This window comes from Propithecus coquereli, unplaced genomic scaffold, assembly GCF_000956105.1.
Source record: "Propithecus coquereli isolate 6110/MARCELLA unplaced genomic scaffold, Pcoq_1.0 Scaffold128, whole genome shotgun sequence".
Lineage (NCBI taxonomy): Eukaryota > Metazoa > Chordata > Mammalia > Primates > Indriidae > Propithecus > Propithecus coquereli.
The window spans coordinates 2,412,959-2,476,028 of NW_012136969.1; the positions used below are offsets into that span (position 1 = coordinate 2,412,959).

The 63,070-nt window shown below is 42.3% G+C and overlaps 1 protein-coding gene across 2 annotated transcripts; it reads left to right on the plus strand.

The window, feature by feature from the left end:
• The first annotated feature begins 11,067 nt into the window (after positions 1-11,067).
• Positions 11,068-48,276, plus strand: NR4A3 (nuclear receptor subfamily 4, group A, member 3). 2 transcript variants are annotated; one of them, XM_012638282.1, is made up of 8 exons: positions 11,068-11,622; positions 14,824-14,997; positions 17,242-18,218; positions 21,920-22,049; positions 22,515-22,687; positions 33,222-33,421; positions 35,820-35,998; positions 47,848-48,276. In XM_012638282.1, exons 3-8 carry the CDS (start codon positions 17,244-17,246, stop codon positions 48,093-48,095), a joined length of 1,905 nt encoding a protein of 634 aa, XP_012493736.1. In that variant the 5' UTR covers positions 11,068-11,622; positions 14,824-14,997; positions 17,242-17,243; the 3' UTR covers positions 48,096-48,276. The 2 variants fall into 2 exon arrangements, with proteins under 2 accessions (XP_012493736.1, XP_012493737.1); XM_012638283.1 differs by lacking the exons at positions 11,068-11,622; positions 14,824-14,997 and adding an exon at positions 15,953-15,974.
• The last annotated feature ends 14,794 nt before the right edge of the window (positions 48,277-63,070 follow it).

Here is a 63,070-nt window from a genome sequence, read left to right on the forward strand (position 1 = left end):
TGCATTTAAAAGAACGGGAAAGGACAATAGTGGTTATTCCTGGACGAATTAACTTATGGCTTTTTTTTTCCCATTACTTATCTATATTTTTCTGAGTGCCCTGTACTGCACGTGCACTGCCTTTATGAGGGGAAAAGAAAAATAATAAAGGAAACATGTTTACCTTATCACTAGATGGTTTGTTTGTTCCAATTAACCTCTTATTGCCTTTTAGTTAAAATCAGTCTTACCCAAGTATACTCCTATTTTTGGGCAGCTGGGTTGCTTCAACTTTTTGATATCACAAGCAACAACATGCTGTTGTAGCTGAAAATATAAACTTGAAATATAAAAGAAAAAATCAGAAAAATCCCCCAAAAATGGGCCAAAAGTGTTTAATCACCCCATAATACAATAAAATTACTACTCAAAAACTAGTAACTTAGGATATTCATTTTTTAACAAATCATTGTTTTGACCAAATCATTGTTTTAACCAAATTGACTAGGTGACTAGTTGTTTTCAACTAAATTGTATAACAACTTTTAAGTCAAATTGGTACACTAGACAAAGAGTGTACTACCAGCATCAGGGAAAATCTAAAGGCAGAGATAAGAAATAGGATCAAAAGGTAAGGTTTAATAATAAAGAACAGGCAAGATGGCCTGGACAGGTTTAGAAGGGAAAGATGGCCTGGGGCAATGGTTCAAAGTGGAAGGAAGTCTTTTATCAAGGAGCTGTAAAACTAGCCCAAGTAACTTACAGAGTGCTAAGTAAGGGTATCAAGTAAAATCAGTTTCATCTGCCTGCTTGGACACTCTCTTCTGGTAGAACAAAGCTAAGGTTTTCCCTAGATTTCATAGATGAAAAAACTTCATCTGCTTGGGGTTTAAATTGAGGAGGCATGTTTCCAAAACTATTCCTCCACAATCACTTTCCCAGTAAATGAGGTTCTGGAGCCAGCCATCGCATGATGGGAAATCCAGCACTAGTTTTTTGGCATATTATGGTTCCCATTCCAAATTACAGAAGGTAATATCCCATACTGTCAGACAAACCAGAGGTGGCAGATGATATGAATTTGCATGGAGGAATGCAACCCAAATTGGAGTTCCTCAAGAGAGAAGGACTCAGGTAGTGCACCTTAAGTTTCTGGAATAGCTGGTTAGCATGACTAGAGACAGCCAGAAGACATTTCCATTTGAACAGTTTTCTCAGGCTGCAGTCCCAACCCTGCTCCCCACCAGGAAGTGAGGGGTAGCCGCATGAGCAAAGCTTCATCTGTATTTACAGCCGCTCCCCATCACTTGCATCGCTGCCTGAGCTCCACTGCCTGTCAGATCAGTCACTGTCTCCCATCACCCCCAGAAGGAACCATCTAGATGCAGGAAAACAAGCTCAGGGCTCTCACTGATTCTGCATTATGGTGAGTTGTGTAATTATTTCATTATATATTACAATGTAATAATAATAGAAATAAAGTGCACAATACATGTAATGCGTTTGAATCATTCTGAAACCATCTCCCCCTCCCCCGATCTGTGGAAAAATTGTCTTCCATGAAACTGGGTCCCTGGTGTCAAAAAGGTTGGGAACCACTGTTCTGGGGAACCTAATTACAGTTAGGATTTCTTTTTAACCAGTTACTGCTCAATGAAAAATCCTAGAGAGCCTTCCGAGCCGCCTGTACTTGTTCAAATATTAATTGGCTGCCAGGCTATGGTATTGCTGAGGAAATGCAGGGAGGCAGCATGAAGAAAGGCATCTCTGCCATTGAAGGTGTCTTACAGGAAGGAAAGCAGAGAACTGTATTCATATTCAGTCACAGCAGAGTAGGTGGGAAAAAAAAGGAGATGAATCAGTCTTGTTTTGGGTAAGAAGTAAAACAGTATAGAGGTAGACTTCGCAAATGGTGCTGAGGCAACTGAGTAGCCGTTTGGAAAAAAATAAAGTTGGACCTATCTCTCATACCATATACCAAGAATAATGGATCAAACTTTTAACTGTAAAGTAGAAACCATAAAAGTAGAAAAAGCCAATATGAGAGAATTCCTTCATAACCTTGGACTGAGCAGGTTTTTCTAACTATGACTAAATCCAGAAGTCATAAAAGACTGACAAATTCAACTACATTTTTAAAAAAAATCTACATAGCAAAAACATCATAAGCAAAGTTGAAAGACAAATGACAAACTAGGGGGAAATATGTTGCAACTCGTATTACAAAGGGCAAATCTCCATATTATAAACAGCAACTACAAAGTGATTTTTAAACCACCCCCGCTTCCCAAAATAAGCAAAGGATATAAGAGACACTTCACAAAAAAGGAAATATAAATGGCTCTTAAACATGTGAAAAGATGTTCAAACTTACTCATAAGAGAAACAAAAATTAAAATTATACTAAGATAACATTTTTCATCTACCAGATTTTTGCTGGCAAGAATATGGATAATCAGGCACTTGCCTATATTTCTGATGGGGAATAAATTGTACAACCCCTATGAAGGGCAATTTGGCAGTACCTATCAAACTACTATGATATATACCCTTTGGTTCAACAATTCCACTTCTAGGAATTTACCCTACAAATATATTTGCACAAGTGTGAAATAATCTGTGTAACAAAAGTATTTATTGCAGCACTGCTTATAACAGCAAAAGATGGAAAATCTCCCAAATGTCCATCAATATGGGGCTGGTTAAATAAATAATGATATATTAATATTTACCTAGTGAGGTGGAAGAGATCTCCAAGATACATTATTAAGTGAAAAAGGCACAGCAATGTATATAAGCTTTAATTTGTATAAAAAATGAAAAGGAAACAGAATTTATATTTGTATTGGGTTACAAATGCATTTTAAAACTCTGGAATAACTGTAATTTAGTAGGGAACAGGAGTGGAAGAGAAACTTTTCATTTCTAAATGATTTGTTGTTTGAATCATGTGAATGTATTATCTTCTCAAAAATTAAATCTTAAAATGTTTAAATACATTAAGTAGATATAATTTGAGTTTCTAGTTAATGTTCTCTAGGTGGGCTCCTCAGTCGATGTTTGATTGGTAGTAGACAAGTGACTGTGCACTTGGAGGCCTTCAATAGTAGCATCCAGAAGTAGAAAGTAAAGTGAGGGTTACAGCTGGAAGTCTGATGACTAAAGGTGAGAAACTCACCAATGAATAGGTTGTATATGCCCAGGCAGAGAGTGAAGAAAAGAGGAAAGAACACAATCTTGTGAGTATCACAACAAAGGTGGTATACAAAAATGAAGAGATAAGCCAGAGATTAATTCTTGGGGGTGTTTGAGGTCAAACGATGGTAAAACAATTCCTTGGGATACCTGAATTGTTTCTTAGTTCAAATATAGATGTCACACAGTGGTGTACTCAGGCATACTGCCCTCAAATTCTCTGTTGCCTCATTCCAGTGGGGGGACAGGGCAGTGTAGCAGCAGCAGCACAATGCCATAATGACATACAAGAGGCCTTCTCTGCTCCTCCCTTATGCCCAACTCCTGGGTAAACCATCCAGAAAAGTTCTAAGGCCATGAGGCTGGTCAGGATAAAGAAAATAGAATACTTTGAATAGAGCTTCCTGAAAACTGGTTTCATTTATTCATCAAATGTTTATGGAGCACCTGCTCTATGTCAACAACTGCCCTAAGTGCTCAATAAATTCATCTCAAACAATGTTCATCCCAAAGAATACATAGGTTCAAGACAATTGAAACAAAAAGACATTTTTAAAAGGTTGAGATAATAGAAGCTCTTCTCAAAAAATTTTTAAAATACGGAAAAGTCACTAAAAAGTCAATCTGACAACTATAAAACACTATGAAACTATGGTAAATGGATCTCAAATTTTATCTAGTTTATTCTGTTTAAAAAAATGAAAATAGTGATTTAATATGTAAATTTAAATTAAGAATTATTTTCAGAAATTAGAAAAAATGAGGTAGGTTATTTCAATTTTACTACACTTAAATAGCAGAAATCTTTAAAATATGGCTTTCTATTCTTCTCACCACAATTGATAAAAAAAGAAAACATAACTAGAAAAGGGAACTAATTTAGAACAGATGTCAGGGAAGAATTTTTCCAGTAGTGAACTATAAACATGTGGAATAAATACTGGAAAATGTATTATGGCAAAAAATCAGAATCAGTTACTGAATTACATGATCTAAGTAGAAAATCAGATACCTAAATATGTAGAACAAGCATTTAAAAAATAACCCTAAATCAATGGAAAAATCATGTTTTACTATTCAAGCCTTCAATATAATAAATAAACCTGCAATCTGCTACAATAAAGATACTTCCCAATGCCTATAAAGTCAGCTCTTATTTATTCATAAAGATGTACCCAACTATAAAACCTAACAAGTATGCAAACAAAAGTCTACCATATTCTTCCTGATTATTTGCCAACATTTTTTCACCTTAACACCTATATGGTACTTTCCCTATGACCTGCCTTAATATTTCACTTTCTCTATTTACTCACACTCTGAAAGGAGATATAAAGACTTGCAACCCCACCAACACCAAGCCTTCTCTAGGAAAAAGCAGAAAGTGGACAGTTCTGCTTCAGCTGCTATACTTAAGAAGAAATGGTTTATACCTAGAATGCAGGGAGGATTAGAAATGAAATAAGAACAAACAACAGAATCCACTCCGATGAAAGTTTGCTAATTTGTATGAAGTCAATTTGTGGCTCATCCATATTCAAATGAATGCACAAAAACAAATTCCAAAGCTAAATATAAAATGACTTTTGGCCTATCCAGGTTTCTGCTCATTTCTACTTCACGGACAATAGAAGGCTAGGATGCTGGCAGTATATTAACTCTCTCAGGCCATCAAGATCTCGCTCAATGGCTATACTTAATTTCCATGCAGGCCAAAGCACTTTAATACACTATTACTACTAAAAGCACATGTGTTATATACAAAACAGTTAATGAGCCTCTTGACCACAGCAATCATGGAGTGACTTAAGAGACCAGGGCAGAGATGATTCATGATTCACAATATTTAACTGGCCTAAAATAGCATTCAACTTTAGAACCTGAAAGATCCTTAAAGATCATAAAGTGAGCCCAACACTAGCATTGTACAGATGATGATGTTTAGGCCCTCAAAAAGATTAACTTACCCAAGGCTGGGCACCTTCATGGCAGCGAAGTCAGACCCATACCTCTGGGAAGTGGTCTCATGCTCTGAGAGTGACATACGGGATCTCACTCTTCGGGAATATGTTCAAGGAAGTGAATTGTACATGTGAGGCAATTTTTTTCTCGGAGTTGGGATGATGGGAAAGGGTTATGCAGTTATATTTTCAAAGAGATATTTATTTTGTCTGTTAACTCTAGTTAAAATGCAGATCTTATCTCATAGACATAAGTAATATGCTGAATTGATTTATCACACATGAGGATTAACTTTTCTCCCCCAAATTATTGAAGTCTTCCAGAGTTTACCAGTGATTGGGGAAAACATGACTAAGAAATAAGCTATCTTTTTAACCACATTGTAAGCGTGTCCTGACTGCTATTATTACTAATGGATGGAAAAACATTATTTAATGAGATTTTAAAATATCATTGGCCCTTATACTATTAAGTAATCTTTCCATCTGAAATTTTTACTTTTTTCTAAAATTTTCTACAACATAGAAAGTCTTTCCTGATCTATTACTTTTTCCTTGTTAAATTTTAATATTCAAAGTCACATGAGCTTCTATCTAAAAATTCTAACAAATGATAATCCCATAATATTTTTGCCCAGTTTACGTCTGCATATAGTGTCATATAAATCTATTTAAATGTATTTTGGAAAAGATAAGAAATTCAAGAATTTTTATATGTAACTGGTTATATATGTATCTTATCAATTTTCTAAACCTTAAGAAATTTTTCTGAAAGAAGTCGATTATTAACATTTCCTAGCCTATAGCATCTAGTTCATCATTGAGAGAAAGCAGCATAAGAGAAAGTACAAATTGAGAGGGAAAGAGGTTAGAATAAGAGTCAAACCAAAAGTCTACCAGGAAAAAAAAATCATAGCAAATCTTCCTACGCAGATATAACAGGTACAAGCCAAACTGCCATTTCCTTGTATCACCACGCAGCTGTCTGGGCTTGTGGCGGGCACCTTGACAATGTTCAGTCAGGAGGATCAAAAGCTGAAGTAAAGAAAACAAGTAATGTATGGTCTCATACATGCCCATTCATGCCAAGAATATTCTAATCCATATAATTTGTTGCTTATATTATGGTTGCTATCTATATTCACATTAGGTGAGGTAGTATTTTATGGATATTTACTGTGTTGAACATTCTTAGGTGCCACAGAGATTTCAGAGATGTGTGAGGCATGCTTTTAGAGCTTATAGTTAGACAAGGGAATAGACTATGTACGCAAGAGCACAAAAAGAAGGCAGTAAAATGAGAACTTTGTGAAAGACTAAAGCACAATCTGAGTTCACTTCTTGAGCTAGTTTTAGAGGAAGGGTAAGATTTCAATTAGTAGAAAAAAAGGGGGAGGAGGGAATGCCATAAAAAGGAAAACTATGAACAAATGTGGGAGGTTGAAAGGATCTTTGAAGAACAGTGAGACTACCAGTTTGACTAGGACAGGGAAATTCTATGGAAATAAAAGAGGTCTTTGGGTTTGATTTTGGAGACAATATACAGCTGCTGAAGATTTTTAAGGCTGAGAGTGAAATAACAAAAACTGTATTTTAGGAAGATTAATCTGGCAATGATAGAATTGATAAGAAAGGGATGGTACGCAGGTAGGTCGGATAGAAAATTACTGTAATAATTCCAGGTTCCTCAGCCAGGTACACCTTACGTGTATAAATCAATGTCAGCTAAAGTTACTAAACTTTATAAATGTACCTTAAATATAGTATAGAATTTCTACAGTGAAACTAGAAAACTTGGGTTTACACACAATTTTTTTGCTTTTCCTTCCTATTTTCACCTTAGGTAACAACTTCTGGCTCAGAATTTTCATTTCACTTTTCCTCACCTAATATTTGCATTAATAAGAATCATCATCTTTCTTTATATAGTAGCAAAATCCACAACATTGTATGTTTTTGCTTCATCGGAAGAGCATTTAAAGCAATTTTTAAAACCCAACTTTGTTAAAACAACTGCTTTACATCACACAAAATAAGTTTCCCCCAAATTTCATATTTTATTTTCCAAGAAAGAGTACTTTCTTTCTTGCAGGCAGATTAGGCCTACAAATCCAAAACAAAATGATAGGTAATTATCTAGTGACTCTGTAATAGTTACTTTATAGAAAGTTTTTAACAGATTGGCTGCCCTAAGTCTCATGAAAGCAGAAACTATGATAATTGCTTTCTTTACTTTGTATGTATAAAGTAAACCACACATGAATGTCCCTCTTCTAGAAAAAGGACTGAACCAGGAAAGTTTTCAACATTTTCCAGATTATGGTAGTCCTATTTTATTTGATTTCCCAAAAGAAGAGATTTAATTGCAAAGCATTAAGTTTCACTTAATTTTTTTTTAATTTTAAAAAGGTAATTTAGATTGCTGAAAGTCTTATTACATATGCCTTACAGAATAGTATACCTGATTTTTAATAAATCAGACTTTTGAAAAGGTACAGAGCCAATAGATTCTAATTTGGAAAAAAAAATAGAGAAAAATTAATTCCATTTGAGCCACCTAAAGAATTGCACATGTTTAGGGACCTAGGATTAAGCAGAGGATGGTGTCCCAGTATGTAAGAGAGCTGTAGTGTCTCTTGCTTCCATGACTTTGCGTTTGTGTAAAAAAGTTGCTGCTTAGTGACCGGTGGAACCTCTCAAACGGTAAGTTCAGCTTCCTATGAGAGAAGCACTGAGCCAGGAACAGTGGACTGGCTCAGCCCTGTCAGACAACAGCCCTCAGTCTAACATAGCCCAGGAACAGAGGTTTGTGACCTGATACTCAGGAAGGAAAGGATGCAAAGGAGGCAGAAGGTGGGAGAAGAGGGGAGGGGGAAGAACAGAATTAACCAAGATACTCAAAGAGAGAAATGCTTTACCTGGAGATTCTCAGCCAGAGATGGAATTTTTTTTAATTTAAGGTAAACAAGCATACTGGTTTAAAATGGTCTGAAGGAGCCCAATTGGTATGAACAAATTTGGTTAGTAGCTTTATAACGACATTGGGTGGGCAAGACTACCTTTTATATATTAACATTTAGAAAACGTAGTTTATTCAATAAATTTGTTGAAAGATGTCATGTTTCCTAAAAACTGTACCTAATTTTAGGGTTCCTGCTTACAGTGATTCCAATTCTGCATGAGATTTTAAATTGGAGGGGGAATGGGAGGGTGCAGAACACAGATGAAATTTTACAGCATGGAAATAAAAGTATTTTTAAACCTTCTTGGGGGTGAAGAGTTAGGCAAGAAGTAATACGTGGAAACTGTCAAGTGCTTCTCTACACACCCACCCACCAGATACCATCGCAGCCGGCTGGGGGAGTCTCCCTCTTCTTGCCTGACAGCTTCACTTTCTTTGAGGTCTGGAGCTGGTGATCACACTGGCCCGTCATGGTATTTTCAGTTAACAAAGCAGTTACTCAACAGGGGAAAAAGCCACAAAGGAGCAGAGCAGCTGCTGCTGCACCCGTGATGCAAGTGCAGGATGAGCCCCGGGCCGCCACCGCCGCCTCGGCTCCTCCGTGACGTCCGGGAGGGGTATCCCCGGCTCTCAGGAAGTGGTGGCCGCGGGCAGCTCCGCCCCCACGCGACTCAGGGCTGGCCGTGCTGCCGGGTGGCAAGACGGCTGGGCCTGCGGCCGGGCGGGCGGGGATCACCGTCCCTCCGCCCCCTACACACAAACATACACACACAGGCGAGGGCCGCGCGCCCCGCTCGGTCGCCCGCGCCACTGCTCAGCGCGGACTCCGCGCCCGCACCTCGCCTTACGCACTCCTCACAGCGCGCACGGGACGGAGAGCCGCCCGCGCCCCCCTCTCTCCCAGGGCTCACTTCCACTCACCCCAACCTCAGGCACCGAGCCTGGCCCAGCGTCCCGGGTCACCAGACAGGGTCGAGCCGAGTCCAAGATGGCGACTCCGCCCCTGCCCCCTTCGCACTCCCGGCGGGGTCAGGGCGCCCCCTCACGCGGCACGCTCGCGCCCGAGGCCCCGCTAAAAATAGCCAGGCCCGACTATATTTGGTTCGGCCGGATCCCGGCGCGGCCGCGCGCGCCCCGCCCCGCCCCGCCCCGCCCCGCCCCGTGCGCCCTGCCCCGCCCCGCCCCGCCCTGCGCGGGGCTGAATGGAGAAGGGGCGGGGGTGACCGAGGGGAACCTACTCCTCTATCTGCGGCGCGCGCCGGCGGCGGGGCCGGGCCAACCGCCGAATTTAGTAACATCGCCTGCGTCAATCACGCGCCTAGCGTGCGTCAGCGCCGCGCGGCTCCAGGTCCTGCTCCCCCCTCCAGCCTTTGAATGGATACAATGTAGCAGCGCCCTCCTTCCTTCCGAGACTGGATTGGAACCCGCGGCAGGGCTGAAGCTCGGTTCCTCTCTTCGCTGGGTCCACTTTCAGAGCCTCCTCCCACGGTCTTCTCCACATCACCCTGTCTGAAGTGGAAGTGGAGACGAAGAAAGATATACATGCCGTATATATCTATACGTAGTCTTGTTTTCAAGTTTCTAGACCTAGCTCGAACCTTCTGCTATTCTGAAACGTCTACACTTCTATGCTCTCTACAATGGAATCCTTTCTTCCCTCTCCTTACCCCTCACGCAGATTAGAACAAATCAAATAAATTAAAAAATCACATCTGATTCAAACGGACTACGGGGGGACCACGTCTGTCTACATTGTTTCACTCATATGGTTTCTCCTCAAAAATTCATTGCTGGAAGAGATTACTTTCATTCAGCAGCAACCTTTGGAACTAGGAGTCTTTAACTCTGATAAATTTTTGTTTTTGTTTTCAGCAAGATATTTACACCTAAATTTATCATTTCCAGGAAGAAATTGCTCTCTCATACATGCAGTCGCCCAGGCTTTCAGCACACCATTTCATGACAAATGTGTCCCGGGAGACCAGAGCAAATCCCCTAGCGAGGGACTGACTAATAAATCCTGTTGATTGATTTCGAAATGTTTAATTTGGGTGATGAGAGGGGCCCAAACTACAATCATCAAAAAGTGAAAATGCGAGTTGAGAGTTCCATTTCTGACCGGGTGCTGGGGAGGAAGGATGATTTGCAGCAGTCAGACCCTCTCAGCTGTTCAACACGTGTGCGTTTGTTTTATACACATTAAGCAGTTTCTGCTGCAGCGCGCGTATGGATGATGGATGTGCACTTCGTTGGGTTATAATGTGTCCAGTTAGGAAACCCACACCGTAAGTGTAAAGAAATAAAACCCGTAGCCATCTGCATCCGTGTGCGAAACACGCACCCAGTAAATGATTGGGGGGGAGCGTGAGAGAAATTAGACTGGGCGCAGAGGACCCAAGAGAAGTAAACAGCTTTACATAGCAGAGGGAAAGCGCAGCTGCACCTCAGGCAGTCTTCGGACTGGTGCCAGACTCCTTTTGCACCGCCTGCCAGGTCACTCGGAGAAGCTGGCTGGCGGAGCCTTCCCTTTCGGAAGAGCTGTCCTCTCTCTTACCCCCTCTCCCTGGCTCCGTGCCTCGGGGCAGCCTCGGAGGCACGCCAGCAGCACTCCTCCAACTCTACTCCACCCGAGCCTGACAGCTGGGCGGTCCCGCCTGACCCGCGGGAGGTTGCTGCACCCTCCCACAGACCAGCGCCCTGGCTAGCAGCGCTGCTGCAAAGGCGTTGGCAGGCAGGGGTCCGAGAGGCCCGCGGGCTGGGGCGGGCGGTGCGGCGTAGTTTCCATTGTGCGGCCGTGCGAATGGCTGGGGAGCGCGCGCGCGCACGCACGAGCACACACACCCTCCCTCGCACACGCGGAACCGGCTGGGCCAGGGGAGGGAGGAGGAGGGTGACGTAGCGTCCCATGGCGTCACATTGACGTCTCGCATTCCAGGCACTCTATGGAGAGGCCGCTAGGGCTCCTGTGGCATAAATGACGTGCCGAGAGAGCAAGCGAACGCGCAGCCGGGAGAGCGGAGTCTCCTGCCTCCCGCCCCCCACCCCTCCAGCTCCTGCTCCTCCTCCGCTCCCCATACACAGACGCGCTCACACCCGCTCCCTCACTCGCACACACAGACACACGCGCGCACACACGCTCCACACACACACTCCACTCTCTCCCGCGCGCTCACACCCCTCTTGCCCTGCGCCCTCGCCGGTGCAGCGCGACGCCGCAGCCGGACGCCCCTGCCGGGCTCACTTTGCAACACTGACGGCGCCGGCGGTGGCCCTGGAGGTGGGAACGGCGGCGGCATCCTCCCCCCTGGTCGCATTCCGAGCCAGGACGCCTGCGGAACCTCTCAGCGGCGCTCTCCCATGAGTCGGGATCGCAGCATCCCCCACCAGCCGCTCACCGCCTCTGGGAGCCGCTGGGCTTGTACACCGCAGCCCTTCCGGGACAGCAGCTGTGACTCCCCCCCAGTGCAGATTTCGGGACAGCTCTCTAGAAACTCGCTCTAAAGACGGAACCGCCACAGCACTCAAGTACGTATGAGATTCGCCCAGTTAATAAGGGGACTTGCTAAAAAGTTGGCTTGCTGGGAAGCGTCGCTCCTGCAATTGACAACTTTGAGTGTGGGGTTCCCTCCCCCCCACCTCGCCTCCCAGCTCCGGCTTTGCTTGCGGAGCAGCCGCTAGGTTCTGAGCTGAAACTTTTCCCCTGTAGCTGGCCCGCGGGGATCTCTGGAGCTCGTGGGATTCCTCCCCCCACTGGAAGAGGCGAAAAGCCTCTAACAAAGAGGAGGACCGGGATTTGTGCTGTAGCGGCTCCAGCGATGTAATTCAGGGTATTTCGGCTCTAGTTGTCATGGTAATGATGCTCTCGGCGGCGGCGGCGGCGGCGGCGGCAACGGCAGGGAGTTGCAGCTCCGGTGATGAACGGCAGTAATTTTCCTGCCTTTTAAGTAGGACTGAAAATAGGGGCTCTGGTGGGTCCAAGTGAATGTACCTAATGGTGGCACCGAGCTGGTTCTCTGGAAGGAAGCTCGGGAGGGAAGGGGCCTGGGCAGTGGCCGCCGGAGTTTGCACAGGCACTCGGAGGACCTCAGGAAAGAGAGCGTAATTGTAGGAATGTGGCTTATTGTATTGAAATGAGCCTGGGGCTCCACTAGGCACGTCTGCCTGGCGTCGCCGACTTGCCGGCTTACGCTTTTCCCTTCGGAGGTAAATCGGGTGTAATTGCCGACTCCCGCGCCCCGACACGCGTGGGGACGGTGTCCCTCTCCTCCAGACCTTGGCTCGGTGTGGGAAAGGCACGGTTTACTTCTTACTGACAGAACTCGCGCTTTTGGAGAAGTTGCTCCGACTGTTTTACTCTCAGTAGAAATGAAAGTTCTCGGTCGTGAGAGGAGAGCGGTCAAGCGAGCGGAGATTGACTTCCGAGGGCACCTCTCGAACCTGTTGGAAGCTTCGGGGCAGTCGTGAGGGAGAAAGCATTTGTCGCTTGATTTCCGAGAACGTTCTTGGAGATTGCCTTTTATTTGTGCCTCCAGATTCTCCAGAGGGAAATGCTGCAAGGACTTTAGTAATCAGAAATCTCGGGCTGTTATCCCAGGGCCTTAGAGTGCCGGGAGAGAGGTACAGGGCGCCGTTTAGTCATTCCATCGTCAATCTAATCCTGGATCTCCTTTTCCCACGACGAGGAAACGTTTTTTAGAACCGAGTTAGGGAAAGAAAAGGGCTGCCCAACGCGGCTCCTGGGCACAATGAATGAAGTGACTTTATTCGAGTAATTTCCTTGAACAAGATGCTTGCAATGTGACTATCAAAGACTCCTTAGGCCACAGCAACCTCCACACCCGCTCCCTCCCCTGCGCCCACCGCCCCCTTCCTGGGACCGTGCGCTCGCAGAAATTCTCCCCCGCGGTTTGTCTAGTCTTCTTCGGTCTTTCTGAGAACGTCTGTCTTTCCCTTTCTGTCGGTCTCTCCTCCACTCCTCCTGCCCCCACCCAACCTCCGCCTCCGCTCCCCAGGGTTGGAAACTCCGCGGAGGTCACAATGGTGCGTTTCACGGTTTCCTCCACACACTTCACCACGGGGAGGGGAACACGGGGGTGTTCCTTTCGACTGCCCACGAGAAAGAAAGGAGCTTTGACAGAGGTAGTTATTTCTTCCTAATTTACAACCCCAAGTCTCTGTGCTCCCGGCCCGGCGGCCGCGAGCGGGAGCGGCCGAACGTGTTTCCAGGCGCGGAGGCTTTGCCTAGGTAACCGGCCCTTTGAGGGGCGGAGAGAGCGGTGGGGCGCTCGGCTGGGCTGTAGCAAAGGCTGCGTGGCTCTCTCCCGCGAACGCTGGGCGCTCGAGGGGAACCCTTTCCTTGGGAAGATGTGGTCCCCGCCCACCCGAGTTCAGAGGCCGCCCCTCGGAGAAAGATTCCGCTTGAAAGGACCCTGGAGAGGAATGGGAATGAGGGCACCCACTGGAGGGGGCGTGCTGGAGACCCCCATTGAGGACGCGGGGGGACGGGAAGCACATGCCACAGCCGTGGGAAGATCCGCTTGTGCCCGCGCTACCGTGAGCGCATGCTTTCCGTCGGAGCAGCTCGGGCTGGAGCTGGGAGTGGCAAGGGAATCCCCCATTTGCTGGCTGTCGAGGGTTCCCGGACCTGGGGGCTCCGAGTCCCTTTCTCTCTTCCTGCAGGCAAGCCCGGCGCGCAGGGGCGCCAGGAAACGACCCCCGCGGTCTGCGCACCCGAGAGGTTTTTTGTTTGGTTTGGTTTGGGGTTTTTTCGGTCCCCGTTCCCACCCTTCGACCTGTGCCCACCCTGGGCAAAGGGGGCGCTATAGGCCGGAGTTTGGGGCTGCCAGATCCGTCCCTTACGCCCGAGGAGCGGCGCTTTCAGCTACAAAGTTTCGCTAGGGCTGTGCGCTGAGACATTCGCCCCGGAGCTGCATTCGGCGCCCTCCGGAATGTGCCCTCTCCGGGGCGCAGGGTGGCCAGAAGCCTCGAGGTGGCCCACCCTCGGCGACACTGCCCGCTGGGTGCGGAGGACCTGCGTCCGCCGGGCCCACCAGCCGCGAACTCTGCCTGCCTGCTTGTCTTGCTTCCAGCGCCGTCCCTTCCACTGTGCCCTTTTGTTTGCTCGACCCCTGGCCCCCGAAACTCACGGCTAATAGAAGCGAAGGTCCATTAGCATTTAGAATGAAAAGCGCAGACTTTCTTAATTCCTCGGGGCATTCATGCATTCGTTCCGGACCTCGTGCATTTCCTATGCAACATGTTAAATTTGTATTTGAGGAGTGGGGGCGGGCAGAGTTGGAAAATGGCTATTTTCCGCTCGTGCACGCTCACTGACCCCCAGATTCGGGCGGAACTCGTTCAAGTGTTCTTCTTTCTTCGGTCTTCCTGACTTCCCGAGCTCGGAACCAGTTCTTGGGGCAGAGAGATCAATTTCGGGGAGACGACCGACTACGCGCTTTTTAGCCTCGGTTCGGGTGCCACAAAACCGCGGTGGGTGCAGACAACCTTCCCTCGGTTTCTCCAAGGCCGTGAGATGCTTCTTGCCCGGGGGACTCCGGTACCCTTAAGCATCCTTACCCTTAAGTCTTTGTAATTAACATAGCATTTCTAGAGGCTTCCCACGAACGCCGCCCCCGTCAACACACACACAGACACACACACAGCCCAGGCTGCAGTAACCCAGCCTGGTCCTGCTGTGACCTCTGTCCTCTCTGCCCGTGCCTGCAGAGCCCACTGCGGAAGAGCGCAGCCCGGCAAGCCCGGGTCCTGAGCCTGGACCCTCCGCGGAGCCGGGCAGCGCGGCCGCCGCTTCGCCTCGCCGGACACCCCCGCCTCCTACACTCTCAGCCTGCGCTGGAGAGACCCCCAGCCCCACCATTCAGCGCGCAAGATACCCTCCAGGTAGGTTTGAAGGCACCATCTCTTCTGTCCCCCCCCCAACCCCCCCTCCCCGGGCTGGGAGAAGTGGGTAGGGGAACCACACACCCAACGGGCAGCCTGGTGGACTTCCCAGTGCCAGGACAGTGACTGCTGGCCACGAATTTCGCAGCACAGGTGGCTTCCTCGAACGAAGCTCCTCTGTATACCACACCCTGTTGCTACTGAGTGGAGCAGCCAAATTAAATTAAGCACTACACTTCTCAAAATTATTTTTCCTAAGAAAAATGCAAATACACCAATACGTTTATACATTTTAATGTCTTCACTTTTGCTGCCCTTTTATATCCAATGAATGCGTTTAAGAGTTATGGAATCACTTAGAGCAACACTGAGCATTTTTGTTTGTATAAAACCAAAATCATTTGGGTGCAGAAGTTTGGATGATTGCACCTCAGAGGGAAAGAGAAAGCATTTGAGCTGAAAACCAAGGAGTAAATTTGAGTTTGGCAAAAGTGGATTGTAGGTTTGGTTTGTACCACCTCTTTACGAATTTGCTAAAGGAATAATAGGTGCCAGGCCTGAGTAGGCACCAGAGATAGCATAGAATAATAGAATACAGCCCCAGCAATCTCGTCTTCTAGCTGGAAACCTCAGAAAGACACAAAGGAGCAATAGGTAGGGATTGGCAGGGAACAATGACAGAAAAGACTAAGGGAGAAATCCTAGAGGTGCTGAAGGGAGGAGAATAGATGAGAGATCAGGCAGTGTTCTTTCTTTTAAATGATTGTCATTCATTTCATCCCAACCACTAGACAGCAAGATAAGTAAATCTTTAACTTCCAACTATTGAGTGTGTTTTTAAGGCCCTACTTGGGGAAACAAAAAGGTTTGAACTGGCCTCTCCTCCTCACTGCTTCTTCTAACAGGCCCTCATCGCCCTTTTTCAAGTCAAGATTTCATCCCATACACGCATGACTCAATCAGATTTGGAAATGTGGGTAAGAGAAAGATGTCAAAGGAAATGTGAAATACTCACGTCTCTATTAGTCACACCTTTTACACCATAGAATCCAAATAGGCGTTAAACACCTGCTTTTCCTTTGGCTCAGAAAAACTAACCACCAGAAACTGTCCGTTTTACCCTTTATATTTAGCCATAAAGAAAGGAAAATAATTAGATAAATCATCTACTACATTTAATAATTCCCAGGGCTTTCTAACCCAGTTCAACCTCTCCGAACAGTTGTTAGCACCCTGGATACTAGTTGCTTTGGGGGCTCAACATAGTTAAACTGGCAGAGAAACTAAGTCTATTCAGAAACTTCTTTCTCCTTTTCCAGGGGTACTAATTCTTCTGTCATAAGAAAATACCTAGAGTAACTTGCCTATTATGATAGCTATAAACTGTTGTCATAAAACAGCCACTGATATATTTTATTAGTCAGCATTGAGAAATATATATTAATATATATACATATATATGTATGTATTATAGCAAAGAGCAGGTTTCGTGGGTGTTTTGTTGCAGCTGCTGATCTTTCTCTTTGCAGATGGTGCAAACTCCCCCAGTCCATTTCCTGGGCCTACGTCCCCATCTCACCACCTAGCTGGCTGAAGTCATCAACAGGGGTCCACTTTGTGCAGGCTGCTAGCCCTGTTTGGAGGAGTGGGGAGGGGGTGGGAGAAAGCGACCACAACACGTGTGGGCAGCCTCAGTTGGCACTCATAAAATGTTAGAATGTCACTGTCTCCCTTGGCCAGTAAGTCTCTCATAGGATGCCTTTTTTGACTAACTCATAGGTTTACAAATCAGTGTGTGTGGCTTGGGAGACCAATGACCTCTTTCCCTCCAGAATAAACCAACTGGCTTTCTCTTTGTCCTCCCAGGTTGTGGCTGAGGAGGCCACTCCAATCAGTTTATAGGACTCAAAGCCACTTTTTAAAAACATCTCTGGGCTTATGGTGAAAGACATCAAGTTTCCCAGATCTGGTGCAGGACAGAGAAGGAGAGAAGATGGGTACAGAGGTCCCCGGGAGGCCAGAGTTTTGGCATCCTGTGGCCCCTTTTTGTCTGTCAGGGATTCAGCTTTCTTCCTGGGGAGGAAGAAAGTCAGTGTGGGGGACTCTGTCTATCTACGAGAAGGAGAAGAGGATGTCATTTCCTCTCTATTTCCCAGATTAGGGAGCAATGCATCCAGTGGGGTCTGTTAGCTAGGAAACGAGTGTTGACTTGCTTCTGACATACCCTTTTCCCTGTCCCTGCAGATATGCCCTGCGTGCAAGCCCAATATAGCCCTTCGCCTCCAGGTTCCAGTTATGCAGCACAGACATACGGCTCGGAATACACCACGGAGATCATGAACCCCCCAGACTACACCAAGCTGACCATGGACCTTGGCAGCACCGAGATCACTGCCACAGCCACTACGTCTCTGCCCAGCTTCAGTACCTTCATGGAGGGCTACTCGAGCAGCTACGAACTCAAGCCCTCCTGCCTGTACCAAATGCAGCCATCCGGGCCGCGGCCCTTGATCAAGATGGAGGAGGGGCGTGCTCACGGCTACCACCACCATCACCACCACCACCACCACCACCACCACCACCACCAGCAGCAGCAGCAGCAGCAGCAACCGTCCATCCCTACCCGCTCCGGCCCGGAAGACGAGGTGCTGCCCAGCACCTCCATGTACTTCAAGCAGTCCCCGCCGTCCACGCCCACCACGCCAGGCTTCCCCCCGCAGGCGGGGGCGCTGTGGGACGACGCGCTGCCCTCGGCGCCCGGCTGCATCGCGCCCGGCCCGCTGCTGGACCCGCCGATGAAGGCGGTGCCCACGGTGGCCGGCACGCGCTTCCCGGTCTTCCACTTCAAGCCCTCGCCGCCGCACCCGCCCGCGCCTAGCCCGGCCGGCGGCCACCACCTCGGCTACGACCCGACGGCCGCCGCCGCGCTCAGCCTGCCGCTGGGAGCCGCCGCCGCCGCCGCGGGGAGCCAGGCTGCTGCGCTTGAGGGCCACCCATACGGGCTGCCGCTGGCCAAGAGGGCGGCCGCGCTGGCCTTCCCGCCGCTCGGCCTCACGGCCTCCCCTACTGCGTCCAGCCTGCTGGGTGAGAGCCCCAGCTTGCCGTCGCCGCCCAACAGGAGCTCATCGTCCGGAGAGGGCACGTGCGCCGTGTGCGGGGACAACGCCGCCTGCCAACACTATGGCGTGCGCACCTGCGAGGGCTGCAAGGGCTTCTTCAAGGTGAGCACACGCCCGCCTCCTCCTGGCTCCCCTCTCTCCTCCCCAGGCAGCCCCCTCGCTTTAGGGAGCTTCTGGGTGGGTGTAGGGGCGATCCTTGTCCTTCCTGGTTTGAGAGGTGTAATCATTACACTATGCGTTCCTATACCCTCTCCTAGCACCCTCACACCCATAATCTCCAGAGCTTTTCACTTGAGATTCATGTACAGGAGGTGACCCCAGATGGACTTGAGGGGTCTGGGAACCTCCCGACCTGTCATTGTCTTATGAGCATTTTTCTGGAGAGCTTTCAGCAGATTCTCAAAAGGATCTCTGACTTCAAAAATGCAAGCACCTCATTGCATTCCTTGTATGTCCAGCCACGGTGTCTGAAGGGATAAGGTCTGCATGTCAGGTCCTGGACATTTGTGTCTCATTTAACCTTTACAGTAAGAGCTGGAACTCTAGAATCAGACCTGAGATTGAATTCTGTCCAGTCAGTGTCTTAAAGGTAGATATTATTTATCCTTGTTTGTAGATGAGGACATTGAGGCTTGGAGAGGTTATTCTGTTGCCCTAGGACACACACTCGTGGAGTGAGATGGAGGCAGGGTGCCAACTCCTGTTTGTGTGACCCCAAATTGCACACCCGTTTCATAACTCTGCAGCATTGGAATAAACAGGGGCAACTGACTCGATGCAGTTTAGGGCAGTTCCCTCCATAGAAGATAGAAGTTGGGGTCTTGCCAATCCACTCTATCCTCTAGGCACACTTCCCTACCTCTGTACCACACACAGTGCCAGGTGTAGACATCACTTTTTGTCTCATAGGTATAAAGGAGAATTTTACAGTGGGAGGGCCATCAGTCTCCCCCATATTTTACCCATGAGGAAGCTGAAGCCTAGACAAGTGGAGTCTTGTGCAGGCTGTAAGCAGTGATTTAGCTGCACAGGGGTGCAGCTGGTTTCTCCTGACTCCTGAGTTCAGTGTTCTTTCCACCACTGGGGGAGGGGAAAAGCCTTGCTCTCTTGCTGCTCCTCCTTTTGCTATTGACTCCCAGACTTCTCCAGACACTTACTTCTGTACCATCCTCCTCATTCCCCACCCCCTTGGCCATTACTTCAGGCATTTGCAAAGCCACACAAGTCACTCCTTATCCTCCAGTGCTGGGCAGGATAGAGGGAGAGGGCAAGCGGGATGCTGATTGGGTAACTAGGTTTTGGGAGGCCAATAGGATGTATCTGGGAACATGCTGGAATTGGAGTAAGAAGACTCCAACAGGAGACCTTGATCTGTCACCTACCCATTGTATGATGTTGGGCATGACAATTCTTTCTAGGCCTCAGTTTCCCTATCAGTGAATAAAAGGGCTGTGTATTAAATGAGATAAAAACATATATAAAGCATTTTATAATCTTTAAAGGGCCATAAAAATAATACTTCGTTATTAAATGAAACTACAGAGTATTTGTAAAAAGGTACATATTTGTGGATGGGTATACATAGTAACAAGCAACAGTTATTTTTGATCTACTGATAGTAATCGTGTCATTAATTGAAATCTACAGATAAATGAGAAAATGCTTATGGAAAGACTTTGCAATATGTTAAGTGCCCTACAGGTATGCAGGGTTATGATGTTTTAAATGCAGAATGTTAGCCTTTTTTTTTTTTAGCCATTGAGTTTAGCCATTTTTTTTTCTGTCTTTACTCGAGCTTTACCAGGGCTACTTTCAAGTAACTGCATTCTTTTAGCAGATTTGATTTTTATAGGATTTCAGTGGAAATGCTGAAGGGCAGTGAAACTGGCAGCAGAAAGAGGGAAAAGAAAGAAAAACAATTAAGAGAATTATGAATAATCCACAAATATAATCAACCCTAAATAATTGAGAGTTGACTAGAAGACTAGAGTGGTGATACATTCTGAGTCCAGAAATGTCAATTAAGTGTTCCCCAATAGCTTCCCTTTTCTGCAGCAATCCCTTGAAAACAAATCTATACTTGAAAGGGTGGGGGCAGGATGAGGGAGAACCACCCCACAGATCTGTTAATTAAGGGAACCAGAGCAGGTTTTACCCAGTGGCTTTCTACCATTAAATTGAATTCTTTAAAAATGTGACATGAAGTGCAGTTAATGATGGGAATTCGGTGATTGAACCATAACGATCTCTCCCTGTCCTTAAACTGTGCAGGCACACACAAATGTGAGGACGGCTTCAGGTTATTGGGAAAATGTATACCTGAAGCAAAATGCCACCAGCACTCAAATTGGCATATAGCCTTGAGGATGATGGCAAGAAATAGAGTGTTAGAAATTACTGCACGTTCAATGAAAGAGAGCTTTATTCAGGAAACACACATTTCCTATCCTTACAGACTACTAAGAATTTAAATGCTGGAAACTTAGAAGTATGTTTGTGTTTTAGAATTTTGCATTTTAAACTAAAATATACTGAAGCAGAGGAAATGTGTCTTAGACTTGAGATAGGTTGGCTTTGTTATATTGTTTAAGTTTTATGTAAGCGTTTTAGAAACTGTCCCCTAAAATGAAATTAAAACGTGAAGATAGAGTAAAACTGAAACATGGAGGTTGAAGATGACTGAAAGTAAAGAAGAGGTTCAAAGTAAATCTAGACTTTTGGATACAAAATAGATCAAACAGCCCAAGTTACCTGGATTTTTTTTTTTTTAATGCAGTCCAGGCTTCCCAAATAAATATCAACTTTCTGCTTGTGGAGTTGTATAGATCCAGGTAATTTCTGAACAAATTTACCCGAAGTGGTAAAATAGATCCATTTGTACAAATGTTTTCAATTAAAAAAAAAAACAAGCATTCTTTTAAATTTGGAACATAAAATATGTTTACTCTCTCCATGTGTCATTTCAAAATTATATGGATTCTGAAAAATACAATGTTGTTTTTATATCCAGGCCCAAGTTTTATGATGTGTCTTTTATAGTATGGTTATTTTGGTGTCTATGTCAATAGACATTTATGAAATTACCTATTAATGGGAAATTTCACTGAAAATATATAGCTCTCACATTTCTTTCTATCATTCTTTTTTGTCCTTTGGGTTTTTTTTCTTTCTTTCTTTTTTGGATGTGATAGTGATTTTTAGGGTCCAATTTTATGGTGTTTTCAAAAATATTCTTTAAAGATAAACTACAGAGGCTGATTAACTGAATTTCTTTTTTGCATTGAAACATTATTTTCTATATATTTTAACTAGACAAATCCTGATTTTGCTTTTTATGATTTCATCTCTATTGGGTAACAAAGCTAGTTACTGTGATATTTGACTTACAATAGTGATAGCAAACAAAGCACATCCCAGATAATTTTGATTTTATTTTAATAAGGTCAGCAATAATCAGGGGAGTGGAACAAATAGAAAATTGTTCCCAAAGGGATATTAAAAGTGGAGATAATCTAATTCTCCAAGGTATGATATGTTGACCTGGTAATTTCAGATATGATTTTATCATTCAGAGTTTGGTGTCTCCTGAGACTTGCTTCAGAACAATCCGAGATGATTTTCATTGTCAGCAGCTAACACTAATAAAATTGTTTTTCCTGCAGGCTAGCGTGTTAGGAAATTAAATTTATCGAATTATACGAATTGCACTGTCGCTTTTCACATTGTAATTAAAATACATCTTGTCAGGTTCTACCTCTGTCCAGAAACTATTAGTTGACTATCTCTGTATTGTATTTTCTCAGAGAACGGTGCAGAAAAATGCAAAATATGTTTGCCTGGCAAATAAAAACTGCCCAGTAGACAAGAGACGTCGAAACCGTTGTCAGTATTGTCGATTTCAGAAGTGTCTCAGTGTCGGAATGGTTAAAGAAGGTATGGATATAATGCTTTTTACCCGGTTTGTTTATATGTGTTCTCAGAAGTCACTGAAAAAAAAAGTTAATATTTAGGTTGGGATACTGAATTTTCCCAGTTCATCTTTCCTTCAACATTTTATTTTTACAGCATATGTTTACATTTTAAAACTAACTGAGGACTATTTATTCTAATTTCTCAAAATTAATAGAGAGCTTGTATACATACATCTTTGTTCTATTTAAGAAGGAGAATTTTAGGGCTAATTCATTACCAAATGTAAATATGGGGTGGCTTTTATGTTGCTTATTTCAACTCTCATTAAATCATTGAGTGAATATTATTCCAAACTATTGTCACTTTTAAATAGTTGGTCTCACTAACGATTGCTCAACTGTAATGTGTTTTGATTCCTTTTCATGATTTATGGCTATTCATAACATAAACTTTGAAGATTGTTTTCTTTCTCTCTTTCGGCATCAGTTGTCCGTACAGACAGTCTGAAAGGGAGGAGAGGTCGCCTGCCTTCCAAACCAAAGAGCCCATTACAACAGGAACCTTCTCAGCCCTCTCCACCTTCTCCTCCGATTTGTATGATGAATGCCCTTGTACGAGCTTTAACAGACTCAACACCCAGAGATCTCGATTACTCCAGAGTAAGTTTTATGATTTCCTGCTTCTAAACGAATGATCAGTGTCTCTATTCATGATAGTAGTAATAAGAGTCGATGGAATGACTTTGTGCCTGGCACTGTGCTAGACAGTTTTCATACCTTTTCTATATTTCTCACTTCATTTAGCAATTCAGTGTGCATCCGTTGCTCCAGATAATTCTTGCCTTATTGAATCTCTAAATGCCTTAACAAATGACACTGACAGTGCTGCACCTGTCATACCCATTGTTGCAGGATTCCTGGTGGTTGTGCCAAAGAAAATCTGCACAGGTGAATGAACTACAGTTTGTAGATTTCTCTCATCATCTAGACAAATTGACTACTGCTTTTTTCTTATTATGATCAAACCATCTGGGTAAACCTCAACTTATCCTTAAGTGGTTTACCCAAAGCATTGGCATTGATTGATCTGCTGCTTATTCAGAGGGATTATACCATTATGCAGAGGGGTGAGCTCTGGCTTTGACATCGGGAGATGTCAGGAGGACTGCAATGGAAGGCCACCTCTGCTGCTTCCTGCCTATGTCTCCTGGCTCCTGCTCTTGACTTTCTCATTCCTGCAGTGGAGATGATTACAATATTTAACCTCAGAGGGTGTTTTGAACATCAGTCACACACGAGTGATGGTTGTGAAAATGTTTTGGAAACCATAAATGATTATTGGTGTTGTTAAGTCAACCAAAACATACCAATATTTTTACTTCAGATGGGATATAGTAAAATCTCATCAATTCAAACTCTGAAAATTCCTCCAAAATTTAGATAACACGGAGAAGATCCATGAAAAAGGATTTTCTGAGCAAATGTATAAACAATTCTGCAAGGCAGTTTTTTAAAGGACTTAGTAAAGCAAACTTCTAGGAAAATAGGGTCTCACCGAAGAGGGAAGGGATGGGAAAAGGATCACAATTATCGAGCAATTTCTACATGCTAGACATTGTGGTACATTGTCTCATTTAATCCTTTAAACCACCACAAACTTTAGGGATCTTCATCTCCACTCAAATACAAGTAAACTTAGACACAGAGCTTGCACACAGGTGAAGAGATGCCAGTCCAGGGGTCCCCAGTTGGTCGATCTGACTTGGCAGCTACCACCAGATTGCCTTCCCCAGGTCTAATCAGCATTTCAAGCTTCTGGTTGAATAGCTGGCAAAGTATGAGTGTGTCTCTGCCACGTGCCCTCCTTTTAGGTTGCAGCATTGACAGAAATGATTGGCGTGCCTGCTGTGATCCTCTCTCCCTCATCCCCAGCCTCATTATAGGCTGTGAAGCCTCCTCTTTGCACCTGATCACAAGACATCAAATGAGAAGCATGGTAGATCCTTAGCACCAAAGGTTGAGGACTCTTATTCTGATTACAAGTAGCATCTCTTGACTAAAGTCAAGTCTCAAATAATAGTATAATAGAATAATGCAGTGGTTAAGGGCTTAGGCTTTGGAATCATGCAGGCATAGATGAAAATCCCAATACCATCATTTATTAGTGGGGTGACCTTAAGCAACTGATTAAACCTTTTAATGCCTCAGTTTCCTCATCTGTGTTATGGGGTAATAATAATATATACTTCCTGGAGTTGTTTGTGAAGATTAAATATGATGATACTTGTCAACGCTTTAGCACAGTACCGACCAAACTTTCTTACTGTGCCATTTGTTGAGTGTACTAATGAGTATGAACACTACATGTGTCAAGTACCTGCAGCAACACCATTAAGATAAGTATTATGATCTCTATTTCATAGATGAGGATTAAAACTCATCTATGAGGCTAAAGGGCTGACTTGCCCAAGGTCACATAGTTAAATATGCATCAGGGATAGAATTAGGAGCCAAGTGTATTGGACTCAAAGTCTGTGCTCCTAAATACCAACCTTCACTGCCTCTCTGGTTTCAGTGAGAGAGGGTGCTAGAAAAGTATTCAGGAATGAAGATTTCTCCCTGAGGCACCCCTGGCCTCTCCTTATGTGATTTATCTGAATTAATGAAGCTTCTAGGCATTGCCTAGGCTAAGGCTTGAGCACACAATCTGACATGGTTCCAGGGCATTTGAAAGCACTATTGATGGCCAGTTCAGAGAATTTTAGGCCCCCAAAGTGATTTTTTTGGCCCCGAATTATCCAATTATCAGTCTACACAGCCTAATTAGTCATTCAATGGCAAACCCTCCCCAGCACTTTGAGTTGTCCCAGCTGGGAACTGTCTCCACACTGAAAAATCAATCCAGTGTGTTTGCTTGCCTCTGCACCATCCAGTCTGTTAGTCTAGAGTCATCGTCCTCATCAACAAACATTTATCCAATTTAATTGTTAGCTTTGTCCAAAATAGCAGATTGACCATGCCAGAGTCTGGGTCACATTGATACTACCTTTGGGGCCTGGCTCAATTTTGCAAAGCATATTTATTTTAATTGCATTGTTTTGGAATCAGGTTGAACCTCATAGCTTGGATTCTCCTGCTTTTAGATAGCTTTACAAAATTATCAAAAATTGGCCCCAAATCAACTAAATTAAAAGACTTCAAAAAAAATACAGTGATTTTTCATCAAAAACTTGGATGAAAGCATAGGAGCATGCTGATCACATTTGCAGATGACAGAAAGCTGGGAGGGATCGCTAATATGATGGATGTCAGTATCAACATTCAGAATGATCTCGACAGGTTGGAACAGGAAGGGCTGAAACCATCACGAAGAAAGTTAGCAAAAATAAATGTGAAGCTCAGCATTTAGAATTTTAAAAAATGGGAGAGCCTTGGCTTGTCAGTGGTTCATGTTAAGAAAATCTCAGGAGTTTGTTCCATACACATTCGATATGAACCAACAAAGTATATGTGTAGTGGAAGAAAGGGATGCAGAATTACCTTAGGCTGCAGTAGTAGAAGCATGGGACCAGGACCAAGATGGTGATGGCCCCATGGACTCTGTCCTGTCAGACCACACTTCAAGGATTGAGTCCACTTCCACGCTGGGATTTGAGAGGGATATGGATACACTGTTTCTGGAAAGTTGTAAGGGATGGTTCGAGGAAATAAAAATATGTAGACAAGAAGGAAGAAGATTTGGTAGGATTAGGTCACCCTTTTGTCCTGGGGCAAAAGAATTGTTACAACCATGGACAGATCTGGGGGAGAAAGAGGGGTGCCTCTTCCAGTTCACTCTGATGACAAGTCTTGGCCACACTACCTGCTGTGGAAGTGTGAGTCCATCAACACAAGAAGTAATTAAGGAGATCACGTAACAGGATTCCTCACAATGGGAAAGGTTATTTTGGATGACAGTAAATCCCTTCCAACTCTAAGATTTTATGATTCTGAGGTTTATCTTACTGTCCCTAAATGCAAGTGCTTATATACATATACATATAAGAATATATGTTATTAAGTAACTTGCTAGTTAACAAGATTAAACTTGCTTTGTTCTCTATCAAACATTAGCATATAAAATGAATGAAACAAAATGAATGTATTGAATGTCTACTTAAAGCCAGGTACCATCACATATATTCTTTTTTTGTTTCGTTTTGTTGATATATCATAGTTGTACATATTTTGGGGGCACATGTGATATTTTGATACATGTATACAGTGTGTAATGATTAAGTCAGGGTAATTAGCACACCTACCTCAAACATTTATCATTTCTCTGTGTTGGGAACATTACAATTCCCCTTTTCTAGCTATTCTGAAATATAAATTATTATTAATTATACTTTCCCTACTGTACTATCAAATACTAGAACTTAATCCTTCTAACTGTATTTTTGTACCCGTTAACCAACTTTTCTTCACCCTCCCCTCCCCTCTTTCCTTCCCAGCCTCTGGTAACCATCAGTCTATTCTCTGTCTTCATGAGGTCTACTTTCTTGGCTTTCAAATACGAGTGTGAATGTGCAATATTTGTCTTTCTCTGCCTAGCTGATTTCATTTGACATAATGACCATATATGTTGCTGCAAATGATAGGATTTCATTCTTTTTTATGGCTGAATAATAGTCCATTGTGTATATACCACATTTTCTTTATGCATTCAGCCATCGATGGATACTTAGGTTGAGTCCATATCTGGGCTATTGTGAATAGTGCTACAATAAGCATGGGAGTGCAGATATCACTTTGATATACTGATTTCCTTTCTTTTGTGTATATACCCAGGCATGGGACTGCTGGGTCATATGGTAGTTTTAGTTTTAGTTTTTTGAGACATCCACATAGTGGCTGTACTACTTTACATTCCCACCAACAGTGTACAAGGGTTCCCCTTTCTCTGCATCCTTGCCAGCATTTGTTTTGTGGTTTGTTTCTTTTTCTTTTTTTTTTTTTTTGTCTTTTTGATAATAGCCATTCTAACTGAATTGAGATGATACCTCATTGTGATTTGGATTTTCATTTCCCTGATGATTAGTAATGTTGTGTATTTTTAAATATACCTGTTGGCCATTTGTATGTCTTCTTTAGAGAAATGTCTATTTAGGTCTTTTGCCCATTTTTAAAATGGATTATTTGGATTTTTGCTATTGAGTTGAGGTCCTTATATATTAATCCCTTGTTGGATGGATATTTTGCAAATATTTTCTCCCATTCTGTAGGTTGTCTCTTCACTTTGTTTCCTTTGCAGAGCATCAAATATATTCTTACATAATTTCACTTAAGTCTCCAGCTTTGTGTGGTATAATTTATGGTTTGAGTAATTTTTTAAGACTGTCATTTGTTAAAATTCAATTTTCATAATACCTACCCCCTTAAAGTTGTATATTTACAAATTCATAGAACTGGAGGTGACCGTGGGATCATCTAATCCAACCCCCATATTTTCAGAGGAGTAAATTAAGGTTTAAAGGGGTTAACTGGCTTGCCTAAGGTCAGTGGCAGAGCTAGGACAAGATCCAAATCTCATCACTCAAGGTAATATATTTCTATTTCATCATATTGCCACTTTTATTTAATGGCAATGTACTAGATTATTTTTTTAAATAGAAGCTTTATTAGATTTTTTTAAGTTGCAATCCTAGTAATATCCATTGGCTTTCTGAAAGGCAAACCATTTAGAAGTGGATAAAATGAAAAACAAATGTCCTCTTCATTTATACCTGCCTGATCCCCCTCCGTAGCAGAAACCGACGTTCACATTTAGTGTGAATCCATATTTATTACATTCTAAATAAGAATTTGCCCTGTCAAGTTTGAGTCAGAGAGTTGATTTGACCCATACTGTTTATTAAAGGAGCCCGATTCCCCAGTGAGTAAGGTCAATAGAGAAAGGAGAAAATGTGTTGCCAGCCCAGTGTGTTTTAATCTTCATATATCAGCATATGTGCCTTTAAGGTAGTAAGTGAGCAGTTTTCTCCCAGTTTGTGGGAAGTGGAGGCAGAGGGGTTCTGTTCCAAGTCACAGAGGGAATGAATGTTTTAGGGGCCAGAAAGAGCTCCTGAGCTCTGTGAGGCATTCCTGGCTCTGGGACCTTCACTTCTCCTTTGGGCCAAACTTCTCTCCCTCAAAAGAGAGCTCAGATCAGTGTACATCAGTGCAGTCAAAACATGTCATGTTTGATTTGTCTCTCCTCAAAATGTTGCTATTCTCTGCCCTACAGTTGCTTTTAATTTAGCAATACAAGTATGTATAGATACTGGGCTTGGCTTTGGAACCTGCAGAATTACTAATGAGAAAATATACTTAATGTCCTCATCAGTTGGTCATTTCAAGTATTTTTCGGCACACTAGAATGTGTTGTGGTAATCAGCCACTTAGTGTAGTAACAGACTGCAAATACAAGAGATTCTACCCAGATAAAACCAGGCACCAGCAACTGGCATTTAAATGTGTTAACAAGGTAGCCTAAGAAATAATGCGACTAACACATGTTAGACCTACAGAGTAAACTGCATGAAGACTGTAAAAAGACTGGTTTCATGAAACTTCTCAGAAGACCTTCCCAGATTACCACCAATTCACTAGATGATTTCAAGCCAATTCCTGCCCCTCTGTGGGCCACAATTTCCTCATCTGAATAGTGGAGAGATTGGACTAAATGCGCTCCCAGGATCCCTTCTAGCCTTCTCACTCCCTGACCCTCTAACCATTTTACCTACTGTAATTCCACTATGGGTACAGATCAGCATTTCCCAAAGCATGGTACCTAGCTCTACCAGAAAGAAATGGTGGCGTTTGCTTAAAACGCACTTTCCCAGGCCACACCCAGACCACAGTAAGGTTTGGGAACCACCAACATAGTTTAAGAACAACAATTCCATTTTAACTTGCATTTCCCAGCTTTTCTGGGGGTTGAGAAGGGATGAGCAATGACGTATAAATTTTCTGGAAAGCAATTCATTTAACAACTATATATTTAATGGCTGCTGGGTGCTCAGGTGGTGTTCTAGGTCAGTGGACACATTGTTGAACAAGACAAAGCTCCTGTCCTCATGGAGCTTACACTCCAGTGAAGGAGAAATAAAGTGAACAAATATATATCTGCAGTGATGCCACTGGTAGGAGAAGAGGAGTTTTCTGGTTTGAGGGGTTTTTTTTAGGGGGGATAGAGTTAGAGAAGAAAACATTGGGGGGGAATATATACATCGCCAATTTTTAAAATGTCTCTTTTTAAAGTGTAAGAACCTAAGAATATGTATACATAGTTTGACTCGTAGAATGATCACATCTATAATTTTTAGAGATATAAAAACTCAGAAAAATGGGGATAAAAACATGTCCTTGGGATATTTTACATATTTAGCCAGGGCTCAAAGTGAAATAGAGTAAATATTAGATTCCACACTGCTATTAAAGCCTCACATCGATAATTTTTTAAGGACAGTGTTCTCCAAGGGTCTCACTTAATTCCTATAGAAATAACTTATTTTAGACCTGGGCTATTGCTGAAGTCTGTCTGGTATGGCTATGTTATTGCCATAAGGGATGTGTAGACTCATTTTAGATTAAATAATATCCATTACTATTTTTTTGCAGCTCTAGATCCTTATTCTAGGTAATTAGAAGAAATTTTCATTAGGCATTGGCTGTTAGTAAATGTAATATTGTGTCTTTCACTAGTGGTAAGGCCAGAGTTTTGATAGATCAATGGTCCCTATAGGTTGAAAATATTAGCATGAACAGAAAAAAAAAGTTCATTTTAAAAATCTGTCTGTATTTGGCCTATGTCTGATCGGCATGACTGATAAAAAAAATTATAGATTTTCTTTGTTGAACCCTAAACCTACCTAGCAATGTAGGCTAGCACAGAAGCAGAGTTGGGGGTCCAGTTCTTCCAATTTCAGGTCGGTATTTCTTGGGTGAGTTTTTTCTAAACTGCTAGGCCAGGCAGAGAAAGAATCTAAAATGTTGTGTCCCATTTCGTTGAATCCTATGTCCAATAGAAGAGATTTTTCTTTTCCTCCTGAATTGGATGCTGAACCTCCAGTCACCCCCAAGTTCCTGGTGGCTCAGGCAGAGTCCAGTTTGGCTCCAGAATTCTGGAACTTGGACCAGAATCACTGCAGGTGAAGCCCAGAGGATCTGGCTGGAGCCTGGCAGGCCGGGCTGGCTGGCTTTCCTCCTTGCTGGGCTCCATCAGAGAAAAGTACACATGCAGGGTAGGCAGGGACTTCACTTCCCTGTGTGCAGGAGGCATGACATGTGAGCCCAGCAGGGGCAGAGGCCTGCAGAGGACCCTGGGTGAAATCTATGCGCTCTGCTGGATTCTGAACAAATGTTGGAAGCAGAGAGATTGCTGAGTTGTGAGCCATGGTTTCAGGGAGGTCAGTGCAGGAGGGAGCAGTATTAGATCCCATTCCCAGCATTCTCTCCATTTAACCCACTATTTTAAAACAAAATAATGCTGAATCAGTGTCAAATCTAGGCAAAAACACCAGACCTGGTGTGGTTTAGCAACATTTAGAATCATCGAATGCAAGAGTCAGAGGGAATCTTAAGGATCAGCGAGTACATTGGATTCCTGTTTCAGAGGCAGAAACAGATCCAGGTTAAGTGCCTTGTCTAGAGCTGTACAGAAAGTCAGTGCCACAGCCTGGACGAGGACCCCATGGCCTGCGCCTGGTCTAACACACATTCCTCTACTCCATATTACCACTCACTTGGGAGTTTCACATGTAGCGCTGTCACCTTTTAGAAGAGAGATCTGTCCTGCATTTCATCTTGCCCTTGGAGAAAGTTAAAAAAAAAAAAAAATTAAATTCCTTTTCTCGACTGTCCTCCAGTTAAGAGTGTGTGTGCCGAATGGAGGTAGTGGGAGGTGTCTTTAACACAGGATCCTGCCACCATCCTTGAATAGCCTTGGGAAGGAGAGCTGCTTCCTTATGCTGGACTTTGCTCCCATGATCCATTACATCACAGAATATTCAGAGCTTCATAGAATTCTAGGCACTGTGTGGGATTATTGGGAACACAGGAGCCAGGGCTCTGAACTAGACCAGATGTTATAGGATCCTTGAAAGTCAGGGCTGAAAAGTAGAAACCTTCAGCTTCAACCCATTTCCCCGTTTTGTAAATATGGAAGCTGAGAGATGGTGATAGTTCCAAGTATCCTAACCGTTATCAATATCATCACTGTCATCATTTGCTAAACCTGTTCTATATATCAGGCCCTTCACATGTATGATCAGATTTAATCATCACAACAAAATTTTGAGGAAGGTATTATTATCCCCATTTTACAGAGGAGAAAACTGAGGTTCAGAAAAGTGAAATAACACTACAGGTATTTCACAAATTAAGGGCCAGAACAAAACTGGGATTAAAGTAGTTGGGTTCTTTGTCTGATGTTTAATTACTGCATACTGCTTTTTGGGAAAACACAAAAATAAAAAAAAGACCAAATTAAACAAGTGCCTCATTTCCTCTTACCTAGGTAGCTCTACAATAAACACCTAGATGCTTATTGGCTGTTTCTCCTCCAACCAGGTTAGGGCAGTGTGGCAAACCTAAACACTCCCCTGACTATTCTTTCATTGAAAAAATATTCAACACCTATTTATTGTGGGTCTGTTATGTGCCAGTCACTGTGCTCTTGACAGAAACATAGGGCCAATGAATACATACCTGGAGAGCGCCTATTAGAGGAAAGCAAAATGCTTTTTAAAGATTGCAAAAACCATCCCACAGGCTACCAACTGGTAACATCAGAAATGCTCACAGCCAGGAGGGGTAGGGCTTGAAGTCTCAGGGACAGATTAAGTCCTGGCTGTACCACTGTTGGTTATGTAAATTGGAAAAGTCTCTTGGCTTCTCGGAGCCTCAGTTTTCTCTTTTGTAAAATAAGGAATAAAATCCCTGCTCCATGAGGATCTATTGGGAGAAGAGATGCAAAATCACACACTGTGTTAATGTGAAGGAAATGATGTGCATAGTTACATGACGGTTTCTGCATATCTCTTAAATCTCCGTGTTGTTTGTTGTACCCTGATTATTATCTCGCTGTATCAGTCTTCCTGCCTGAAGCCGAAAAGTTTTTCCTCCAGTGATTAAAAAAAAAACCCTGGTTCTACCAGAATATCCAAAAGCTGGGTAGAGACTTTCTTCCCGCTTGCACCTTCTCCTCTAGGGACTGGATCCATGCTGTCCAATAGACCTTTGTACAGTGACGCAAACGTTCTGCCCCACATTTGGCTATTGAGCACTTGAGATATGGCTAGTGTGACAAAGGAACTGAACTTTTAATTCTATTTAGTTTTCATTAATTTAAGTAACCACAAGCCCTGAGTCTGGTGGCACACGGCTTCCTGGGCTTGCTAAGGATCCCTCCAGTTTCACCACTTCCTGGTTGGTTTTATCTCACAGAAATCCTTCGATAGCAAGAAAAATCATTCTTTCTCCTATTGGTTATTTCTATGATTCCTAAATTTCAGTGTGTGTGAGAATCTCTTGAGGGTCTTAATAAAAGTTTGGCAGGCCTATCCCTAGATATTTTAATTTAGTAGGTCTAGGGTGGGGCCTGAGATGGTCATTTCTAGTGCATTCCTGGGTGTTGCTGATGCTGCTGGTCTGGAGAGACACACTTTGAAAACCACTGGGTTAATTTAGCACCTTGTTGGGAGACAGTTGTGCTACAGTGGAACCAGCAGACCCTGAAAACCCATATGGATACAAACGTTTGGGGCAGTAGTTCTCAATGGGGCCACCCTTTGGAATCACTGAGGAAGCTTTCAAAATTTCTGATGCCGAGGCCCCACCCCAGACCAACTAAATTAGAATCTCTGGCGGTAGGACCTGGACAAGAGTGTTTTTTTAACTCTCCAGATGATTGCAGTGCGCAGTCAAGGCTGAAAACCACTGCACTAATGTGACTTAAGCAAATTTCTTTGCCTATTAAGTGATACAATTATAGCTCTATGTATCACAGGGCCATTGTGAAAATCAGAAGAGATTGTGAATGGGAAAGTGTTTTCTAAACTGTAGGACCTAAAAGTAAGGATTTAGGCATTGACAGGCTTGGAAGAGCCGATATGCAAACGATGATATCCCCACTGAATCGGGATAATGATGCTCTCTCTGGTTTGCATTCTAGTACTGTCCCACTGACCAGGCCACTACAGGCACAGATGCTGAGCATGTGCAACAATTCTACAACCTTCTGACAGATTCCGTTGATGTATCCAGAAGCTGGGCAGAAAAGATTCCAGGATTCACTGATCTCCCCAAAGAAGATCAGGCATTACTTATAGAATCAGCCTTTTTGGAGCTGTTTGTCCTCAGACTTTCCATCAGGTAATTACTATTATTTTTTTCTTCCTCCAGCCTACTCCTTCCTTTGAAGAAGGTTGAAAGCTTCTGTGTTTGTAACTTAATCATCAGCAAAAAGTTTGCTCAAGAAGCAAATATGAAATATGATCAGAAATTTAAAAAACTGAGCAGTGTGTAAGGGAAAGAGCACTGGCCTGGCAGCCAGGACCCCTGGGTTCTAGTCCCAGGTCCAATATGGACTTGCTGGGGGACAGGTCACTTGCCTCACTGCACACTCAATTCCCTCCTTGTGAAATGAGGAGGTCATATTTGGTGATCTCTGAAGCCTCTTGGAGCTCCAATATTCTATAATTTTAGAAAGATTCTCATAGGGTGTAAGGTATTTCCTGGGAGTAAGTATTTCCTTTGGAACAGGGTTTCTGTTTAACAAGTTACTATTTTAGCACACCTGATGGGACTCTACAGAGTTCCCACAGCTTCTTAACCCCCAGTGTTTACTCCAAGAGAACAGCTCCTGGATCCAAAGATTTGGTCCAACCTATCATACTCAGTGATACCAAACATATAAAGAAGTGATTTTTCAAAAAGCTAGAACCTCAGATCTAAGCTCCTGTCATAAATTCCACATGTAGCTTTTAAAGGAAACTTTATTTATCACTATTTTCGTTTTCACACATAGCATGTTTAATTCCATCTTCCTTGCTTCCTTTCAGTTATATATTCTTAGGAGATGGTACTAACATTTCACCAAATATTACAGGAAAACTCATCATCTTTCCCCTCTTTCTCTTCCCCACCACCCCCTCCCCAATTTCATACTGTGTTACCAGAAACTCCTGTTTCAAGTGCAGGTTCTCATGCCTCATTCCCATCTATTTAGGTTTGCTAGACCTTGGGAGAAGTCCAGAAGTGTGCATTGTTCACTCCTGGTTAGGTGATTCTGATGCTGGTGGTCAGGGGTCCATGTTATAAAGATTAAATCATTCTGTCCTGCGTGTACCCTCTGTGGAGGGATCAGTGGGAAAGACAGGGGTGGACTTACAACTAGCGTGCCAGTAATTAGCTCAATTTGTAGCCAATCTGGTGTACACCAGAGAAGAGCCAGCGATATGACTGTCATCTCTTAGGCATGCAGCAAAGGATTAAGTAGACAATATGCTCCACGCAGGCAAGCACATATATGTCCTGTTCACCAAGTTTTCTCCAGTGCCTGGCTCCAAGAATGGCACTTATTTGTTGCTCAGTGAATACTTGCTGAATGAAGGAATGAATAAAGCTGTTTATCCAAGAAGAACAGTTATAGAGATATTGACTTGTGAATACAATAGGCCAAGATAGATAAGTATGTGGCAAAAGATTTGAAAGTTAAAGGAAAGCTAAGATTAAAGTAAGGACCATATGGAATTCAGAACTAGTCACACCTAATAATGTGTTGAATCCTCCTGTGTACTGGGCACCATTCACGGGCTTTCAAATCCTTCATTTAATTCCCTCAATCTTAGGAGGTACAATCTTAGGAGGTAGCAATTAGAATTCCTGTTTTATAGATAAGGAAAAGGAAGTCCAGTGAGATTAAAGGAGTATCCAATGCCACACCACTAATTGGTGATGTCCAACTGGAAGTTCCAGGGTGCCTTTCATGAGTGAATGATGGGATGATGATGTACACAATATAAACTATCAGGGCAGATTTCGAAATAGCCCTCTGCAGCTCCGCTGTGAAACGCAGAGAAGGAGCTGGGTGCAGTGGCTTGTGCCTGTAATTGCAGCTCCTCAGGAGGCTGAGGGAGAAGGATTTCTTGAGCCCAGGAGCTCAAGGCTAGCCTGGGCAACATAGTGAGACCCCATTTCTTAAAAAAAAAATAGTACAAAATAAGGAGTTGTTTTACATTAGGCCACATTTTAGTTTGTGATTGACTTTTGGCACTTGCAGGGACTTTATGTTTTTAGAGTCTGCACAATGGAATTGTAGTGTCTAGGCTCAGGCCTTATCAGTTTTTGACATTTAAGAAAATGAAGGGCAAGTCCTGACTCAGGAGCCCTGAAAAACCATCTCATGTTCATTGCAGAGAGAGGCGGTGCACTGGGTTTCACCTCTGCAGTCAGTGAGTGCCTGCTCCTTCGTGTCCTGTCCCAGGGCGAGCCAGCAGCTGATTCTAGCAATAAAGACAGCAGATGTCACACACCCCCATCTTCCCCTGGGCTGACACTCACCAAGGACATTAGCACAGACAAGTGGTGCTGGTTATTTATCCCCAACAACATAGTCTTTTTCATCGTGGGTGTCTAGGTGTGCTTCACAGCACCATGCTGGGTTCCGATCACTGCCCCATGGCTGTCTGGGCACCTCTGTGTCATGTTGTTATCATGCCGGACAGACTGGACAGACTTGTTTAATGTGTCTCTTGTCCTCTCCCTCCAGGTCAAACACTGCTGAAGATAAATTTGTGTTCTGCAATGGACTTGTCCTGCATCGACTTCAGTGCCTTCGTGGATTTGGGGAGTGGCTCGACTCTATTAAAGACTTTTCCTTAAATTTGCAGAGCCTGAACCTTGATATCCAAGCCTTAGCCTGCCTGTCAGCACTGAGCATGATCACAGGTAAGCACCACCTTGCCAAAACCACATCCTTGGTTCTCTCCTTTCCTTTGTTAAGGGGATGCTGGCCCAATTGCCACTTTTCTGAAATCTTCTAAGTTTAACCTAGTTTAAACAAAGAAACATGCATCTACGACTTGTCATGAACTTCTAGGAAAGAGGATTCCTAGACTATTGGGTTACCATTGTCAACAAACCCAACATATAAAAATCTAACTTTTCACTGGAGCTCTGTTGACAGTTGGACTAGCTGCTTCAGGGTTATTTTACAAAGGATTTCCAAAGATGATTACGTTAACCAGCCCATTCCTGTGGGGGCAGAGGTGACGAGTTGTCCCTTCTCCCCAGTCGTTGGCTAGTGATCCAATAAAAAGAACTACAGACATATAAAATACAACTTGATTTAATAACTTTGATTGGCAAAGGACAGAGAAAATGAGATATTTGTAAAAAGCCAAAATGGCTCAACTCAACAGTTTTTTAAAGTTGAGAACCAGAGCATAAAACATAAAAACGTAATCAATTTCTATATTATGCCTCTCTCCCTCTCTACATCTCCCCTTTTCTATCTTTTGGGAGACAAAAGATCCCAAGGCAGGGCGATGGGAAGGCATGTTGGGCAAGAAAAGGAAAACATCTCCCTGCGGCTCCTGAGGACGGAGCCCAGTTCCCTTTGCCCTTCATACTTTCCGAGTTTCCTGTTAGATCCTATCCTTTCTAGTCAGACCAAAGCTAGGGGAGGCAGTGGTGGGGGTGGAGGCTCCAGAAGAGGCTAGCCAGGCCTGTCCCATTGGTCAGACACAAGCACAGGCTAGGCTGTGGGCTGAGGGCTGAAGTTCACATCTGATAGACTCTTGGCTGATAGTAAGTTTCTAGAGGACTAAATGTGTCCTCTGGTACAGATGCCCCCCTTCTTACTGTTTCATCAGAAGTGTGCATTGGTTTGCCCAAGCATTGTTCACATGCACTTCTTGGGTCATCTCCTATTAACTAAAGTGAGATGTGTCTTTGTAAAGTCAGATGTGTCTTTGTGCCATGAGAGGTTAGACTGGTTCATCATTTGCATGATGACAGTTTGCATGAAGGCAAAGAAAAGGAAGTGGCATAGGTACAGTTAGGAATCAGACCCTAGCTTGTTCCCTCAGCATTCCAATTAGAACCTGACTTCCTCCTGGTCTTTGGTCCTGGATGAGAAACTCACTTCTTTGGATGGGGCTGCCAGGGATTTCCAAGACAGACATTAGCAAAAACCTAGGCAGTTGCAAAGAGTATGGATTCCATTTGGAGGATTTTCAAATGGCATCCTGGAACACCTGAAGCAAATAAGCACATTTAAGGCACAAGCATATGACTCCAGCAGGACTGGAATGAAACTGATTAATGCCTTCCTTTGAACTGAAGCTCTTCAGCTCAATTTCAAAACCATTTAGCTCTTCCTAGGACCGTAAACATTCAAAGCTGGAAAGTATGGAGTTTAGTTCATTTTAAAAAGACAAAAAAACAAAAACTAGGGCCAGCCTTGGCTTTCTGTAAATAAAATCAGTACATTGCCACATCTCTATAGAAATGGGTGTTGAGTCTAGTTTATCAATACATGTTCACTGACCTAGGCACTGTGTGCAATCTCACTGGGTTTTCAGAGATGATAATACACATCCCTAGTGTCAGAGACATGCAGGCTACTGCATGTGATATAAGGTGTTGAGTGCCATTGTGGAGACATGGGAATGGGTTCAAAGTGCCCAGAGACAGCAGATGGGGGTGGTTTCCTCAGAAGAGATCACAGGAGCTGGTCCTTCATAAAAGCAGAGGATGTCTCCAGGCTAAAATGGAAGGGGTGAGAATCCAAGCATAAATAAAAATTTGCCAAAGACTTGCTGGGGAAGGAGGCAGTTTGGCATGACAGAAATAGCATGGACTTTGGAATCCACCCCAGATTCTAATCTTGGGTCCTGTATTTAATAAGTATTGAGAAATGTGTTTCATTTCTCTGAACTTCAGTTTCCCCGTCTGCAAAATGGGGATAATCACATCTATTCCATGGGGTAGCAGTGATGGTTATAGAAAATTAGGTCGGTAATGTAGCCAAACTGGATTCAGGATAGGCACCAAATTCACCTGTATTTCCCCTTGGAGTGATGGTGACAGAGACACCCTCAAACTAGGCATATGCCTGCCCCTTCCCCTGGGGACCCCTGGATAGTCCAAAATCAAACTCAGTGGCATGAGGAAACAGGTGGCGGCTTTAGAAGGCAGTGTGTTTGGTGAATATGTCCTTGGGCACTTGGAAGAGAGGCTCAAAGGAGGACAATGATATTAAAGTAATAAAACCACATTTACTTAGCACTTAAAATGGGACAAGTGCTTCACCAAGGTGGTGTCTTTGGGCCAGCCCCGTGAGGTAGCTCCAGTTCCTGCCCTCATTCCTGCCAGACTGTGCAGAGCAGGTTGTTATAAGCGCTGTGGTTATAAGCCACAACAAAGATAAGCCCTCTTCTCTGGACCTCACAGCACTCTCTTTTGATTTGCTGGTTGGAAAGGGGTTTGAAATGTGTGAAAACAGCAGGAAATGGCAAAAAAGTTGATGCCTGGGAAACATGCGTATTGTCGTGGATATGAATTTTCATTTGAATATGGGCTTTTATGGATCTTGACTTCTGAATAACCTCCATTGATCCTAAAAGGTGATTGCAGAATATCAGCTGGGCTATTTGCATTAGGAAATTCATCCCAGAATTACCTACCACAGAGAAGAACTCAGGAGAGGTAAATGGGATCTTAGAAGTTTAACTGGTCTTGCTCGCAGGAAAAGTGTTAAGAATCTGGACAGTACTGCTGCTTTGCACAAACATAGGTTTTGCTTTTCTTCTTTTTTTCCTAATTCTTTTTTCTTCTTCCTCCTCTTTTCTGTGTGCCCCCTCATGAAAAACTAGGTGATAAAGCGGGGCAGGAAATGGTTTCTTTCAGATCACTCCCCTTTCCTACAGTAAATAGGAAGTTCCCCACAGTAGTGGTTTTCGAATATTTTTAGGTCTCCAGTTTATCCACCCTAACCGTTGGCATTTTGCTGGTACCACATCTCCAAAAAGGCTTTGCTTCTGATGGGATACCAGTGAGCTGATCACAGTTAATTATGTTTAATAAATAAGAAGTCCTTCAAACAGAAAGTTGGCATGAAATTACCACTTTATAAATATCCATTCATTAAGTAATGAGGGCCTACTATGTGCCAGGCACACTGTGACATTCTCTGGGGATTCAGGCATGAATTCTGATGCCAGAAGTATATAGTCTACTAGAAAGTCACATGTCATTATGATATAATGAACTTGATGTATGGTGATTAGTGCGTAGGTCCTTAAAAGGGGACTGATTCAGTGTGAGAGAAGTACAGATTACTGCTCACTTTTTGGGGGTGAAGGAAGGTAGAAGTTGTTGGTCATGAATGACCTCCCAAAGAGGTCACATCTGGACACAGGAAGATATAAAGGACATTCCAGATCAAGCAAACAGAATAGCAAGGGCATGGCAGTGGAACACCTCAGCACATGTGGGGGAAAAACATGTTCAGTGGAGTTGCGTTATTCATGTATTAAATCACATATATAATCTAAGTAGAAGGAAGAGAAAAATGAAGAGTGCAGGCTGTTACACGCAATGACTGTATGTCCTGGAGTGAGCATGGGAGAAAAGATAGGAATCCACTGTGAGTCATGGTTTCTCTGCCTCTGGTGGTGAGTGCTGCAAGCATGTCCTGTGCTTTTGGGAAATTTAAAGGCTTTTCAGGGATAAAACTGATTCTGTATGATATTTACCTTATGGCCTGATAGTATGACTTAACCTCAGAGCAAAGTGCATTTCCCATATAGTAGCAGGGGAAATAAGATTGGAAAGGTAGTTTTGAACCAGATGGCAGAGGGAATCTTGAGTGCCCAGATGCCATTTTGTGAGTCACTACACTAAAAGAACGTTCCCCATGGCTTTCTCTTCCCTACTCAGGTCTTCTTTCAGGTGAGAAAGTGACACCTTTCTCTTCTGCCTGTAGCCTTTTTCCTAGTCTTATTAAAACATGAACTCTAATAAGACTGAGGAGGAAAAAGGAGGTGAGAATCAAGGCCAGAAAGCAGTGAAACAGTGACATGGTGGGACCAGACAAGTGGCTGACCCTGCCATACCTTCCACCACTTGTCTTTCCAGAGCTCCCCTGCTTACTCTGAGTGGTTACCTGGTTACCCTGTTTTTGCATCAAATATAGCCATCAGCTACGCTGCAAGGAAAACTAAGTATAAATCCTGGCAGGGCAAAATAGTTAAAAACAAAAACAGGGGTTCGGGGAGTGTCATAGGATTTGGAGATTGGAGATCTGAGTCCAGGTCTTCGCCCTGCAATCTGTTCAATCTTGGGTAGTTCTTTGCCTTCTCTGAGTCTCATTTTTCTCATTTCTTATTGGGATAGTGATGTCTACTTGCAGGTTTCTTATAAAGATTGAATGAGCTAATGTGTACTCTGCAGAGAAAAAAATGTCAAACATACCTTCATTGTTATTATCCTATTTGTTTTACACACTTCTAGAAAGAGCCAGCTGTTCTAAGAACCCATAAAATTTTTCATGCATCCCTACAGTTGCATATACACATGTATTAAGGAATTTCTTTGTGTCTTTCTTTACCCAGTAGACTGTGAGTTTCTTAAGGATAGGGAGAATCTTATTTATCTTTAGCACTTTAGCATTTGCAAGTGTCTGGCACATGGCAAAGATTCGTTGAATGAATGGGTTAATTGTGACTATCAGAAAGTCTTGCAAATTAGAAAAATCTGAATTAATTATTTGTAGCCTACCACTGTTATTAGAAAATAGTCTGAATTCTTGATAATTGCCTTATTTCAATTCACATTAATTCAGTACATATTTATTGAGCATCTACTATGCGTAAAAGACAACAATCTCTTACCTTCAAAGAGTCTGTGGTTCCATTGGACAGAGAGACAGACACATACTCTAAAAAATCAAATACAGTCAGACTAAAAAGCACTATTACAGTCTCAACACAGACTGCTGACTGGCTTGTGGCTTCCTGACCAGCATAGGTGCAATGTCTCTGGCCCATCAGTAAGGGATGTTATACGTGACATAAGATGACTTCCCAAAAAAAGCAGTGGACTTCAGAGTGGGAAGTCCTGTTTGTTTGTTGGTGTTTGATTTACACACACAGCTCTCTCCAAGAGCCTGCCTCTCCCTCCCCGTTGGCTAGAACTATATTGCTGTCACTGAGTTAGCCTGTGCCCTAGACCTGCTCAAAAAGAGGAGTTGCTTTTCCTTGGTGGGGCTCCTGACGGCTACTGTCATCCTTTTCTTCCTCCCCTGCTCCCTGCCATGAGGAAGAAAATGTGACATTTCTCATGTGAGCCCAAGAGGCAGAACTGGAAACTATATATTGGATGGCAAAATTTAGCTCAGTCTAAGAAAAACTTTCTCATAGACAGAACTATTTGAAATTGGAATAAGCTGCCTTGGGGAATGAGGTTTACAGAAGCTAGATGAACACTAGGCGTAGGCTGGGTCGAGCATCTTATGGGCACTAGAATTGACTAGAGCAGAGTGTCTCCAGCTTTCCTGTGCGTACACATCACTGAGCATCTTGTTAAACTGCAGATTCTGCTCTACATAATTTTTAGGTAGGTCTGGGGCAGAGCCTGAGATTCTTCATTTCTTTTCTTCTTCTTTTTTTTTTTTTTTTTTTTGAGACAGAGTCTCGCTCTGTTGCTCCAGCTGAGTGTAGTGGCATCATCATAGCTCACTGCAACCTCAAAGTCCTGTGCTCAAGCGATCCTCCTGCCTCAGCCTTCCAAGTAGCTGGGACTACAGGCAGACACCACTGCACCCAACTAATTTTTCTATTTGTAGTAGAGACAGAGTCTTGCTCTTGCTCAGGCTGGTCTCGAACTCTTGGATATGCTGCATTTCTTACAGGTTTCCAGGTGATGTTGATGTGGTCCAGGGCCTACACCTTAAGTGGCAAGGAATGAGGGAGCCTATTAGTAATTAGGATTCTCTGAAATGAGTAATAACTACCATTTTTAAATATTTGGTGCCAGGCACTGTGCCAAGGGCTTTACATTGTTATTTTGTTTAATGTTGTTTAATAAGTGAATTTGGAAATACCTGGGATGGATTGCACCAGGTATGGGAAGCAGGGAGACCCCTCAAGAGCTATTAAAACAATCTAGGTAGCAGATACCAAAGATCTGGTCCAGAGGCAGTGGGCATTAAGAGAAGGGGATAGATGTAGGGAACATCACAGAGATAATAACTGAAGTTCTTGCAGCAGATTCAATATGATGGGCCGGGGGAAGGAACTGTTAAAGATGATTATGAAAGTGATGGGGAAGATGGTGATATCATTAACAGACAAACTCCAAGAAGTGCCTGATTTGAGGAGGAAGGTAATAAGTTGAGTTTTAGATATAGAGGATACTTGCAAATTTGTATTAAGTGCTTACTATATGCTAGGCATTGTTCCAGATACTTTACATCATTAACTCATTTAATTCTCATAACAACCTATAAGGCAGATACCATTATTAGCCCTATTTTACAAATATGGAAATAGACCCAAAGTCACCCAGCTAATAAATGGTAGAGCCAGGATTTACAGCCAGGAAATCTGGTTCCAAAGATGTGGTAGGTTTTAGAGTTTATAAAGTTTTTTACTGTTGTTAGGTTCTTAATAACTCCCAACCCATGTATTAATTCTAAGCAACCTATACTTTTAGTATTTATTTAATGGTATCTAACAGGTCCTTGAGCCTCCATTTATGTATTCATTGAACAGATATTTGTTGGGTGACTCCTATGTACTAGGCTTGGTGCTGGAGATACAATGTTGAGCAAATGCAGTCCACACCCCCATGGAGCTTACATTTAATGGAAGAGGCAGGCAATCATCACCTAAATATCTGATTTCGAACTGTTATGTCCTGCGAAGGGACAGAGTAGAGTGCCATAGGAAGAACATGATCTAGACAGGGGCTAAAAGGGGAAGCTTCCTTGAAGAAATATTTGATCTGAGATCTAAGGGATGAGTAGATCTTAACCAGATGAAGATGGAAAAACATGAATACAGACCTAAATAGCACTATTATTTCATTCAATCAATCTCTCCCTTTTCCCTGCCTCCCCTCTGCTCCTCCTCTCCCCTTCCCTCCTCCTCTCCTCCCTTCTCCTCTCTCCTTCCCTTCCTCTCACCTTCCGCAGAGACCTATGGCATGGATAGCTAAAATGCACAGCAATCAGTGTCTTTAGATGTTAATAGCACACACAGGTTAGGAGTATGATCTGTCGTCTGCCGGCTTTGTTCACTGCTCTAACCCTAGTGGCTATAACATTGCTTGCCGTGGAATAGGTACTCAATAAATATTTGTTGAAAGAAGTAATTAATCAATTAGATAATTAGGTACACAGAAGGTAGGAGGGAGTTATAGGGAGGCTAGTTCATCTTAGGATGAGGAGAAACTCTGAAACAATTAGACACATTCAGAGATGGAAGGCAGCCTAGTATAATAGAAATATCTCTGGACTTGGAGTGAAAGAAATTAGCCACCTGCTAATTTTGACTATGGGCAAGTTACTTAACTCTCTGAGCCTTAGCCTTCTTATCTATTAATTAAAGGTAATCATTGTCCTGACTAATTTACAGGGTTGTTGTGAGAGTGAGATAAAATAATCTAAGTAAAAGAGCATAATAGAAAGTGCTACTAAATATGTTTTTATTATTAAGGTAAAGTAGTTAACTCCCAATCCAGCTGGTGCCTGACAGTCTCTTTGTATCACCTTGTTGTGGAGATTTCTTGTCTTAGGTGGGCATTTGAACTAAATGACTCAAATCTCTTCCAATTCATGTATACAATGATTATGACACATAGATCTATTACTTCACCATTTCTGTAAGTTGTACTTAAAAGTTTTGAATATATAATGCCTGAGTTAAAATACTAAAGTATTAGATAAAAATTATGTAGATCAACATGCAAGAAATACCAAGAAGCTTGTTTCATTTAGTGGTGGACAAAGACCTTAAACTAAAATCCTCTGTGTATAATTCTCTAGAAAGGGGGATAATTCAAATGTCTGATTTTCCCCAGAATTTATGAACTCTCTGTATGTCAGCTCCGCAGCCATGTTTACCAAGCTGTAAGAAGAAAGGAGATCCCTTCAACTAAAATGTCAGTGATTGGGTTTTAAGGAATTTCAAATTACTGGGAAGGTCCCAGACACTTAGTGACTCCCTAGTGATTTGAAAATCTTGCTGGCTGCTGGCAGTAGTTTGCATGGAGACTGAATTTTATCTCAGCCCTTTTGAAAAAGTAAAGAAGCTACAAATCCAGTGGCTGTTCAAAACAACAAAGAAGGGTTGAGGTGCCTTTGGCTTCTAACAGGAGTGTCTCTGAATTCCTCAAGGAATTCCAGGCCTAGAGTTGATCCAGCTGGCAGGAGGTATCGATCTCCACTTGAATTCACTGAATAAATAATGGTTGCCATAGTTATTGAGCAGTCGCAACTGGTTGGAGAGCAGGGAAAACTCCACGGCACCTTCTGTGAGTTTGGCCATGAGAAAGTCTGGTTACAAGGTTCCGCAATCAGCCACCTCCCGAAATCCAGCCAACATACTGTTCAGTTTCTTTATCCTAATAATGAATATGGGATCTTGAATATAATGTGAGATATGAGACACTGAAAGGAACGGAAAGCTTAAATCAATGGATTGGTATTTTATTCTGAGAAAAGCATCTCTCCCTAGGTTATGAATCTAACTTGATACATCTCAGTATTAATAGAATTTAGTATTAGCAAGATGATGTTTGGTCATGTTATAGCTAGTAGAGGGCTTCACAAAAGACCAAATCTGTCTTGTACTATTTTAACATTATTATACAAACAGCACTAACCTGGAAATTTTAAGAGAAAGGACAAAAGTTATCCAACAACCCCATAAGTATTTTCCCTTTTTTGGTGTTCTTTCATCCTTCTCTATATGCAGAAATAATTTTTGCATAGATGTAATCACATCTTAGATACGATTTAATATTCTACTCTTTATTTAATGTTGTAAATACTTTCCATGTTGCTTCATAGCCTTCATATTTGTCTTTTTTGATATCTACAGAATCTTCCATTATTTGGATGTACCATCATTTACTTAACAATTGCCCTATTCTTCAACCCTTTACCTTTTTCCAGTTTTTTGTTTGTTTGTTTCATTTGTGGTGGGGAGGGGATTTCTTTTGGTAATATACCAAATGTCTCCATGCATACAGTTTATTCTTCTGTTAAATTTTTCCTTTGGATAAATTCCCGAGAATGGGATTACTTGTCAGAGGCTATGAACGTTTTATAGCTCTTGAAATTTGCTGCCAAATTTGCAGCCTGCTTTTTTGCTTTTGGGGGAAAAATAAAACTTTAGGCGGAACACCAGTGCAGGCAGAATTTCTCTTAAAGTTCACTCTTGGGTGCTTCCTCTGAGACTGAAACACGGGGACAATGTATTTTGTAAAGATAAGCCCTAGGAGACAGGTTTGCACCTGGGCTGATTAGCTAATAGTTTCCTGGGGAAAGCAAAATCATGCACTGCAGAGCCTGGGAATTAGGAGACTTTACTGCCTTTTGTTAGACATTGTAGTTACCAGCCACTTGCCAAGTGTCAGGCATTGTCTTAGGTGCTGACTATACCATGTGTGTAGTACTCTGCAGTCGACAGAACATTTTTCCATAACATCGTCTTAGTTTAGCCTCACAACATCCCAGGCAAGTGGATTTTATTATAATCATACTTTTTCTTTTAATTTATTGTGCAATATTTAAGATACACAGGATGAATAGAACTAAGAAGTGTGTATCTGCCACCCAATAATTCCCATTTTTCTATGAAGACATTGAACCTTACAGAGATTAGGGTACCTGGCTAGGAAGCGATAGAACCAGAACCGGAACTCAGGTCTGTCTGACTCCAAGTCCAGTGCCCTTTTCCCTATAGAATGTTGCACTGAGATGAGATGCCTGCCAGTTACAATCCACTGAGATACTGCTGGCAATGTTCATGGTTGTCCTATAATGTAATTATAACACATCAGAGCTGAATGGGACCTTAGAGGTCATTAAATCCAACTTCCTCCTTTTACAGGGCCCTAGGGAGGGAAGAACTTGCCCAAGTCTTACACAACTAGCCGAACTGAGGACGATATAGATTTCCTGGATCCAGACCTCTTTTATTTGAGACGAGAAAAGAGGAAAATGTCTGGATAATTGCTTCGCTTTTCTGATTGGCTTTTGCTTCAAGCAAATAACTTTTCTAACAAAAATATCTTCAACTAAAAAAAATAAATTTAGTAAAATTTAGAAACAAATGCTTGATTTCCCATTAGAAGGATGTGTTCCATCTCTCAAGGATTATGATTTTACATGTAAATGTACTGAGAGAAAAACGTTGAAATAACTGGGGCCAAGCTCTTCCCTTAGAGAAGAGGCTCTGCTATCTAAATGCCGAGGGAAAGCAAAGTAATTTGTATTGGAGGTTAGACTCCTTTCTCATTACAGGGAGATGCAACATTGCTCTGAACAAGAGGCCAGAATGTGCCTCAGAAGATTGGATTCAAATTCCAGCTTTTTTTTTTTTTTTTTGAGACAGGGTCTTGCTCTCTTGCCCAGGCTAGAGTGCAGTAGTATAATCATAGCTCACTGCAGCCTTGAACTCCTGAGTTTAAGCAATCCTCCTGCCTCAGCCTCTCGAGTAGCTGGGACGAAGGGCACGTGCCACCATGCGTGGTTCATTTTCTTTAAATTTTTTTTGAGACATCTCACTATGTTGCCCAGGCTGGTCTCGAACTCCTGACCTCAAGTGATCCTCCTGCCTTGGCCCCCGAAGTGCTGGGATTACAGGCCTGAGCCACTGCACTGGCCCAAATTCCAGCTTTTAGCAGCTTTGTGACTTTGGGAAAATCATTTACCCTTATACATAAAATAGACCATAATATTTAACATGGGCATCATTTTATATATTGTTTTGTAAAATATAAGCTACCTGTATTCATGTATTGATACCTTATAAAATGCCTGCTCCACATCCTTCTGGGCCTCTTCCCCTTCTCTTTGACTTTGCCATCTCCACAGCAGGAGAACATGTGTATTTCGTACTGAGTGCCAGGTGTAGTCAATAGGTGTTTCAAAGGGGGGAAAAACAAGGAAAAGAAAAGCTGGATTCTCCTCAGTGCTGATTATCATGAAAACACAAGAATGCACTTTATATTGGGTCTTGTTGGGCAGCTTTTGCACTAGCAAATAAAATGTACAGCCTCCCCACCTCCCTTAAGCAAGTCTGTCAAGATGGGAACATTAATTCAGCTGCCTGGACGTGTTTCCATGCCATTCTGAAAAAGAGTTGCCTTCTGATGGGGCAGAGAGCTTAGTAGGATAATGGGTACAAAATAGTAACCACGCTGCCATTCATTCAGTGCAGCTAAGTACCAGGAACTGGGCTTCACCTGTGTTATCCACCTAAGTTGGTCCTCCCAGAAACCCTAAGCTGGGTATGATCATCATCTTCATCTCGTAAGGAAATTGGGGCTCAGAAGTTAAGAGACTTACTCAAGGGCACATAGCAAGTAAGTGGCAGGACTGGGATTCTAACCCTGGTGTTATTTGATACCAACAGCCATGAAATGAACTACCTCTAAGAGGGAGGGCACTTTGATTGTAAAATGCCATCCCAGCTGGCAGAACAGGACATAGACCTCAATTAAGGATTGAAGTGTCTTAAGGTGCGTCTCTCCTAAACTTGCCCTTTTCTATTCATCTGCAGAACGACATGGGTTAAAAGAACCAAAGAGAGTGGAGGAGCTATGCAACAAGATCACAAGCAGCTTAAAAGATCACCAGAATAAGGGACAGGCTTTGGAGCCCACCGAGCCCAAGGTCCTGGGTGCCCTGGTAGAACTGAAGAAGATCTCCACCCTGGGTCTCCAGCGCATCTTCTACCTAAAGCTGGAAGACTTGGTGCCTCCACCTATGATCATTGAAAAGCTCTTCCAAGACACCCTACCCTTCTAACCAGGAGCAGCCTGGGCAGGGAGCCGCCTCATCTGCTAGCACCTGCTTGCTAAGCAGCAAATGGATGGGTCTGGACACCTACCAGTTCCTGTCTTTCCTTAAGGGAAAAAGCAGCTCCTGTAGAAAGCAAAGACTTTTTTTTTCTGGCTCTTTTCCTTACAACCTAAAGCCAGAAAACTTGCAGCGTATTGTGTTGGGGTTGTGTTTTATATTTAGGCTTTGGGGGCTGGGGTGGTAGGGAGGGATAGTTCATGAGCGTTTTCTAATAAATTGCTAACAGAGCACTTTTGGACGATGCTATCCCAGCAGGAAAAAATAAAGGATATAACTGTTTTAAAACTCTTTCTGGGGAATACAATTATAGTTGCTTTGTATTTAAAAACAAGAACAGCCAAGGGTTGTTCGCCAGGGTAGGATGTGTCTTAATATTGATCCCTTTAAAATATGCTTCCTGTATCAAAGGTATATATGTAGTGCAAACAAGGCAGAAATTCCCTTTTCTTAATTTCTTTCTTCCTTTAACAAATGGTGAGAGATGGAGGATTACCTACAAATCAGACACAGCAAAACAATAATGGCCGTTTGCTTCCATATTCAAGTGCAATTTTTAGAAGTGTTGTCTTAGTCATGTTTATTAACTCCTTTATTTTATATGAAAATAAAAAGGAGGCAGTCATGTTAGCAAACGACACATACTAATTTTCCTAGCAGAGGCTTGGTTCACCTGCCCTGTAGAACCCTTCTGAGGTATGGCCCATCCAAGACTTTTAGGCTATTCTTGATGGAACCAGATCACTGCCTTGAATGTCCAGTTGTCCTGAAGGGGGATCAGATTAAAAAATGGATTACATACAACTGTTTGGTTGTATTCTATCAACCCCACCAAGAGTCCCCTAATCTTGCTTCAATTGTAGCAACTGACTGATATATTCATGCAGAAGCCCCAGGAATGTTTGGTAAGTCAGTCAAGTATTTGATTCTGAGCTGAGAACATGCAAATAAGTAGGAATTGGGTCATACAGGGTAAGCACCTGGGACAGTAAGGATTTTTATATATATAATTTAATTTTTGTTATTGATTAAAGAGACAATTCTGGAGAGCAAGCAAGTCCTTTTAAAAAAATAGTATGAATGTGAGTACTAGAAAGGATTAGTGGGCTGCGTTTCAACATTCCGTGTTCGTACTCCCTTTTGTATGTTTATACTGTTAATGCCATATTATTATGAGATAATTTGTTGCATAGTGTGTCCTTATTTGTATAAACATTTGTATGCACGTTATATTGTAATAGCTTTGCCTGTATTTATTGCAAGACCACCAGCTCCTGGAAGCTGAATTACAGAGTAATTAAATGGGGTGTTCACAGTGATTTGGGTACACCACTTAGAAATTAAATAAGCAAATATATATATATATAAATATAGCAGGTTACATATATATTTATAATGTGTCTTTTTATTAACCATTTGTACAATAAATGTCACTTCCCATGCCGTTATTTTATGGTTCATTTGCAGTGACTTTTAAGGCAGTACTGTTTAGCACTTTGATATTAAAATTTTGCTTATGTTTTGCTAAATTCGAATAATGTTTGAAGATTTTTAGGTCTAAGAGTCTTTATATTATATACTCTGTATCAAGTCAAAATATCTTTGGACATTTTGCTAAGAAACAAACTTTGAATGTCAAACTGATGTCACAGTAGTTTTTGTTAGCTTTAAATCATTTTTGCTTTAGTCTTTTTAAAGGAAAAATTACAAAACTATGCTGTTTATATTGTCATTAAATTATACAATCAAACAAATGCCAAATGAATTGCCTAATTGCTGCAAAGTATAACCCAGATAGGAAATCATGTACTTTTTTTTTTCCAGGAGTCATTCTGATATTTGATCATGTATTATGTTTTGTTTGAGCTTTTATGAAAGATTATTATTTTTATATCAAGATTATAGGACCTGGAATGTTAGGATTTTGAAATGTTAGACTTGGAAGGGGCCTGACTTGTCAACTAGTCCAACCTCCTGAAATTCATGAAGGAGAACACTGGAGCCTATTGAAGGGTAAAGAGTTACTCAAGGTGAAACAGCTAGTAACAGAATCAAGATTAAGACCTAATTCACCTTTCCATAGTCTTTTTTTTTTTCTTCAACTTACTGCATCTGTAGGAAATCAGGCTTTTAAACATAACCACTAATATTTACATTTTACCTGAAGATAACCATGAGTAAAGTAGTACTTTTGCATTAATTTTTTGAGCTTATATGCAAACATAATAAACGTTATTAAATATCAGGAAAGTTAACATTTCATGCAAGATAGCTTCAGACCAAATTCAAATTGAATTTGAATAAATTAGAAATACTGTGCATACATAACCTCCTTGTGCACCATTAGTATTTGGAAAGTTAATCCTTGTTTTTGTCATCTCTGTAAAGGAAGAGTAAAACAAAACAAAAAAAAAAGCAGAGCCCTAGAGAAATGCTGTTACTTTTTATTTTTACACTCATAAGATTTAAGGAAAAGACTTTTTAGTCATCATATCTGTTGGTTGGGAGGAATGAAGAAGCTTTTTTAGTAATAGGTCCAGACACTAGTCCTGAAAATAAAGATCATAGTATGTTCTTCTGTCTTCCATAGTTATTACAACTATGAGGGCCTCACAAGTCATCTATCAATTCAACTCTTTTTTTGTCTTAATGTTGCACATAAGTTTATATAAAGTGGATGACCACACTAGCTCAGAAGAGGACAACAAGTATTAAAGCAGGTAATTCTTCCCCTAGTGGGAGAGCTCTCTCAGTGTGAACATGCCTTCTGTGGGCGGAAATCAGGAATCCACCAGCTGTTAATGGAGAGTGCCTTGCTTTTATTTCAGACAGCAGAGTTTTCCAAAGTTTCTCTGCTCCTCTAACAGCATTGGTCTTTAGTGTGTGTTAACTTGTGGTTTGAAAGATATGCTCTTGTACATTAACAATGTAAATTGAAATGATTAAATTAAATTACATTTTATCAATGGCTATTTGTGTGTTGAATAAGCATGCTTCATTTAACAATTTCCTTTTAATTATTATATAATAGTATTTGCTATGAACTCTCAAACACATCCCCAAATTGATTTTTTTAAAGGCTTAATAATGCTGAAAAATTAATAGGCATTCTGAATTGGAAATATATTAAACCTCACTGATTGGAAGGAAGGGCATTCTAAATTCAATAACCATTTATTGACTACTTCCTGGGGGGAAAGCACTGCTGGGTGCTTTGAGGAGATACAAACATGCACAGTGTGTGAAACTCCATTTTTCTTTCAACTGTATATAACTTAAATGGAGCTAACAATTTGTTGTTTAAAAGTGTTCTTTAGAGGTATGAAAGATTCATTTTTATATAAAGATGATAGGATATTAGTTGTCTGTGAAACAAAATTTCCAAGAATCAGGGTTAGGTTCTCAAAGATTGATCAGTGCTCTCTGCCTTTTTGTTTAAGCCATTACTACTACATTGCTTAGAAACCCCTTCTTCACGGGTAATGCAAATGCAATTTTTATTCAGCTCCACCCAAAACATCATATATTCTGAGTTAGTGCAAATACAGTTTTTGTGTATTGCTGGCTCAAAAGTAGAAGTGTAGGAGCTCTTATAATTTACTTCTTCGGTGGGTGAATAAAGTATTTTCTGTGACATCTAAGTACTGAGTGTGGTCTAGGAATCAAACCATTCTTCTTATTTCTCAGCAGGATCTTCTTTACTCAACTATAAAATATGACTAGTAAGAATGAGAGATATGGTAGAGCACCATCTTGTATATGAATTCAAATATAGATGCTTGTATCAATAATAATATATATATATATATATATATATGTATGTGCTTGGCCAAAAGGGAAAAAATAAGAGGAAAAGGTTAATCCCCTTCTCTAGGGATGATAGGGGCAAAAGTCTGGTTTGAATGGGGAGGAAGCAGGAAGGTCAGGGCTAAATAAGTGGCACTTGCCTGTAGTTGAATTTCTATAAGTTAAATGCACAAAGATAAACACAAGAAGCTAATCATTCCAGCCTGGGCAATATAGTGAGACCCTATATCTACAAAAAATAAGCAAAATTGGCTGGGCATGGTGGCATGCATGTAGTCCCAGCTACTTGGGAGACTGAGGTGGGAAGGTTGCTTGAGCCCAGGAGTTGAAGGCTGCAGTGAGCCATGATTGTGCCACTACACACTAGCCTGGGAGACAGAGTGAAACCTCATTTCAAAAAAAAAAGCTAATTGTGGACTTTTTAAATTGTGGTAAAATATACATAACATAAAATTCACCATCTTAACCATTTTTAAGTGTACAGGTCAGGAATGTTAAGTATATTTACATTGTTGTGCAACCAATCTCCAGAAAGTTTTTTCATATTGTAAAACTGAAATGCTTTACCCAATAAACAACAACTCCCCATTCCCTCCTTCCCCTGGCACCATTCTACCTTCTGTCTCTATGAATTTGACTACACATATAAGTGGAATCATACAGTATTTGTATTTTCATGACTGGCTTATTTCACTTAGCATAATGTCCTCAGGTCTATCCATGTTACAGCGTATGCCAGAATTTCCTTCCTTTTTAAGGCTGAAAATATTCCGTAACATGTATATACTACATTTTGTTTATTCATTCATCCAACAGTGGACAATTGGGTTGCTTCCACCCCTTGGCTATTGTGAATAGTATTGCCATGAACATGGATGTGCATATATCTTTTCCATTCTTTTGGCTAACTGTTGACTTTTGAGCTTAAGTATGATTTAAATGCTTTCCAAGGATAATCTTGATTACACGTGTTTTTTTGCCTTAGGCATTGATTTCAGAGCCTCCCCATTTCTTTCTCTTAAGGAGGCACCTGAGGTTGCTCCATGAGCAAGGCTGTTTATAAACCTTTGCTCCAGGGCTAGGCTAAAAACTGAAAGGACTAAAATCTAAGAGGCTTAAACGGTCCATAATCTCAATCAAACACTCTTCTTCGCCCAACCAGTTGAAAATCCCACCTAGTTTCAAAGAGGGCTTTTGCACCTTCTATTATGTAACATCCCTCATCATGAACAAAATTCTTCAAGAAATACTTCAGAAAATTCTTGCTCAGGGTTGTACTGTGATATTGACATAAGCAATGCTTTTTATTTGTGTGTTCTGTTTGGCTTGTGTTGCAAGCACACTGTCCTTCCTGTTCGATTTTTTTCTGTCCCTGTCTGACTCATTTCATGGCTCCCTCAGTGACCCCAGGATCATCAGCCCCGTCTCTGACTCCCTGCTGTGATGCTGGCCATCCCCCATACTGGCCCTCTAAGGGTACTTGATTTGACAGGAAAAGAAGAGAGACCTAACATTTATTAAGCATCGATGATGTGTGCCAGATACTCCGGTAAACACTTTCATCCATAATCTCACTTAATGTTTACTCTTTCTAAGAAGGCATTAATATGCCCAGTCTGAACACAGGGAAAGAGGTGGGGAGAGGTTAAGTACCTAGCAGCAGGATCCCACAGCTACTAAGATTTGAACACAATCGATATGGTTCTACTACCCCTAACTACCTACATGGAGCTGTCGTTAGACCCCTGCTCCTTCCCATAACACAGGGGTCATTTAACCTCAGTTCCTTGCTCATAAGCAAATGGTAAGAATTCTACCTGGGCACCATAGTTATTACCCAATACTCTGATCCAACTTCATTTTCCATTCCATCAATCTTATCACCTGTCTTCCTAATTCTTCGGATTCCTTGACTCCTCAGGTCCCCCCCATTCTCTCTCCACAGTATTCAAACTTTATCCCTCACCAGCCTTAGACCCACTGAGCCTTGTAATAATGAGGCTCTGCTCCACGTTTAGAATCCCTTTCTGGTGCTTTCCCCTCTAAACACAAACGTTCTCTGCCCTCAAAACGGACTTCGATCATTCAACCTCTCATAACTCTTTTCTGTCTCCAGCCAACCTCCCAATTTTCAGGTGATTGAAAACTTCCACTCTGACTCTGTGGTCAACAGCTTCAAAGTTGTCCTCCTTTGGACTCTACAGACACCTCTCTTTCCCCTTCTGGCCACTTTCACCAAATACATCACCCCCAAGACCTGCTTTCTTTGTCCCTGCAAACAGATGAGAACCAGGCAATCCTTGCTCATCTCAGAGTTGTTGTTTTCCTAGCAGCCGGCCTTCACTTTGCCCTTTGAGTGTATGTGTCACCTAACACTGCGGTCCCCAACCCCTGGGTAGTGGACCTGTACCAGTCTGTGGCCTGTCAGGAACTGGGCCACACAGCAGGAGGTGAGCGGCAGGTGAGTAAGAGAAGCTTCATCTGTATTTACAGCTGCTCTCCATCGATTGCGTCGTTCCTGAGCTCCACCTGAGCTCCGCCTCCTGTCAGATCAGTGGCGACATTAGATTCTCATAGGAGCAGCAACCCTACTATAAACGGCACATACGAGGGATCTAGGTTATGCTCCTTATGAGACTCTAATGCCTGATGATCTGAGGTGGGGCAGAGGTGGTGATTTTCTCTTACTACCTTCTAATTTCAACTTAACCCCTAACTACCTCATCCAGTATTTTCCAATTTCTCTTCCTAAGAAAGAAAATTTGATTAATCCAGCTCAACTTTTCATGTCAAGCCACATTATAGATGCCTGGACAATCTGTGGATCAGGTGTCTGTGAGCAGTCTCTGATCCAGTCAGCTATGGATGAGGAGGAACTTGCACTGACCCTTCAGATCATCGTAGCTCGAATGGTTTCACCCCGGAGGGGCTGTGAATATAAGGGCAGTGTGACTGTTGTGTCTAGCATAGTAGGAAGCTTGACCTGGCTCGTGGGGCCAATTGTGAGGGGCAGGTTTGATAGAATCATTTCTTCTCGATCACCCTAGTGCCTAGCACAATGCCTGGTTCACTGGAAACCTTAGAAAATGCTTGTTGAGTGACTTCAAGTTAGATATTCATTGATGGAGGTAGGAGCTGGTAAAACACGTCAAATTCCCAAGAGATAAACTGTGTCATAATTTCCAAAGTTGGTATCCAGAGCCAAAGTGTGTAATTGCATCTTTTCTTTATTTTAATGCAAGAGAGAGAAAGAAAGAGAGAGAGAAATCAACACAATCCCAAGGAAGATTTGTTTTTTCCTTTCCTTTAGAAAGCAGCTGTCAGTTTAACTTATCCCAAAATACTGTCAGTGATGAGCATGACTGAAAATGCGTTTTATCTGTAATTAGAGAGATTACATTAAACACTATTATTTGCAGACACACATTGAATTAACCCTAATCGAGGCTAGCAAATAGTAGAGCCTGCCTATTTCTCGCCTCAAAATTTTTAGAAAATTGTGACAGTTGACACACAAGGGACAATGCTGACGAGGTTCCTTTCCATCAAATGCCAGACAGTAATTGTAATTGCCTTTAAAAATGTTTTAAGCAGTTTCGTTAGTAAATCAGAAGTTGCCACAAATCATGCTGATAGTTTCTAAACATGGGGGCTGTTGACTGTGCATTCTGATATGTGTTTAATGAATTGATTTTCTAAGGAATTTAACATTGCATCTGTTTTCAGGTGTAATTAATTCACTCTGATTAATGTGATTAGCATGGAGATCGGTGGATTACACATGACACCCTTTATTTATTCACTTATTTTTAATCTGCCACACTGTCCATTGGGAAATGATATAAGTGATTTTGGGGGAAACATCTTGCTGTTGGCTCTGATCATTTCATATTTCTCCAAAGCAGAATCCTGGTAGGAATTCACTGATTATTCACAGCCTGTGCAGCAATGTACTTTTGTTTGAGGGACTTATTAAAGTTTACACAGTCCCCACCTTTAAGGATCTTATAATCCAGAGGAGAAGATGAGACAAACATTCCAGTGCAAGTTGTTTGCAAGGAAGAATGACTGTCCTCAGATTCTTCATTCCCTGAGCATCTCTCATACACTCCCCTAAAATAATGCTACTACTTAGGGTATGTCAATGGCCCTCCTCTGCACTAATGCTTCCCACTGTCCTGAGCAGTCTGATTCATGGCTTCAATTACCACCCCCAAATCTATATCTCCAACTCAGTCCTTTCTCCTGAGCTCCAGACCTGGAGGCTCCAGACATCTTCACCTGAATATCCTAAAGGTACTTCAAATTCAACACACCAGACCCAAATTACTTATTCCCTGTGGTCCTCGAACTTTCATGTTCATCTTTAATGTTCACTGGAATCATCCGGAAAGCTTATTAAAAATAATTTATCGATACTAATGCCAAGAGATTCTGATTCATTGGTCTGGAGGTGGTCCACGAATTTGCATTTCCGACAAGCTCACCGGTGACAACAATACTGTTGGGCCACGGACCACATTTTGAGAACCACTGCCCTAGAGAATGAAAAGAATGCAGACACATTTCCACAAGCCACCAAATCACTACTATATGAATAATCATTGCTGGAGAATGAAGGCCCAGGAAGAAAATCTCTGAGTAGAGCAACTCTGCATCAGCCAGAGACAATATGAATTAGTAAAACAGCATGTGATTTAATTATTGCTGCATCCATCAACTATGTACTGAATATCTACCCTCTCCTAGGCACAAAGCAAGGCACTGAGCTAGACTCTGAGATATATTGCTGAATAAAACCATGACATAATCCGTATTTACAATCTGGTTTTAATAGGTAAGCTCAGGCAATTTATTAAGGCTCAGTTGTCTCATCTGTAAAATCAAGAAAATAATGACACTGTATACAGACCTTGTGAGAGATATCAAATAGAGGACTATGTTAAGTGCCTAGTCAGTGCCTGGCACATTGATTCTCAATAAGAATAGGTAGTAAATGGCAGTTAATTTTCATTATTTTTTTGTTAAGGGAAAGGGGCAGCCTTGCAAAAATAACAGGAAAATACCCAATCCTACAATTTCCCCAGTAACAGTTAAAGATCAATCCTATGAATTCTCTCACTAACACGCACCCCGGCAGGAGTTCTGTTTTGCACAATTTCTGAAGAAAGCTGAATGGATGGAAAAGAGATGCAAATCTCTCTCTTTCAAAATTGGTTTTTTGAGAATCTGCTTTTACAGAGTTCCTGAGTAAAGAGCAGAAGAATGAGCTACAGCCTCAACCACATCTCCAGGACAGAGTCACATCTCCTGTAATGATCCCTTCTCCAAGGAAGGCAGGAAACCAAGTCTTGGACTTTGACATCCTTGCAGTTTTTGTTATCTACCTGCTGCCGCTTTTGTTATCAGCTGGCAGCCAGCACTATTTTTTTCTCTCTGTGTCCCCATTAAAATCAGTGAGCCACTTGGCCTCCCTGCTGGCACCCCCTTCTCTTTCTTTGGAGTGCCATGCCGTCTCCCTGTTGTCTTCCCCCCCTTCCCCTTCTCTCTTTCTCTTTCTTCGTCTCTCTTTCTCTCTCTCTCCCCCTTCTCTAAAAGGATAAAATAAACTTTTTTAACTTTTATATACCTTAATCTCTGCGTGAGAAATCCTTCTCAAAACCTGTGTGCGCCAGCATCTCCGCCCTAACATCTGGTGGCCCACATGGGGACTTGAAACTGAGTCTTGGGAAAACTGAGTCACTTCTCTACCTCTATACGGGGATTTTTCTTTGCCTCCACATGGGGAGAAGTCACTTTTCTCCCCCATGAGGGGACTGTCTCATTCTATCATTTTCTACCTCCCAACGGGGAGCTGCTTCAGTCTTGAAACTGCTCCCTCTTCTGCAATTCCTAGGACGTTCCTCTTGGTGCCCTCAAATCATTCAGAATTCAGTGAGTCATTTGGTCTCTGGAAACTTTGGGAATGGTCATAGATGTGTGACCCATTCCTAAAACATCCTTTTCTTTCTCCTAGTTGCCGTCATGGGCAACATTCGGTCGGAACTTTGGGACTCATTGACCCCCCACCCCCGTCCAAAATGTTCAATAAATTAAATGACCAGGGAATTTGGCCTGAGAAGAAATCTCTTCGTGATGCTACTTGACCTTCTGTCTCCGCTGGCCGGTGAAGAATCTAAAGTCCTCTGGTATCAAGCTTTTTTTAAACTTGCTAGATTTTCTGGTCTTCGCTCTGCCTGCCTCATGTTACTTCTTACCCCTGCATCTCTCTCACTGCCTTTGCTTTCCAGATGATGTTTCTCTTTCAGCTCCCTTTTTCCTCCTTCTCCCATCTCCATTTCTCTCGCCTGGCCACACCTGCTCTGACTGGCCATTCCAGAACTCCCTCCCCGCCTGTACACCAGCTCCCTTTCTGGAAGCCGTGGACACACAGGCATTATAAATCGGGTACCCATACAGATGAAGCTAGGATGAAATTCCAGCCCTTTTCCTGTCTGAAGTCATTCTCCTCTTTACTAATCTAGATCCTGACACTAGGGAGGTACAATCCATCTTATCAAGGTACTTCATCTCCCAGTCGGCCCCAATGTTTGGCATAAACTCCAAAAACTTGAAAAGGGGTCTCAGACTCCACAAGAGGAACTTTAAATCTGGCCTTCAAGGTCTTTGATAACTGGGATGGGGAGAGGCGAGAGGGAAAAGAGAGTAGGACCAACAACAGCCCCAAAACAGAAAAAGCTTTTCAAACAGTGGCTGCGGCTGCAAAAGAGTTTTTCCAGAGACAAAGTTATTCAAAAAGGCTCCAGGCAAGAAGACATCAGGACTATGACCTCCTCCAGGAACCACGGCCTGTTTTGGCTATCACCAGTTGGGTCACTGGAGTAAGAAATACCACAGGAAGCGGCTCCGGCTCCACCAGGACCATGCCCCTCTGACAAAGGAAGGGCACTGGAAAAGCAAGTGCCCTCTTTCCTAAAATGGGAGATTGTACTTGCATTCTGGAACTGGCTGCGCCTCCCTGAACCAGGATCCCACATACCCGTGGACCCTCTGAAACTGCTTCACCCTGACAGGACATGTCCAGCTTTGGAACAGACTCAGCTTCGTCACACCAGGATGGTCAAGGCTTAGGTAACTCTCTTTGACACAGGTAAGAACAAACACCAGAGCCATGTCCTCTGCTCTTCCTGAATTTTCAGGGCCTCTGTTTCCCTCTCCTACCCCCATCGTCAGAGTGAAAGGTAAGATACAAACCCCTTGTGTATTCCACAGCTTCTCTGTCTGCTGGGAGATAAAGTCTTTGCCCATCTCTTTTTGTGCTTCCCAATTACCCCCACTGGAAAGATCTTATGGCTTCCTTTCTCTGACTTCTGGAAAAAGCTTTACTGGAACTTTACATGCAACTTTTTTCTTCCTTGGTATGCTTTCAACCTATAAGCTTTCCACCTTGTTTCACCTAAAAATGTCTACATGTCTATACATTTGCTTATATGTCATGTGTATGTAATGTTTCACTACCAAAATATGTAAAGGAGCTCTGATTAATTGGCTTAAAGAAAAAGTAAGCTTACATCAAATATTTTATTAAGAACATAAGAAAAAAACTGAAATACCTTTTAGTTCATGTGACCTTGGTAACCCCGTTGATAAATGAAATTAGTTTTAAAATTGTTATCAAAGTTTAAATGTTTTAAGATCATAATTAACGCATTAATGAAAGTAACTACATCTGAGATGGGCGCCAATAACAGTCACACTACGAAAAGGTTTTCTTTGCCTCTTTGGTGACTGACCAGAGGGAGAGAAGGATTTTATGCTTTGTTAAAATAATCCCTGTGTTATCTTTGTTGGGTTTTAACTAACTAGAAAAACTAAACTTCGAGGGCAGAAGTTTACACGAATATACCTCTGCATTGCCTTTAAAGTCTTCTAAAGACTATCACTCTTGGTTAAATGAAAGCCATTGTTTTATAAGTGACCTGTGATTCCATTTAAACAGATGTTTTAGACCTATAATGTTTGACAGGCTTTCCAAGAACAAAATTCTGGATTCATTTTTTTAACCTCAAACTAAACTTTAATAGTGGAGACTCTAGAAGCCCATGAAAAAACTTATTAGGCTTACTTGCATGTTAAACTGTATTAAATAAATAACAAAGTTATCTGATATCTCCAGGATTTAAACTGTTAAATCTTGCCTGGCCCAACTTTATTCACTGCTGGAAGGGCCGATTTCAAGGGATAAAATTGGTACATGTCCAGTTCCCTTGCAGTCTTTCCCCACCCTCACCTGGCTCCTACCTGCCAATAGTAAAACTCACTGGACAACTTCTTAAAGGGACCGCAACACTTACAGCCTAAAGAATAGATTTTACTCAAGAATTTTCCAAAACAAGCCAAAACAGGCCCCTTTTAACCTTTAAAGAGGTCTTTTTAAATAATTCTTGCTGCTTCCACCACTACAGCTGAGCTTCTGGGAATCCCGTCCTAGAGATGTCTCTCTGAACTCAAATCTACAGACCCTCTAGAACCTGCTTCCAGCCACAGTGAATTCCCTGAAAGTCCAGCTCATCACGGATTCTGGGCTCCAATAATATGCTGTGGTATATGTGGCTCCTTATCGCCCTTTGCTTCTTCTTTATACTCCTCGTGTCACTCTATGAACACTGCCATGGCCCAGCCCACATACCAGGCCAATCAGTCCTTTCCCAATGCTGGGAACCCTAATAACAATAACCTTACTTTCCATACCCCACTATGGCCGCTCTATGGCATCTCTATTGCCTGCAGTCCAAGACACCCTTTACCTTCTCAAAACTGTGAACTCTTCTCCTCATGTGTGGTCTTAGGTTTCCTGGCTAATGCTCCTAGTGGCTCTACTTGTATCTCTCATTTCTGGACCCTACATTCTCCACTATCTAATAACATTCATACAAAACCAAATTCAGGCCCTAACTATTTCTCTCCAGTGAGAGAAATCCTGCTTCTGATCTAGCTTTCAAGACCATCCATTTTCAACCCCCTCCCTTTTAATAATTCAAATGAACTCACTCCATAAGATCTCTATGCCCCTTCTCAGCTGGAAGCAGATACAGAAGAAAGACCTCCACCCATTTTCCCTGTTTCTGAGTTCATTTTTTAAATAGAAATTTTAACTTAAACAACAGAAAGGGGGGAATGAAAGGGGCGGCCTTGCAAAAATAGCAGGAAGATACCTAATCCTACAATTTCCCCAGTAACAGTTAAAGATCAATCCTATGAGTTCTCTCACTAACAGGCACCCTGGCAGGAGTTCTGTTTTGCACAACTTCTGAAGAAAGCTGAATGGATGGAAAAGAGATGTAAATCTCTCTCTTTCAAAATTGGTTTTTTGAGAATCTGCTTTTACAGAATTTCTGAGTAAACAGCAGAAGAATGAGCTACAGCCTCAATCACATCTCCAGGACAGAGTCATATCTCCTGTAATGATCCCTTCTCCAAGGAAGGTAGGAAACCAAGTCTTGGACTTTGACATCCCTGCAGTTTTTGTTACCTACCTGCTGCCACTTTTGTTATCAACTGACAGCCAGCACTATTTTTTTTCTCTCCATCCCCTTTAAAATCAGGGAGCCACTTGGCCCGGCTGCTAGCACCCTCTTCTCTTTCTTTGGGGTGCCACACCTTCTCCCTGCTCTCTTTCCCCCACCCTCTTCCCTACTCTCTCTCTCTTTCTCTCTCTCTCTCCCCCTCCTCTAAAAGGATAAAATAAAGTTTTTTTACTTTTATATATCTTAATCTCTGCATGAGAAATCTTTCTCAAAACATGTGTGCACCAGCATCTCCACCCTAACATTGGGTTTATCCACTGCAAAGTGCTATGCAAATGCTAGTTGTTATTATTTTTAGCATTATGACATAGACTTCCTCAACAAGCTTAGCTAGGTAGCTAACTAGGCTTAAAAATGTGATAAGTGGACCTCAAACAACTGAAGACATGCTGAAATTTTTAAGGTTATAGAACCCTGAGTTTCTTTCATTCTCTAAGATTATTGGGGCTTGGGTGTTAATAAGAGTTTCCAAACTTCCCTCCAAAGAGACTTTCCCCAAATTGGTGTACTGTTTGATTAATTGTAAATCTTCCAGATACACTGCAGTTGGCTCAGAAGCTAAAAGGATTGACAAAATCTGATCCTCCCTACTAGGATCCCTTCTAGGATTTCAAGTGTTTCCTATGAAAGCAAATGGATATGGAGATAAAAAGAAAATCCTATTTGTTACTACAGACTAAAAGAGATACAGTCATATCATGCAATGCTTTAAAGTATTCGAAAACGATATTGATTTGAATTCATTGACAGGGAAAAAAATGACAGAAGGCATATTATACAACAGGATGTATATCACTTTTGATTGAAGAAAGAGTATAGGATGATTTATGTACGTACATATCTGTGGAAAAAAAATCTGTGAAGATATATACTAATTGTTAACAGTATTTATTTCACTATGGAATATTTGCAATTAATCTCCAAAGATTAATCTGTATTTTTAGATTTTATGCAACGACTATATATGATTGGTATTAATAGGCATTTAAAAAAGAGAAAGACAGAATGAGTTCACAAACCCTATAATATAATTTGGATATTTGTCTCCTCCCGATCTCATGCTGAAATTTGATCCCCAGTGTTGGAGGTGGTGCCTGGTGGGAGGTGTTTGGGTCATGGGTGCAGATTGCTCATGAATGGCTTGGTGCTATCCTTACAGTAATGAGTGAGTTCTTCCTCTATTAGTTCCCAGGAGAACTGATTGTGAAAAATATCCTAGCACCTCCTCCTCCTCTCTCTTTCTCTTCCCTCTTTTACCATGTGACATGCTTGCTTCCCTTTGCCTTCTGCCTTGAGTGGAAGCCGTCTGAGTCCCTAGACAGAAGCAGATGCCAGAGCCATGCTTCTTGTACAGCCTGAGGAACCATGAGCCAAACAAACCTCTTTTCTTTACAAATTACCCAGCCTCAGGTATTCCTTTATAGCAAGGCAAACCGCCTAAGACACCCTACAAGGAACAAGGAAACCATGGAAGCCCTCAGGCAATGTTAGTGAATCTTGGCTGCATATTAGTATCACCTGGGGAGCTTT

What these genes read in the sequence shown, in the direction of transcription:
- NR4A3 (XM_012638282.1), top strand. Translation starts at nt 17,244, where the DNA reads ATGCCCTGCGTGCAAGCCCAATATAGCCCTTCGCCTCCAGGTTCCAGT. An exon ending in GAGATCTCGATTACTCCAGA is followed by an intron (nt 22,688 to 33,221) that starts GTAAGTTTTATG and finishes TTTGCATTCTAG; the next exon opens with TACTGTCCCACTGACCAGGC. An exon ending in GTCCTCAGACTTTCCATCAG is followed by an intron (nt 33,422 to 35,819) that starts GTAATTACTATT and finishes CTCTCCCTCCAG; the next exon opens with GTCAAACACTGCTGAAGATA.